The 71,246-nt window shown below is 41.5% G+C and overlaps 5 protein-coding genes and 1 non-coding gene across 8 annotated transcripts in view; 5 read left to right on the top strand and 1 right to left on the bottom strand.

The window, feature by feature from the left end:
* The first annotated feature begins 3,830 nt into the window (after positions 1 to 3,830).
* On the top strand, positions 3,831 to 9,294 carry LOC143125350 (transmembrane protein 107-like). Of its 3 annotated transcripts, XM_076286732.1 has the most exons (7): positions 3,831 to 3,959; positions 4,371 to 4,520; positions 4,737 to 4,804; positions 6,885 to 6,985; positions 7,382 to 7,478; positions 8,259 to 8,302; positions 8,742 to 9,294. In XM_076286732.1, the coding sequence occupies exons 2-7, from the start codon at positions 4,434 to 4,436 to the stop codon at positions 8,792 to 8,794; spliced, it is 450 nt and encodes a 149-aa protein (XP_076142847.1). In that variant the 5' UTR covers positions 3,831 to 3,959; positions 4,371 to 4,433; the 3' UTR covers positions 8,795 to 9,294. The 3 variants fall into 3 exon arrangements, with proteins under 3 accessions (XP_076142847.1, XP_076142849.1, XP_076142850.1); XM_076286734.1 differs by lacking the exon at positions 7,382 to 7,478 and having other exon boundaries at positions 8,206 to 8,302; positions 8,742 to 9,292; XM_076286735.1 differs by lacking the exon at positions 8,259 to 8,302 and having other exon boundaries at positions 8,742 to 9,287.
* A 349-nt stretch (positions 9,295 to 9,643) lies between these two features.
* Positions 9,644 to 14,215, top strand: aurkb (aurora kinase B). Its single transcript, XM_076286736.1, has 9 exons — positions 9,644 to 9,807; positions 10,289 to 10,318; positions 10,458 to 10,524; positions 10,637 to 10,673; positions 10,994 to 11,182; positions 11,731 to 11,869; positions 12,181 to 12,329; positions 12,779 to 12,953; positions 13,551 to 14,215. Exons 1-9 carry the CDS (start codon positions 9,802 to 9,804, stop codon positions 13,728 to 13,730), a joined length of 972 nt encoding a protein of 323 aa, XP_076142851.1. The 5' UTR covers positions 9,644 to 9,801; the 3' UTR covers positions 13,731 to 14,215.
* Positions 14,216 to 14,323: 108 nt separating this feature from the next.
* Positions 14,324 to 14,405, top strand: trnal-aag (transfer RNA leucine (anticodon AAG)). The gene has a single exon. It is a non-coding gene; the product is annotated as a tRNA-Leu (tRNA).
* A 399-nt stretch (positions 14,406 to 14,804) lies between these two features.
* Positions 14,805 to 18,200, top strand: mrpl18 (mitochondrial ribosomal protein L18). Its single transcript, XM_076286738.1, has 4 exons — positions 14,805 to 15,043; positions 15,214 to 15,382; positions 15,812 to 16,046; positions 18,058 to 18,200. The coding sequence occupies exons 1-4, from the start codon at positions 14,932 to 14,934 to the stop codon at positions 18,127 to 18,129; spliced, it is 588 nt and encodes a 195-aa protein (XP_076142853.1). The 5' UTR covers positions 14,805 to 14,931; the 3' UTR covers positions 18,130 to 18,200.
* A 612-nt stretch (positions 18,201 to 18,812) lies between these two features.
* On the bottom strand, positions 18,813 to 41,427 carry LOC143125352 (protein phosphatase Slingshot homolog 3). The gene is made up of 17 exons (XM_076286737.1): positions 41,231 to 41,427; positions 40,434 to 40,568; positions 38,367 to 38,404; positions 35,883 to 36,060; positions 34,716 to 34,831; positions 33,890 to 33,958; positions 33,180 to 33,245; positions 32,515 to 32,697; positions 30,564 to 30,657; positions 29,181 to 29,309; positions 28,984 to 29,030; positions 28,543 to 28,689; positions 26,536 to 26,736; positions 24,940 to 25,102; positions 22,850 to 22,951; positions 22,361 to 22,453; positions 18,813 to 22,246 (listed from the first exon to the last, which is right to left on the bottom strand). Exons 2-17 carry the CDS (start codon positions 40,479 to 40,481, stop codon positions 21,992 to 21,994), a joined length of 1,929 nt encoding a protein of 642 aa, XP_076142852.1. The 5' UTR covers positions 40,482 to 40,568; positions 41,231 to 41,427; the 3' UTR covers positions 18,813 to 21,991.
* A 10,261-nt stretch (positions 41,428 to 51,688) lies between these two features.
* Positions 51,689 to 71,246, top strand: part of LOC143126127 (dysbindin domain-containing protein 1-like) — a 25,952-nt gene continuing 6,394 nt past the window's right edge. Inside the window, exons 1-3 of the mRNA XM_076288036.1 lie at positions 51,689 to 52,035; positions 56,242 to 56,385; positions 62,273 to 62,410. Coding sequence (XP_076144151.1) covers positions 52,005 to 52,035; positions 56,242 to 56,385; positions 62,273 to 62,410 — 313 coding nt within the window. The 5' untranslated portion in view covers positions 51,689 to 52,004. The remainder of the gene's footprint in view (positions 52,036 to 56,241; positions 56,386 to 62,272; positions 62,411 to 71,246) is intronic.

Below are 71,246 nucleotides of genomic sequence, written 5' to 3' on the forward strand. Positions count from 1 at the left end.
AGCTTGTATGGATATTATAAAAGCATAACTATAAACAGAACATAAGGTTCATGCTTAGACTTTGCAATGTGATGGCAGTTACTTTAAGCATACACAAAAATAATATTTTAAAGGGGGCGCTATAAGGCGCAACAGGCTACAGCGTCCATACCATGTACGGGTCCAAGTCCCCATGGGTTGTGGGGACTTGTGGGACCCAGGTTTGAATCCGACCTGCAGTCATATCCCGATCCCACCCCATCTCTCTCTCTCTCTCTCTCTCCCACTCACTTCCTGTCAATCTTCAGTGTCCTATCCAAATAAAGGCAAAAGGCCAAAAAATATACTAAAAAAGACATACCGTTTTAACTAAACCTTGGTTACCAGTTGAGTTCCTACTTTAAGAGAAGATAGACTAACATGACAAATATGTTTTTCCTTGACCGGCCCAAAAGTGATGTGGCCCACCGGGAATTCTCCCGATTACTTACCCCGGGCCTGACAGGCTATGAAGGAACACAAAAAGCAGATGACATCTGTTCCTCAGAAAAAGACTGTTAGTTCCAGCAAAAAGGCCCAGAAAAAGGAAGAAAAGAGGAGAGTAAAGCCAGCATGGAGTCTCCTCAACAGCCTTGTGAGAGGGAAAAGATAGTGATCTCTGCTGTTGAGGACATATGGCAAGTCTATGAACTTGGACAGGGCCCAAAGAATCTGTCCAAGCTGCCTGACCCCCACCCCTTTGAATTCTATCTGAAAGACAATGGACAGCACCTTGGAACCTCAAGGTGAGCCATCTCTACAAGACAATATCTGATAGTGCTGGGAGATTCTGCAACTACAGAGCTGATCAATGAATTATGTAGTGTACATTATTTATTCAAGCAGATAATGTGTGAAAAATAATTACTGTGTTGACATGAAGCTATTTTTTCTTTTTTTTGTAAAGTATGCGTTTCAACTTGCCTGGATACACCTTAAGAAGATTTATCCAAGCATCTGAGACACAATCTGATGATTCAAGGACAAAATCTAACAGCCACAAAAACATTAATAAGAGAAAACATTTCAGTAACAGCAGATTTTCAGGTAAAACAAAAGAATCTGATTTATCATAAAACAGGACATAGAAACTCAAAAGAATATAATATTGGCAGGGTAATAGAATGAATACAGTATTATTGTTTTCTTAGTTACATGTGACAGTAGATAGTGAATATGGTCATGGCATTAATAAACTTCTATTTTCAAGGACACCATCACTAAAGAAGTCTTAAAGCAGTGTGGACTAATCACCAGGCTCTGACACACATGTTGGCAAGCAAAAACAAAAATGTTAATTGCGTCATTAAAATTACTGTATTTAACGATGACTGCAGAAAATCAAAAATTTGGGAAAATTACCCAATCTGAACTGAAGAAAACAAATGAGAAAAGATACACTCAGTGGATGAGAATTGTACATCCTGAGAAGTGTGCCATTGGTGTCAGTAAGCACAGCAAGGGGGGTTCTACATTGATAACCCCCACTGTATCTGGGAATGTCCCTGGAAAAGACAGGGATCACCAGAAGCCTCCTGACTTTCATAATAAGGACACTGAGAAAGCCACTGAAGAGTTTTCAAAGCTTCCTAAGGATGGGACACTGGAGGCACAACAGCTTTTGTCCACAATGGACTCTTCTTCTAATACACCTCTATAAGTGTTTCCTGTCAAAGTTATGTGTATTTCCCTGAATCTTTGGGCAATTTGATAGCACCCATGTCTTTTTCTTACGGGGTGCTATAGTGTTATACACAATAATGGCACTGAGCTATCTGCAGGCCCAGGATGAATGCATCCATGAAATTCTTGTGATGGACCCCAAAGGAGAAGTTGGGAACACTGACGCGAGAGAACTTAAGTTATTAGGAAAGTGCGGTGTAAGTTTAGGCTACATTAATTTGTGCGTAGTGCCAGTGTCATTCATTTATTTTGCATGCTTTACAACATACATGCATTCACAGTCGAGTGAAATCAGATATAAGCATACAAAGACGCTTACGTTAAGCCGATGGTAGCACACTGAATGCGAATGCACGATTTGATGCAGGCAAAAGTATTGACTGTTACTAACGAGGGTTTTATAGCAATAGTATAAATGTGGCGACAGAATAGCCTAGAACTTGGGCAGAGAATGTCTAATAAGGGGAGAACTGCCACTCTCGGAAAACTTCCGGTTTCTAAACTGTTCTGAACTGGTTGCAGTTCCTTCTGTGGTTCCACATGAGGGCGCTCGTCCACGAGTGCAGAATGCATGGAGGTCTATGGAGCTGTACCCCTCAAAATCCACTTTTCTCGGGATATAATTTTTTTCCAAGTAATTTGAATATTGTTTTCGAAAGGGGAGGCAAAGAAAATACACTTGGTTGAGTATTATATTTTTTAACGTCACTTAATTGTTCTAAAAAGCCTTTCAAACGTGTCAATGACGTCATTCATTAGCACAATGCTAGCGTGTTATGGGCAACAACGACCCAACCTGTAAGAAATCAAAAGGACATAAGTACTCGTTCATTCAACTTTTGACCTATAACCCATGTTGAAGTTATACAAACTACAATCAAATCTGAGATTTGTCAACGACAATCAGGTGAAAGAGGCAAATTTAGCCGTCTAGCTCCATTGACTCCCATTCATTCTGCACTCATGGCGATCGCCCCCAGTGGAACTCTGGTGGAACTGCAACCAAAATTCGGTACAATGGGACTTAATACGGAGTGGCAAGGCTCTCCGTAGACGGGCTCTGACTTGGGTAAGCCTTGCGTTTAGTAGCCTAATTGCGGTGAATCTAATGTGAATCACGGACTGTCCTACAACCAAAGAAAGTAAAGGTGAATAGTAGGCCTACCTGCATTAGCCAAATAAAGGACGGGACTGCACCCTTCACAAACCGTAAAATAAAGTTTATTAGTTTTACAGTTGACTACAGTTGACAGTTCACCATCAGTCCACACAAACAATTTTGGTTTCCTTGCACTAGCCATTTGGTCGTAGCCTATTCTGTCTGTTTGTAAAGCGCAAATTTTGGTCAATTTCTGTAAAGAAACAGTGCCACCTATAGGCCTGGGGTATGAAGTAACGTGTTGAGTCGTGTTGAGATGGATCCGTTTGGACGCAAATATTCTTGATGCGGTTTCAGGGAAGACGGAGGAAAAAAAGATCGGTTTCGTACGTGTGGACTAGCCCTCAGACATCAGCACCATCTCAGCAGGAGGAAGGCCACTCTGCGGCTGCAGAGACGGGCTCTGATCAGGGGGTCAATGAGGAGCATCAACCAAATAATAAAGAAGCCGCCAATAATACCACTGAGGAGGTTCCTGAGATTCTTAAGCATAAGAAACTGGAGGCCCAACAGGTTTTTTAAACTTGAGGCCCAACAGGAACTTTTAAACTTTTTTTTATTAAGGTGCACAAACGACTGACGTTTCGACGCATGTAGTTTAAAAGTTCTCTGAGTGCTCCGGTCATCCCTGGGTGTAGTCTCTCTGAAGTGGCCCAGCCAGTCTTTCTGACTCTTTAGTCCTGGACTGTGAGCACCGATAAGGCTTGAGCGCAAGTCTTACAGATGAACACGTTCTTGGTTTCGAAGGTGGCCGAGAACTGCAGCCGACAACCCAGTATTGATTAATACATCCCATTGATCAAATTCCCGAATAAACGTGCATTCCATTGTGCTATTGTAGTCTTTTTCTATCTACCACACGATACAACATGCCTAAATACTGTCTGCAGCCAACATGCCCTTTCCCAGACTAGAGGGCGTTGAGAGGGAGAAGACTTTTAGTTTGAAGACAGATTTTGCTGGCTCCTGCTGTTGGTCTTAGCAACGCGTCGTCGCGTAGGGGGTTTGTTTATGCAACGTTAGCTAGCGTCTATGAGATTTCTACATAAACCTGCGCTGTTGTTGGTAACGTTTTTTGGAGCCATTATTAAGACACCAGGTATATATACAATGTAATGTTCTCTTCCTAAATAAGCGTCAGCGTTACTGTTATCTATAACGTTACTAGCGATAGTTATAAACAATACAAGTTACCGTTTGCTAGCTTGACTGGCAACGTCATTAAGTTAATATTTTGTCGTTTGCATTGGATTTAAGTTTTACCCCGTTTATTTCCTGCTTATATCTCAGTCACGTAGCCTAATGTTAGGCTTTAACGCTAGATAAATTATGATATCTTAAGTAGGCCTAATATCACAATCATTGAAGCTAACAGGATGTTCTTGTAAACTACATGCGACAGTCAGCAGCAGCAGCCACCTGTTGCTTCAAACGTTTAGCAAGAGATTAATAGCTTCTAGATGCGTGCAAGTCCAAATATAATTTATGAAATTGTTCGTATAATCTGCAGTTGCAGGGGAGGATGCTCCAATGCCTTTGGTGTGACTGACAGACCCGCCTTGGAGCCATCACTATGTCGGTGATAAGCAGCCTTGTCCCCGCGCGTTTCCTCACACTCATAGCCCACCTCGTCATTGTCATCACCATATTTTGGTCAAGGGTAGGCACAAATCCTCAAACCACACTGAAATAATTCGATTCCTGATTGACACACTGACACATTGAATAAAACTTCGAATCCGAAAATACCCAACTAATTTTTGTAAACAGTGACTATTGTGTGCTGGTCATTTAATTGTTTGTCACTTCATAAATGAGTGTACCAGTCCAGACATGTCTTGTTATAATAACTCATCACGACCTGATTTTCTCACAGGAAAACAATGTTAGGGCTTCTTTGCCCTTGCAGTTTACAAAAGAGGAATATGATCAGGAGGACACTAGGTGAGTGATCTTACAACTGACATTTGTTTCAATTTACTCCATAATAACCCCAGCAAGCTGCAATTTAGTATTTAGAACACATTATTTAATTTATTCATCTAGCAGACGCATTTATCCAAAACGAGGAATAACATTCAAGCTGTGTGTGCAGAGGAGACCTTAGGTAGGTAGGAATTAATTAATCAATACTGCAATCAATACTAGCCTATTACTAGAGGATGAGAGTGCAGACGGTATAAGTACTAGTCAAAGTGTAGAAGAAGAAGGAGGTAAGAGAGGGAAGTGCATGGTAAATGTGTGTTAGGTGTGTTATATTGTTAAGTATTAGGACAGGAGCTACCAGCGGAAGAGCCCCTTTTTGGTGGTACTTGGCAGGTCGTTCCACCATCGGCTGACAACAACTGAAAATAGTCTGGATTGCAGTGTTTGTAGGGGCGGCAGTGCCTGATGACGTTCCTTGGAGAACCGCAGTGTCCGAGGGGAAAGGGTCAAGAATACTGAACGTAGTGGTCAGTGCACGCCAGTGTGATGTCAAAATGACCCACTGCCGAATTTCAGCAGCGCATCGGGAGGTTATGCACCACTCTTTTTTTCTCACCTAGTGGCATCAGGCACCACATTTTTGCTAAAGTTCATTCATAAAGCAACAGAGGATAACATCAAACAATAGCAGCGCGACATGTTGGAACTCTGTATAGTCCACATCCTAAATAAACCTAATAGGCTAATTAACTCACTCGCTCCAAAACATGTGAAGTTTCTTGACACTGACAGGTGGTCCTTTTTTTATGTTTCCCTCTTCAACAGTGTAGAGTCAGTAGTAATAACCTTTCCACAGCAGTGACGCCTCTAGAGAACGGCACCTCTGGACTCCTCACACGCACATAGGTCTGGTGCTCTGGTGACGTCACATCTTGCGCACACAGTGACCACTCCGTTGAGTATACTGCGTGCTTAACATGCCTTACACCAAGCCTTAAAGAGAGCATTTAAGTAAGTGGGAGCAGAGTAGACCAAAATTATAGTTTTCTTGGCTTGTTTTGACTTGAATTGTGTATGGATACATTACACTGACTGGCAGTCCTTGCATGCACAGTTCAGATTTTTTTGCTATATCCGTTTTTGTTTTTTTTGACTGCCTGTTTATGTGGTTCACTAATTTGCTTAACATTTGCGATAACCTGCATGCGCACAATAGGGGAATATATTGAGAAGTCTGCCAAATAGGCTACTGATTCTATTTAAAGGCGAAAAAGAAAATGGAGAGTGCTTATTGCAGATTTTCCATTTGTATTTTAATTTTAATTTCACTGTTCTGCCAGTTGAACATGTGAAAACAATGTTACGTGTAGGCTAATGCAAATGCGAAAAGGTAACATATGTTGGATACTTTCAATGATGTGCAAGTTGTAAATGACGGGAATATCTGATCTGTGTAGATGACAGTCGCATTGGCACATAACCGATTCATATCTGATTTATTTCCACATATGAATGAGGCCTGAAACCGATCTGAAAATATCAGTATCCATGTGCTTTTTTACTGTTTACACATTCATGCTGTGCATTGGAATCATGCCACCTATGACCAAAAATATTGGAATTGGGTCACATTTAACTGACGGTGTAAACGTAGCCTATGACCACGTTTACATTTGTTTTTAAAATGCATCCCGAAAAGATCCGATCTCAAGTGGTCTGTTCGAAATACAAGTGTATACAATCATCAAGATCACTTAAACCACTTGTTGAGGTGGTCTGAGATGCATTTGAATACATATCTTTTGTAGTGTAAACGCTTATGCATTCTGATGCATCCCGGACAACAGGAGTTCTAATGACTATGATGTTGGCGGAATCTAAACACCAGTGGTCTGCAACATCTGTCTGTGCTCCTTGAATACATGTGTAAACAGCGATGTGTCTCGGCTGACCACTTGTGATCGTATCACCCAAGATGCATTCTAAAAACATGTAAACTGGCCCTATGTTGGTCTTCCTCTTTAGTGACATGAAGTTTGTTTTGCCATCAGTTTGAATTGCATTCAAAACATGATTTTTATCTTTTCACTCCTAACAGGTTGGTGATAGGACTGTCTGTCACTCTTGGCCTGTTTTTCATAGAACTGTCTGGGTTTTTCTCAGGAGTATCTATGTTTAACAGCAGCCAAGGGCTCCTTTGTATCCTTTTTATGTCCAGTGGTACTGCCTTTATTAGTCAAATATTATGTAAGCCTTGAGTGGATTTCCTGAAGCACAAATATATCAAGTAATTGTACTACCACATACAAGCAGATGCTTTGTAACATTTGAGTGTGTTAATAAGCTGAGATTGATTCCCATATGAAAAACTAAAACATCCGGTCAAACATTACAATTATGATCCGAGTCCTTTAGAGATGCATTGCAAGGTCAATTCCAACAGCTACCCAACTCCTTCACATTCATCAATTAAATTAGTAAATTGTATACAGCTGATTTACAAAATAATGTTACTGATGAAGTTGAATAGGCTTTGAAGACTCAACCTTTTTGTTAAAGTTCCCTGACTCCTATGTCTTGTGCTCCAAATATTAGCTATTGGCTGCCATGCAAGCGCTTCAGTTGCCCTTCTCTTTTTTCTCTTTGAGCAGTGGACCTGTGACATCTATTGGTGGATCTTTGCCTTCTGCAGGTCAGTAAGGCAAAGGTAGTCATAACTGTGATGACAGAGCAGTGCATTCAACACAACCAATGAGTGCGCTGATAGACAAAAACAGTTTGGACGTGTATTTTCTTTGAAATTGAGTGAACAATGGCATTTAAAACCTCCGTTTACAAGAAAGATGTGCTTGCTGCACTTCATTGATGCACCAATTTAAGTTTAATTTCACTGCTGGTAACGGTTAAGTCGTAAGTCAATGAAACCTGTCCAGACCCACTCTCAATTGTGATTGAAATTTGAGTGACGGTCTGGTGTCAACCAGGCTAATTGACTATAGCACACTGCAGCAAAGGGAGAGAGCAGTCACCCCACTTGGCCTCAAACCTAAATGACCGTTCGTTGGTATGGCAGTCAGAGCGCATACTCAACCATCACACAGCCCTTCGTGCCAGTGGCCGGGTCTCGGGTGTACTAAACGTGCAGTTTGACCGCAATGCCAAAGAGCCAGGCTCGTTGGTATGGCAGTCAGAGCACATACTCAACCGTAGTGACGGCACTCCGTCACACACTCTAACACTTTCTCTTTAGTTGTTCATAAAGTTGGCTATACTCTGAGGATTACTCAGTGAACTGGTCAAAATGGTGTGGTGAACCCTAAAGCAAGAAAGCAGAACATAATCTTATACAAGGGGGCTCAAAAGTCCATGGCATGACCCATGGCATGTTTACCATACGGTTTCCCTGACGATCAGACCAGCCCTGGCAGCCCACTGCAGCGCGTCTATCTGTCTGTCCTTCTTTGTGTTCCAGAAGTGGCAGTGCTGGACCTACTGGTTCATTTTTGCCTTTTGCAGGTTTGTGCCATAGATAGTGATGTTACTGGTAAGACACAAGCACTCTGCTACTTTACTCGTAGTTAACCATCATGTCAAATTCAAATTCAGTCAAATTTGGTCTGGTGTCAACAGATATGATAGCTGGATATGTCTTCCTAAGTGTCAGGGTTTTTACATCTGAAAGTGGGACTCTTGAAGTAGTTTATTCTGTTGTCTCATAGCAGTCAGCAGGATTCATGATTCGCATCCAAGTAATGAACAGGAAAAACAAGGGAAAATCTGTCCCCTTTAAGACTTGAAACTGCAATGAACAAGAATTGTACTGGTCAGACATCCAGATATAAAGTATAATGCAAGATGTACATCATATACACATTGGTACATTAATGTAAACAACTCGTACACAATGTACACAAATTGTTCTAATCCTATACATGTATGTTTGTGTCTTTCCCAGTGTGTTTCCAGCCCTGGTGGAGCTTGTTCTCTTCTTTGCTGTCTTTGGGTTAAAAAAGAAGCCCCTCTGAGTTATTAATACAACAGCTGTTTCTTTAAAATATGACAACCACATCATGACTGTGATTGACAGTACAATCAGGGGGGTATTCCAAGTACGTGGTTTAGTGACAAACCTGGGTAACTCAGAGTAAGTGGTAAACCTCCTACAACAAGAGCCCTATGTCATTGTTTTGTTAGGAGAATGAAGCCATACAGCTTCTTCTATTAGGAGATTTACCACTTACTCTGAGTAAACTTACCCAGGTTTGTCACTAAACCACATACTTGGAATACCCCCCAGTTGTTTAGCATATGTTTACCATTTATTGTATGCTCTGTGTGATTTGTTTTGTATTCTTTAATTTTCTTTGTCCCTTTAATGTTTAAATAAACACTTTCGTATAAAAAAAATCCTCAAAGGACACATTTTTTCATACTTCATGATCAAGTGTTGTATTTTGTTGTCACTGAACAGCACAAAAGCAATATCGTGTAATTTACAATAACAAAACAAAAAAAGTTAATTTAAATATTGCATTTGAGCTACTGTGATCCATTTTTATACATGATATGATAAAATATATTTCGGGGAAGAAATCAAGTGTTGAAAGCCTGGTTGATTTCTGCAGATTGATACTTTTTTTTTTTTTTTAAATTGGTAATTCAAGTACAATAAGCATGGGTAGATTGATACTTATCATAGTAAGAGCACAGAAGGTTTCTTTTCTGTACCAGTAGGTGGCGGTATGTGCTCTGTCTATGGGCGTAACCCGCCATTAAAAATGTAAAGAAGAACAAAAAGGAGCCAATCGGATTTAACAACGGTTGCATTTGAAATCCTCGGCGGTCAACCAAAGGTTGTTTGCCAACTGGCAAAAAAAGAAGAAGAAATCCTCGGCGGTGCACTGTGCACTGTTTTGTTGAGGAACTTTGGGAGTGCAGAAATTGCATGTTTTAAATCCTCGTTACGTTCTGAGAGTTAACATTATAGTGCGGTATCATTTTGTGGAATTCAAATTATGCAGGTAAGTTAAAATTCATGTATCTAGCCTTCTCAAGAAAATAAAACGGTGTTCAGGAAACAAACAGACTTATGTTAGCAAGCTAGTTCTAGCTTATTTAATTCTAGAGACCCATCTTAACGTTACAGCAAATACAAATACTAAGCAAACATGAACACCCTGCTAGATTTCATTAAATATATATTTAGCAAGGTGTGATCGATTCTGAAATGTTCTAGCACTATAACGTTAACGTTGACACAGATTGTTGGAATTATAAGATCGTTAGCCTTTCCAGCTAGCAGCTAACAAACCTAATTTATGTGACGTTGCGGGGAAATTACTGTTTCCCGGCCCCCCCATAAGTTATAGTTACGAATACAAGTCCATTGTTTTGGTTATTTGTTGTAAAAATCTAATCAGTTGACACTTTTCTAGATGTATCCTTGTGTTGTAGTGAACGTAAGTTCAGTTTGTGTAACATTAACTTATGTCTTTGTCGTAGAACAAGGAGAATCGCGTTCCAGCAGCGCTTGTAAGTTTTCTTTGGTGTATTACTTGCGTTGAATTTGAAATGTGCAAATTTAGATGGAACATAAGACTGTCCTGACTTTACACATGGTACTGCTGTCGCCATTGAATTCAGTTATTTTCCATGCACTTTACATTTGTAGGCTGCAGGACCTCAGCGTGTGGAGATCAGTCATGCGTCAGACAGCTCAAATAAGAATGTCATCACAGGTAATGTTCTCCCCTATATTTTAATTGGATTAATATACAGTACTGACGTAGTGTTTTTGCTTGCATGTATAATGGATGCTTTCATTCATTCATTATTTATTCTTTCAACTAGGTCCAGGAAGAGTTCAAGCTAGCGCCTCCTCTCAAAAGTATGCTTTCTATGTATTTGACAACTTTTTTTTGGTCCCCTTTTAATGATGCATGATCATACTGGGGAAAACGCACTGTAAACAAAACTAATATTTTAGTAGTACTAGACACGGCTTGGGCTAAATCATAGAATGTTAGTCGTCTAATGCCTATTGTCTCTACAAAGTCTGCTTTTATCAAACGTGCTTACTTGACTCTTTCAGATTTTTTTACATGTTAAAGTGAGTTGTACTTTGAGAGCAAAGATTAACTGGAGTCAAATTCCTTGTTTGTTTACGCAAACCTGGCCCATTAAGCTGATTCTGATTCTTCTATTCAGGAGGACAACCATAAAAGATTTTGATATTGGTCGTCCACTTGGCAAAGGGAAGTTTGGCAATGTATATTTGGCACGTGAGAAAAAGCTGAAGGTCATTGTGGCTCTGAAAGTGCTTTTCAAGTCTCAGATGGAAAAGGAGGGAGTAGAACATCAATTGAGGAGAGAGATTGAGATCCAGTCGCACCTCAGGTATGTGTGTATGTTGGTGTCGTATGCTGCATTCATACCAGAACCGTATCGCAGCACCCTGAAATAAAACATGCAATGCTGCCCCATGTTATTAATACTTAATTAATTAGTTTAATTTTTATCAGGTGTTTTTTTTTTTTTCTTTTTTTTTTTAAATGTTCCGTAGTCTAAGCCTATTCTGAGTAAGAGATCCGGGCATGGTATTGATTGTCATCATTTTGATATTGAGACAACACTAGTGTATGTTTAAAGCTTTTGGGTCAATATTCCATGACTACATACAGTACAAGTGAGTTCAATCATAACTTTCCAAGTCATTTTCTGGCTGCATTTTTCCCCTCCAAAACAAATATATTCAACACAACAATCCCATTGGATGAGTTTATTCATTCATTATTTCATTTTAGGGTCAAAATTAATTCTTTCAAGAGAAAGCTATTGGGGTTGTTATTATTATGTTCATTATGTCAGTTAAATTACATATATGGAACTTGGTTTCTTTAGATTGTACGTATGGTTACCATAAGAAAAACGTGTTTCTTTTGAAGGCATCCCAATATTCTCCGTTTCTACAACTACTTCCACGATGCCACACGAGTGTTCCTGGTCCTGGAGTATGCTCCAAGGGGTGAAATGTATAAGGAACTGCAGCGCTGTGGACGGTTCGATGACCAGCGCACAGCCACGGTGAGACACTTGGCTCTTTTGTATGGATAGGGTATTAACCTGACGTCTTGGCTCTTTGGATTTGTACTTCACGTTCTTGGCATTTTCAACTTTTTGTAACTGATTATTAATGAATAGTTATCGATAATCAGTAGCAATCTATATGACTTCAGAAGAGGAACTGTTATGTTTCTTGTGCATCAAGAAAGTTGCATTTTGCTGTCAGCTATTAGTGTGCAGTGTTTCTTCTGTGAAACTAATTTTTTACTCCCTGAAAAATGAAAATGGGGGGCAGGTGTGTTGACATGTCACATCTTGTACATCTTACACAGTACATGGAGGAGCTGGCAGATGCCTTGCAGTACTGCCATGAGAAGAAGGTGATTCACCGCGACATCAAACCAGAGAACCTACTGCTGGGTTTCAGGGGAGAGCTGAAGATTGCTGACTTTGGCTGGTCTGTCCATGCTCCCTCTTTGCGGTAAGACATTTGTTGATCTTGTGTCTCTTTATTTTTTCACATTTGAGTCATGTGTTTCTCTTTGAAGCCTCGCCATCATGAGAATTGCATTGGTTTTGGATTATTCACCATGTTTATCTCCATATAGTGTACATATTGATTGAGGCACTGTCTTCAGCAAATCCAGCAAAATTCTCACATTCCTGTAGCTATTCATCCATCCAGTCTGTGCACTCGAGCGTCCTGGACTGAGCCACTTCAAGTCAATCCACACATTACTTCAGTGATAGCTGAATAGCTTTGAGCTCCAATATCAACAGACTTTCCCTAAAATTTGAGGACTTTACTTTTAATACTTGCCCTGGCAAGCAGAGAATAAATGGACCTGTTCAATGAGTAAATTAAACATTTGTCTTTTGAAACAAAAGGTTACCCTTAGATGTGGCTTGACTGCTTCCTCTGAATTTTAGACGTCGGACTATGTGCGGAACCCTGGACTACTTGCCCCCTGAGATGGTGGAGGGCCACTCCCACGATGAGAAGGTGGACTTGTGGTGTATTGGGGTTTTGTGTTACGAGTGCCTTGTGGGAAACCCTCCATTTGAGTCTGCTAGCCACTCGGAAACCTACAAAAGGATCACAAAGGTTTGTAGTTCAGGTTTACAATATTATGTGCACACACTATATAAAAAATGGCCACAAACCATATGAGTGAGGCACAACAATAGGCTAGTGTCCGCTAACTTTGCCATTTCAACAGATTTCGACCATGCAAGCTGTATGCAGGGGTTAAATTAGGACTTGTTATAGGGGTGTGGGGTATATTCCCATCATAGCCCTATAAAATATTATCTTCATGGACCTTTACTTTTGAGGTCGTTTCTCTGTAGTCTCCTGGTAATTTGTCAGTTTCTGACCATTTTCCGTATCCACCTCACTCTGCCATCTGACCAGCAGCTGCCGTGGCTTCAACCCAAGGACGGAAAAGGAAACAAAAACTCTTCTTGTCTCATTAGTATGTTGTCTACAGCTAACAACAAATGATGTAAACATGTTTTATTTTGAATCATTAAGAACAAGAAAAGCGTATTGGTGAGGGTGTGCAGGAATAACTGAATGAATATATGCAAATGTTTTTTTTTTGTTTGGCTATTTCAACTGCGTCCTTTATTTACATAAACCAAAAAATATAATAAATGTGTTTGTATGATCTTCAGTAAATCACCTTACTTGGCATTTCAGGTTGATCTGCAGTTTCCCAAGGTTGTGTCTGATGGGGCTCGGGACCTGATCTCAAAGCTCCTTCGCCACAGCCCCATGATGCGTCTGGCCCTGAAGAGTGTAATAGGTCACCCATGGGTGCGGGCAAACTCCCGACGGGTCCTACCACCTGTTTGCAACCCTCGGGTGGAGGGTGTCTGAATTGTTTTTTGGGAGACTGTTTTATATTTTCTCATTTAAATACCTTGGTCTGTGCTGTATTATATAACTGGGATTCTAGCCCCCGAATATAAGTGGATAAATACTTCCCAGATTCAGCTGCTGAGAGCTGTCCAGGGTTCTTTCTTGGCCTCAAGAAGTATATGGTGGTTTGTCTTTGCCAGATTATTATGCTGGTGGAGGCATCTTTTTGAGGTTGTTTGCTCTTAACTCCTTCATTAAGGTCTTTAGTTATTCTGTTTTTATTATATTGTGGTTAAAGTAAATATCCAATTGTAGTATTACACTGCAGTGTAAATATTTTTTAAAAAATCCAAAACCTTGTACAACATGTCTCTTGTCTTGTGTTCAGAATTTCTGTTGTGTGTTGAAGTGTGGGGATGGCTGTGTACGTCTGTTTCATTGTGTCATTTTTACGTGTGCTGTTTGTGGATTCATGTTTGAATAAAATGAACCGTTTTACCTAATTTTGGAAAATGTGGTCGTTTGTGTGTCTGTTTCTTCAATGAGCAGAATGGGCCATAGGTATCAGGCAAATATGAAAAGTTGTTTACGGTACAGTACGGAATCCCAGAGGTAGCGTGGCCGAGCGGTCTAAGGCGCTGGATTAAGGCTCCAGTCTCTTCGGGGGCGTGGGTTCGAATCCCACCGCTGCCAGAATCCTTTTGATCTACAGGTTGACTGTATTTGTATATATATGCATCTATGTACAGTCATTGGTACTATATGATCGCGTCCGTGCTTTCAGAAATAACCATGAGGGGCGATGCATAAACCAGAAAAGCAGGGCTGTTCACTGAGGCTATGTTTTACACAAACCTTTATATTTTAATGGTTGCATTATGGGGATAAGTTGCTAATGGGTACATTTGGATATAATGTAAATAAAACTAACCAACTATCATCTCAAACTGTATATAATTAAAACATGTAAAAATGTATTAACTTTTGTATGGAACCTTATCGACAGACGGCGCTGTGGTCGAAGTAAAAGATAATGATCCGGAAATGAAAAGTATGGTGATCCGGAAATTAAAACACTTCCAGTTCAAACAAATCACAAGCAAGGGCAATGATGTGATGGTACATTTGGGCATGGAATACCGGTAAAAACACTGAAATAGCAAAGCCACTGATCTGTGTAACGTTAACCTTTTCACACGTTTAAATTGTGTAAACAAAGATGTCTATAATTTGGGAACTTAGCAGAAGTCTAAGACTTTTTGGACAGATTGAATCATGTAAACACATGGGACTGTCTATAGCTCTCCAAAGGCACATTCAGCATTATTCGGGTAAGGACTGTAATATTCAATCATCTTCATCAGTTCATCTTCTTTGTAGCCATGCCTTTGTTGTGACTGAAATTCGGGAGACTGCTACTGTTGATGAACCTACATAGCTAACTTTAGCTGAATAGCTAGCTGTCAAAAATAGGATTTAACAATCATGTTCTGCTCTGTAGCTCGTAGCTCGAGTCAGGTAGCTGTCAAAAGCGAGCCTGAAGTGGATGACAATGAGGCCGTCAACAAGGCATTCGTCAACAGAAACCCCCGGAATCTTGAACAGATGGCAATAGAGATGAAGGACAGAGGCTGGGCAACAGTTTACCCCTCCAGAGAGTATTACCACAGGTAAGTAACCATTAGCAGTGCATGCATTTAGTTAATTTGTGATGTGTCCAGACTCCAGTTAGTGTTCGTGTTAACAATTTAATTCAGATAGTTCTGGTGCACTGACTGTAGTAAAAATGGATGAAAAGTGTAACATTTCAGTAGTTGCTTATTTTTCTCAACAAAACGTTATAATGTCAATAATATAATAATGGTCCTTTTAGACTAATGTTGATTATGCAATTCCCAGGGTATGCTTAAAGGGCTGATTTTGCAAAATGGTTGCATTAGATGTGTGTATGAGGAATTTTTATTTTACAATGGTTATGACAACACCCCTACATTTTGTTTTGAAAGTATATGTTATCCCTCTGACTTACACCATTATTGTATTGTCTTGAAGCATTTTAACTGTCAGTCTCATATTGAACTCGTTTGGCCTGTCCCCAGACTCCACTTTTCTCGAACACAGCATCACATCACAGCGGAGGTGTACTCTAAAGATTCCACAGAGCCTGTCATCAGTTGCTCCACTCGGGAATGGGCGATTAAACGAGAACTGAGCTCCACGCGGTCTGTGGCAGCTTGCCAGGCGGTGGGTGAGGTGCTTGCCCAGAGGTGTCGGGAGGCAGGTATCACGCGTATGGTTTTCCGTGAGCTTTCCTGGAGGTTCCGCTGCGAATCGGTAAGTGTGTGTAATGTTACCTCACTGCTCCTTCATATGTAAAAAGTTCCCTTCCAGTCAAGTCACTTGGTACAATCCATATCGTATGGGGACCTATAATTGTGGCCCACGCGGTTAAGCTTGAACAGAACATTAACACCGTATCAATCCAGTAGAACGGATGGGGTAAGCCACTGATGTGACTGTAACATCCAAATGGTCAAGTTGTACAAGGGCATGTGGGAGATCATCCACATCATGAATAGAGGTGCATCCTCTAACATACTCTGAGCATACTGCATCTGCATCATGAATAGAGGCGCATCCTCTGACATACTCCTGAGCATGCTGCTATCCCCCTGCTGGACAGAGTGCACACACCCTCAGGCAAAGACAGGTCCTTGCTGGTATAAGTCAGGATTGGCCTCCACAATCCAGAGGGGGAGCTGCTGTTTAGACCAGTGTTTCTCAACCTTTTTTTCAGTTGCAGCACCCTTTATATGAATGAAAAATCTCAAGGCACCCCAAACTTTTTTTTATTTATTTTTATGTAGATTACACACACTATCTCTGAAGACCCACAAATGCAAAACGCATGTAGCATACTACAACTCATGCACACACGCACGCACACACACACACACACAGGAGTGTGACTTACTCTCAGTTGAGAGACTTGGGCCTGGGAGGATGCATACAACCGCTCTATTCTCGCAGGAATGCACACACACGTAGCTCCTGGTCCACAGCTTCTACTTCTGTGTAGTAGGCCTAGGCTACAACATGGTCAGGCCAGTCATTACTTTTATAATCACGGGGCAACGTAACCATGCATTCTGAAGCCCTGTATTTTCTCCCACGCCATTGTGCACAGAGGGAGGGGTGCACTTTTCTCCCTCGATATACTTTTTCCTCTGATAATAAACTTAGATAGATAGATAGATAGATAGATACTTTATTGATCCCCAAGGGGAAATTCAAGGTCTCAGTAGCATACAGACATCACACACAACATGCACTCACAGCAGAAAGACTAAATATAAGTATATACATATAACAAAACTCCACTGTACAATATAGACAGTAGAAGATAAGAAAACTAAAAAACTAAACTTGTACTCGTAACGAAAGGCAATTGAAAATGTAGCGGAGTAAAGAATAGATTACTTGCTCAAAAATGTAGCCTACTTGAGTAAGAGTAGAAGTCCAGTTTTGGAAAAGGAATAGGCCTATGAAAAGTTGCCGTTCCTCAAAAAAAAACCTTTTTTTACTCATGTGCGTTACTTGTAACGCGTTACCGACCCCTGGTGAAGATTAATCTGAACGTGATAAAGCTACAAGAAAGATTCCAAAATTATTAATTAATTTATTTCGATTTAATTTTATTAGCCTAGTGTCAGCCACGTTTCTGCGGCACCCCTGTTGAGAAACACTGGTTAAGACCATGCCCTGCTTTGAGCTGAATAGATTTGCACAGGGGGGGCATCCATCATCATGACTTTGAGAAGCAAAACTCTTTGACAGAGCAAATGGTGCCGTTTCCATGGAGAGAGTGCCATGAGACAAGCTATTTACCTCAGCTTCTGTCCTGTGGAGATGTGGCCGTGTAGTGTGCTAGAACCCATTGCAGCAATGCCCTAATCTGTATACTACTACTATTGACAGCATAAGAATCAATATCCGGAGAAACTTTTGAAAACATTTCTGTTTTGAGGAGATGGTGCGGTGAGCTGGATTATCTAGGCAGGACTGACCTTAAATGTCACCAAGTCATGTACCTTCTAGACATGAATAGAGGTGTCTTTAGCCAGACAAGGATGTAATATCCCATATCTGTGTTGTACCGAATGAATTAACTGAAAGGGAAGAGTGATATTACACACACACACACACAATAGTCTCACTTTCTAATTGTCTACACTGGAAGTAATGTTCTCGTCAACATCTGTAAGCAACTACAACAACTCTAACATGTTTTGTATGAAAAAGTTGAATAGGAATTCTGAAAGCTTTCATTATTTTTGGCCTTCAGGTTATGACATTTTGGACGTCTTTGAAAAAGGGAGGTGTCTCTCTAAGTGAACCAAGACGAAAATACATCTGAATCAAGACCCTACTCTCTGCATTTTGTTTTCCTTCCTCCTGTCCCACAATAAACTTTTTGTTAAAAACCTTTTTGACTTGCACCGTATTTGCACCACAGGTGTGCAGTGGATAATTACGGTCAATGGCAGAGCTGCCAACCCTCACACATTCGATTGGTGTAAGAGCGTGTGGAGCCAATCAAATCAATGAATCTCACTCTTAATGTGTGAGCCATCTTACAACATACAGCTACTTTCTAGAATCCATGCATGCGTGTTTGCAGATAAAGGCAGAAGTCATGTTCCTAACTGAGTTTCCTGAAAGTGTTGCTAAACAATCACTATGGCAACTAAGAAAGTTCTAGAATGACTGGACTATGACTTCTGTCATGGAGTTATGGTTGTAGTTCTGTGATGCTTTCGGGAAACACACCCTGGTTGGGCACTATTTTATATGATTGCGATTGGTTGAATGTTACACAGGCCAGATTTTTGCCCCATAAACTGGACAAAAGACAAGAGAATTTGTCTCAAGACTGGACCTACAGCTGGTCAAATGTGAACAGAACGTTCTCCAAATGATCAGCCCTTGATTAGCTAAATTGGTTAGTTTTAGACAAGCTACCCATCAAGCAACAGTTACTGTAAGTATTTTATAAGTACTACTAAGTCGGTAATATTGAAGAATATCAAAAGACACAAATAGTTTCATTGCAATTTATTCATTTTAACAGTGAAATTGTAAACAGTATAGTTAATACTTTCATGACTATCAAGACCAAGGCAATGCATAGGGATACAGTTTCACACTGACCAATAAGGAAATTAGTTGGTCGTGAATGTAAATATTACAACTGCCCTCAACCTCCATCTATGTTGATTTTTAAAAAAAATTCCCCAAAAGAGTGGCCTCATGAATTTCCTGTTGTGTGTAGAGTAGAAATAGGAGGCATTTTAGCATTTATAACAAGCCTAGGTGTCTGATATTTACAGTATGTATGGTAGGACATAGAGCGACATGGCTAGTTTAATTTCACTTGATCTGAACAGGGTATTAAACTTCAAACCAGGAAACAACGTGTAGAAAGTTAGATGGCAGCACTAATGCCATCATGTTTTTTGACTGTCTGGTTGCCTTATCTAAACCTGTGGTTTTCAGTCCTCTTCCTCGGGTCCTCTTCTGTCTATGTTCCACCCCTCCCTGCTCTGCTCAACTCATGCTTGTCATAAACGGAACATATTCTATTTAGCTAGAGGAGAGCATTTTTGATTACAATGGAGGAGTGCTTGGAGAAGGAATAGATATGTGAAACGTAGTGCAGACCAGGAGACTCCTGAAGTTCAGAGAACCGTTGTCCTAATCCAACAGGCATACCTTTGGCAAAGTTACTGCTGGTGGAATTAACAGGAGAAATACCTCCCCTGTACACAAGTGCAAGCAAATACATAAAATTTCTCCTCATGATTTCAGTTAGTCAAAGATAAGATTAAACAGCTAGATCCTCCAGCATTTAACATCAGAATTGTGTAGCTATCAGGCAACACAAAGAGGAAAAGAGTAATTTCTGTGATGACTATGCATACAGTTGCTGGCTGTGTATTCTATAGGGGATGCAGAAACTATTTAGATTGTTCATTACTGATTTTGTTTTTTTACTTGGCAAATTGTTAATACAGTACTCAAGTCTGGAATTCAAAGTCGAATGTGCTTATGTTGCTTAATGTGCACAATAATAAACAAGACTAAACACCAGACTTAGTAGTACCGTGTCATGCATAGAAACATACATAAATACACTATATGTTCTTGCATCACCACAAGAGGAAGGACTCACAAGATCTGAGAAAAGACAGAGAATCTCCCAAACACACAAGTCTTAAAAAAGAAATCACTATTTATACCATCAACTACAGCAACTACTGTGTGAAGATCAGGGCTAGGCCTAAGTCTCAAGGTTATATTTCTCAGGATGTGAACAGTAAGCCCTGAACACTGAGGTCTACTGGGGACGAAAATAAGCTTGTTACCAAACCCTTGAGGACAAATCCTTTATATGTAAAGTAGTATAATGTGGCCTAGAAAGGATACTATATGTGTGTGTCAAAGTATTTTTTATTTTATGTTCAATTGATGCATAAAGGGGCTCCTTAAAGAGAACACTTGGGGGCACAGCTGACCCAAAATGACCAATTTGACAATAGCAAGTTAATTTTGAGTAAATAGTGGGCGACGATTACTTATCAAAAGGGTCACTCTCTTAAGGCACTGAAGCAAGGCGCTCAGAACAGGTTCAACCATGCAGTGATGGCAGTCACACAGAAGAAAGATAAAAGTCCATTAAGAGCAGGAGTTGTTTGGCACATTAACGTTTTTCAGACTTGCACTACGTACTTGATTTAGTGCAGTCAGTAGCTTATAGAGTTTAAAAAAGGTAAAATCTCCCAATCCATTCAAGAAAAGTATACAATGGCTCGAGTGTACGTTCTCACAAAAATTACAGCATTCTCGTTAAATTCATACATTTGTTCATTTTTGGCCATTGACTTTTAAGTACTTTTGTTGCCCTTTTTGTTGGTTGAAGACATATCAATTCCAGTCTCAGAAATGGACGATAGGGAAAATTGAAAAGTCTAAATGAAACCAGACAGTCGTGGCCTAGCATGCCACTGAGTTCACATGGAATGTGGCATAATTCAATTTGGATCATTGTTTCTGTAGTAGATGTTAAAATAACACTATAAATTAATTAAAATGACAATAAAAATATTTGAAATAGAAACCTCCCAAAAGACACCATTCCTGGCAGCATACTGCATTCACATTCTGACACAGAGGAAGTAATACACATAGGATTGTGTGGAAAACAGAGAGGATCAGATTACCTGAGCACAGGAGAAAGCCATCACAAAATATCAAATACTTGTCACAGTATACAGGATATGAAGTTTTAAAAGGACTCCACTAACCACCCTCTACCTCATCCCAACTGAAACACTAAAATTTGACAGAAATAATAATAATAAAAAAAAAAGAGTTTAGGTTCTCAGGCTCTCTGGCGCTACTTGAACCTTTTTTCGAGCCATGACTGCGAGACTGATAAAAGGCATGCGTGTGCTGAAGCAGGTGAAGACCCAGACAAAGGCACACAGTGTGTGTGACGTTAAATAATACTAATGCTATGCGTTTTTCAGACCTGCTACTGAAGGCACGGGAGTAAATGGAGAGAACATAACGAAACTATAGGTAATGGTTTTGTTAGAAGTTTCACATCTCTGAGACTAACTGAAACTCCTATGGAAAATGTAATTTCTTTTTGGAAATTAAAAACGTCTACTTTAACTCTCTAAATAAGTACATTCCTGTATTCTGTCTTGATTTATGTATTTTTTCATTTATAACTGTTTTAATGCCAGGAAATGTATAACAAGTACAAAACAGCCAGTGTGCTATCCATTTGGCACAAAATTCTATTCTGTTTTGAACTTTGATACTACTCTTTCCTAAACCAATTACTCCTAGTGTGCATTTAAAAAAGACCCAAATCGGGAACTTTACTCTGAAATAGGGTCCCCCTCACAAGATCTTTGGAATTTAGTAGTGGAATGTCCGAAGACAGAACTGACTTTAGAGGACATAGAGTTACATTCGCTGTGCGCTAACGCTCTTATCTCTTGGAATTCCCACGCAGTTGGAAAGTTGAGGCAGAGTGTCTTTAAATAATAAATTAAACATACTAATATCGAATATATGTGAAGAATATCTTTGGATAGTAAAATAAATGAAGTATGGCAGGATATGCTTCTCTTTCTTAGTGTCTCTGATCTTGCCCTTCACTTCATCTTTTCTCCCATCCTGCCCCCCTCCCACCCCTCCTTCTTTCTTCAAACACTCTTCTCACTGTCCACCCCTCCGATTGCACCTCCCGTGGGCTCTTCCCGTTTACCCACATCCTCTCCACCGCCCTCCTGATCCTTGAGCAGAGTCTTTTTTGAGCCCTCCCCTTCCTGTTGCTTGCTGCGTGCTGATAGGCTAATTGGCTCGGGGGACACATCAACGTGGGCCCGCTGATGGGCCAATGCTTTCCGGCCATGGCTCCGCCTCCGTTGACCAGGCGATCTTCGCTGGACTGCTGAGAGCTGTGATGATAAGCAAAAGAAAGCTCAAGTTATGAGCAGTGTATGCAGTGCAAAATATGAAGCTTTCTCTCTCATCCACCCCCCCGCCCCCCCGCCCCACTCCACTAAACTCACCTCTTTGTCACTGCAGTCATCATCCAGCTCGCTGATGGACTGCATGAGGGAGAAAAGGTTCATCCTGCCACTTCTGTTTGGACTGGGAAGCACCTGAGAGACGGGGAGGCAGAACAGAGGGAGGAAAAGGAGAGAGAGAGAGAGGGAGGGAGAGGGGAAGGGAGGGAGAGAGGGAGGAAAAGGAGAGAGGGAGGGAGAGAGGGAGGAAAAGGAGTAAGGGAGGGAGGGAGAGGGGAAGGGAGGGAGAGAGGGAGGAAAAGGAGTAAGGGAGGGAGGGAGAGGGGAAAGTTCAGGTGAAAGGCAGAACAGGGGAGGGAGGGAGAGAGAGAAGGGGTACGTGACTCAGAGGGACAGAGCGAATAGGTAAAATAATAGGGAAATGAAGGCCAGTAAATAAAGACATAAAAGAATCTCACTCAAAACATAGAGAACAAAGAACATAGAAAAGCACTTCCGTTAATGAAGAAAGATGATTTTTGAATCACTTACTTTTTCACTGTCATGGACTGTTATAGTTGGGTTTGAACTGACTGGCTCTGAAGCAGGGGCATCCTGAGTGGACTGTACTGGGTGGACAGGGTCTACAAATACCTGAGGAAATGACAAACCGGCAAAAGCGGAGTGTAAACTGGTAGAAATGTAGCCTGGCCTTAATTGCCTTCCTACGTACTTCCGCTCGATTTTCATCTCCCTCCACGACTCCGTCTGGGATTCCGGCCATTGGCCTTGTTCGCAGCGGTAGATTCGACTCCGCGCCAATCAGCGAGCAGGAGGCGGGAGTTGTGAGAGACGACGTCGAGATTCTGCGCTGTGTTTGAATTGTAGTCCTCGAGGAGTTTGGCAATGGCATAAGTTAATATAAATATTCAGGAACTGAACTCCGAACAAAAGGAGTGTTTAACACATTTTATTTCGGGCAAAGATGTCGTGGCCCTACTCCCTATGGAATTTGGGAAAAGTTTGATTTGTATCGCGCAGTAGCCTCGATATTAAATTACAGCATGTGCGGCAGACCCGGTATGAATGAAGCGGCGTGTTTTCAATGATGATCACATCTAGCTTTGACAATTGTGATGATTTTGTATCGCCGAGGCTATTTGCCCCCGTGTTGGGCTTTCCCCTGTGTTCCCGGTGTGTGCGTGTGTGTGTGCGCGAGTGTTTGTGTCTCCCTCTCCCTCCTGTGTCATGGAATGTGTCAATGAGTTCTGATGTGTTTTGATTGGGGGGAGGTGTCCGGGAGGGAATATTTAGGTGTATGGATAGGTTAGCGATTGCTAAGGGGAGGGAATAGAATAGGGGGTTCTAAGACGTCTAAATTTAGTCAGAGTAGAAGTGGATTACGTGCGACTGAGTTGTGTTGCGTTGAGTTGTTGGCCGATGAGTGTGAATGACGAGTGATTGAGACCGTGATTTATCAGCGATCATTTTGTTGTTTTGTAGTGGACACCTCCTGTTGCCCGTGCACTAGCCTGTACATCTATAGGAAATAAACGACCTTACTGTTGAATAGTTATTTGCTATTCTTCCACTAACTCTTACATTTGTATCGCAAAGCTGGCATGGTCATTTACATCCATCTTGTTCGCTTTGGTGGGCAATGATTGTTGTGGGCAATTTCTGAGTGTTGTAGTGTAGCTTACTTCACGATCGAGCTGGCGCATAACATACGTCACGGCCAAACGTTAGCGATTGGGTGAAATCAGATCCAATCATTTCAAACTTCTACAGAGTCCAAGCATCCAGCTTGCAAACGTTCTTCAATAGCCGAGATCCCAGACCCTTGTAGAAGCGAAGCGTACCAAGGGGATGGCAAATTGCCAGGCTAGTAGAAATGAGGCGCGTCTAGTTAAACACTTTCACAAACCCACTCTCACCAATAGGGGGCACTGGGGTGCCACTACAGTATTCAGGCCAGAGGATTAAGGCCTGGGCTAGTATGTGATTTAGGCCCTGTTTAGACGAAAATGATCCGAAGAGAAAACGCAAAAGTGGCGTTGCGTTTTTACTTTTTATTCTGCTTTTGCGGGGGAAATATTCTGCGCTTTTGGGGGAAATCTGCGTGCAGACGGTGACGCAAAAGTGTTTGAAATTCGATGTAGTATGCACACCAGGTGGCTAGGTGGCAGTGTAAATGATCACGTGACCGTATAGAGAGCCACCTTGAGCAGATCGGAACAAACTTTGGTGTTTTTAAGACCCAAAAACGGCATCGGCGTCTAAACAAAAGGCAAATCTGATAAAATAGTTTGACGTTTTTTTACCCGCGAGCCTTAGTTGCTATCCAGCCACTTGAGTTTGAAGAGGTGCCTTGGATGGATGGATGTAACAGTGAATGATGTTTAGGTTTTGTCTGAATGGCATCTTCACCATTTTCAAATTTAGTTTTGACTTCACTTCATCTTTTAAAAACAATAGTAATTAATTCAATTGCAGGTTGTACTCACCAACCCAGTAGGAGTGGTGCATAGCCTATGACTATTCTACTGTAGTCAACTTTGATTAATTCACAAATCAAACTACAAGTTATCCTGTTGGTGTTTTTATGACATGATTTTCCTTTGAGTTTTAGAAGTACTAACTTCGTGGTCTGAATCTTCATCTTTGTCCTCGCCTGGGCTCTCGTATCCTTCCTCGTCCTCCTCCTCACTCTCCTCGCTCTCCCCTTCTTCCTCATTTCCATCCGCTGACCTCTGCCGGAAGTCTTTGGACTTTCGTCTCCAAAGGGCGCTGTGACGCTGCTTACTGTACACATCAAACACACACACATGGAAACGATCATTCAAGCAGTCCAGGGAATATCCAGTGTAAATAGACCTCTGAGGGTCGCCTACAAAAAGAACCCGAAGATACCATCTTTGCCCATATAAGGATATCCGGATCTCCTCATATAACCCTGCTGGATAATGAGACTGATCATATGACCTTGTACTTCTTGTCTTCTTCTTCTTCACATGGTCAATAACTCCACTCAAAAGGGTCTAGGATTGGCTTTGTTAGACAAGAGGTCTTTGACAAGACGTATAAAACAAGTACGGTAACTGCTTTTAAATGAACAGGTAACTCCTGTTGTGTTGTTATATAACATGGACAGCCAGTAAAAGCTGAATGGACAGATGTCCAACTCTAGCTCTGCATTAATACTGTGGAAGCTCCCCATTCCAACTCTAGCTCTGCATTAATACTGTGGAAGCTCCCCATTCCAACTTTAGCTCTGCATTAATACTGTGGAAGCTCCCCATTCCAACTCTAGCTCTGCATTAATACTGTGGAAGCTCCCCATTCCAACTCTAGCTCTGCATTAATACTGTGGAAGCTCCCCATTCCAACTCTAGCTCTGCATTAATACTGTGGAAGCTCCCCATTCCAACTCTAGCTCTGCATTAATACTGTGGAAGCTCCCCATTCCAACTCTAGCTCTGCATTAATACTGTGGAAGCTCCCCATTCCAACTCTAGCTCTGCATTAATACTGTGGAAGCTCCCCATTCCAAGTGTACCTTGAGATTACCTGATTAAGTTGTACAGTATGGATGCAAGATACTATCAGTACGGTACGACATCGGTATCGGCAGATTAAGAATTGTTTTTTAGCATCTGGTGATATGAACATTTCTGCAGTACCGTCATTGTATATGTATATATACAGATGTGTATATATATCAGCATCAGCCAAGATGAGTTCGTCAGACATCCAATATCGTGCAGGTCAACATTACAAAACTAGGTACCTCAGTGTGCACTTCTAAGGGCAGAGGGTGTGTGTAAGTGAAAGTGTGTGTGTGGGGACAAAGCATGAGGTATACACAGAGCGGACCTGGCGCTGAGGAAGCCACTGTAGTTATGTATGTAAGTGAGAGAGTGTGTGTGTGTGTGTGTGTGTGTGTGTGTGTGTGTGTGTGTGTGTGTGTGTGTGTGTGTGTGTGTGTGTAGCGGACCTGGCACTGAGGATGCTGCTGTAGGTGTGTAAGTGAGAGAGTGAGAGTGTGTGAGTGTGTCTGTGTATGTGTGTGTGTAGCGGACCTGGCACTGAGGATGCTGCTGTAGGTGTGTAAGTGAGAGAGTGAGAGTGTGTGAGTGTGAGTGTGTGTGTGTGTGTGTGTGTGTGTAGCGGACCTGGCACTGAGGATGTTGCTGTAGGTGTGTAAGTGAGAGTGTGTGTGTGTGTGTGGAGCGGACCTGGCGTTGAGTATGCCGCTATAGGTTTGCAGCTGCTGCATGAAGCCATCGTTGGGCTGCACGATGGGCCGGCATTCACGCACGTACGACAGCGCCTCCTCCAGGGTCAAGCCCTGCTGCTTCATCAGGTACGCCATCACTGTGGACGCCGAGCGAGACACACCCATCTTACAGTGCACCAGCACCGCCTGGCCACTCTGCCTGCCGACGTGCAGTGGGAGAGATGTGATTTTGGTTTTCTTAAAATGTATTCATTTAAAATGTTCATTTATTTGATTTAATGACTGAATAACAACAGCCAATAATAAAGCGTCATGCACAATACAAGAATGCATGTCATAGTATTCCAGGGTCAAATGTAAAATTCCATGACTTTTCCCTGACTTTCCTAGATAAAAAACCTGAATTTCCTAGCCTAGAAATCTAGACGCACCCTAGCGGTGGCAAATTAATTTGCTCAGCTTGTACGTCTAGTATCGAACCATAGGAATTTCTATTGGCTTAACACCGTGGATGACGGCCAATCACAGCGCTCTATTTCGTTAGAGAGTCTTAAGGCGGGCTTAACAGGATAACGACATCCTGCGACGGTGAACAACAAGGAAGGCGGCTATGGCAAACGAAGAGCGGTTGTTTGAATCGGCGTTGGCGTCAACTTTGGAGGAGTTGGACTTGTGCTTTTCTTTGAAAGTAGATCAACACAATGCACTTAAGTCATTCCTTTCGAAGAAGGATGTATTTGCCGTTTTGCCGACCGGATACGGATATGGTCGTAGCGCTGGCCTATTGCATGCCTAGGCAGTTTGAAAGACAATTCTCTGCCACCCCGTGGATTAAGCGAGGTGAATGATTCGATGCCAGACTATACATGTCAATGATATAGGATGGCCCGCCAGGCTATGAATTTCCATGACCTACTATAGAATGAATTGCACAATATACTAACCAAAGATTTCAGAGTAGCCGCGCAACGTTCAAGAATCTTTTTTCTAATAAATGGGCAATGAATAAACAAAGTTGGACTAACCACAACCACCACTCAAGCAAGCAGTAAAGCTAATTACCTGATATACACCAATTCTGCGTGGACATACAACCCCAAATCAGAAAATGTTGGGAAATTTTATAAAATGTGAAATAAAACCAGAATGTAATAATCTGCAAATCTCGTAAACTATATTTAGTTGCCAAAAGGACACAGACAACATATCAAATGTTGAAAATGACAAATTTGACTATTTCATGGAAAATACATGTTCATTTTAAATGTAATACCAGCAACACATTTTCTGCTTTTTTGCACTTCTGGTTAGACGCAAACTGAATTTCGTTGTCTTTGTGCTTGTACTCTGCACAATGTCAATAAAGTTAAATCTAATCTTATCTAATCTAAACATTCTCTGTCCTAACTTTTTTCAAAACATGTTGCTGGCATGAAATTCAAAATGATCATATATTTTTATTTTCAACATTTGACATGTTGTCTATGTCCTTTTTGCTGCTAAATATGGGTTACAAGACTTGTATATTATCACATTCTGTTTTTATTTGCATTTTACACAACGTTCCAACTTTTTCTTATTTGGGATTGTATTTTTGCATTAATGTATTTTGGCTAGTACATTTAAAACTGCTACAACAAAATTCCCTGATATTTTGCCCCTCTAATGATACGATTCCCTGACTTTCCATGTCTGGAAAAATCTATTTCCATGATATTCCAGAAATTCCATGACCCATGGAAATCCTGTAACTCTCTTACTTGTGTTCATGGTAATTTTTCATAATTTACATTTCTCTTCGAACTACTTAATGTGAGTTGCTCCTGTTGGAAAGTGCTTAATGTGCATTGTCTGTATGGCAGGAGCCCACCTAATGTAACTTTAAGTGTATGTGTGTGTGTGTGTGTGTGTGTGTGTGTAAGTGTGTGTAAGTGTATGTGTGTGTGTAAGTGTGTGTATAAGTGTGTGTAAGTGTATGTGTATGTGTGTGTGGTGTAAAGCCAACCTGGCAGAGTTGATAAAGGTGTAGGTGTTTTTCCAATGAGGCAGCAAGTCTGTGGACTCCACATCATACACCCTGATGTTCATGTAGGTGAATGATCCCGGGAAGAAGTTGTCGATCTCCATGGTGACATTTAATATGTAGCCAATACTATGAGAGCAAATAAGAATCATTTATGTTAAAAGAGAGACATGCAAGCTCACACACTCAGAACTAAACAAGCACCCTGTGACATTCAGTCAGTGTGAGTACAGGGACTTAAAAAAAAAACCTGTACTTCTCTGTACTTATTCTTGTCTAATTATCAGAGTTAGTGTATAGGACTGCTACAAAGACTTCATCAGCGTCGGGTTGAAGGCAAAGAGTTAAACAGCACGGGTAGCTGTCTCCAACTCTGAAGACCTCAGACATGAAAAACCAAAAACATCTTCTCTTGAGCCTTACTTGTTTTTCTGCAGCTCTTCAAAATTGGCAGCGTTCCACTCTGAACCCTGAGAAGAGAAGCAGTTTCACTTAAAAGCTTCATTGACTGCGATGAGCACAACAGCACCAGCTCCCCACTCCTCTCCAATTATGTGTGTGTGTGTGTTGGACAAAGATAGTGAAACTGAGGGAGAAAGAGAGTGTGTGCATTCCCTTACCAAATAAAGGTAGTCCAGTATTTTGGAAGGTTTGTCCATTTGCGCCATGGTAACCATCATCTCATTATCGATGAACTCTTTGTAGTCCTTCATGTCCATCTCCATTTTGGATTCCAGAGTTAATCGGACCTATGGACCACACACACACACACACACACACACACACACACCAGAAATATCAGACTGAGCCTGATATGGATTTAGAGTCTCCCTTTCATGTCTGTTGCCTGATAATGTCATTTGACATAAGTGTTTGTTATTAACTTGTTATGTCAGTTGCCCTTCTATTTAGTATCATGACTTGATAACCTTTCTTGTGCGCTTCGGCCTCCATCTCTTCTCCTACTTAGCCCCCCCCCTTCATCCTTTCTCTCTCTCTCTCTCTCTCTCATCAGGTATCAGATATAACCTCTGGAGTATATGCAGAGGTTTGTCAAACGGAGGTCCTACCCTTCTGATGATTCAGATATGATGCTAACCTGCGGACCTTATACTGACCTTATACGGACCTATGTGTGAACGACATACACGCACATTACAAAATCGAGTGAGGGGTGGGGGCTTGTAGAGTTCACTAGAGGCGAGATATGACGCAGAATATATGCGGCCGCCGTCACAGCTGCTGTTTGTTTACAAAGTGTAGGCTATGCATTATGTAGGCTAAAGAAGAAAAATCTATTGTGCATAGGCTAATACTTCAAGTAGTCACGTAAGTGCACACTTGAAATTGACCTACAGTATTTGTATGTGTGCCTCGAATAAACACATTTATCTGTTTTCAACATTATGTAGCAGAATTACTTGGCTATGGAACCCCAAATCTGGTTTGCGTTGGAGAGAGCATGCCCAAACTTTATGGTACCAGCCAATTCAGTAGGCTAACTCAAGACTTCAAGGCCATCATATACGTTTTTAAGCAACAAACAAAATACTAACATAACAGTGAAGTGGGTCGTTTTTTCATGGTTTATTTTTCCAAAAGCATCCTCTCCCTATGTGTCTATTACATTTGCATTGTAAACATCCGTTTAACATCCGCCGAACCTCCGGTCTTAAGTAAGTATAAGTATATATACTTTTTTGATCCCGTGAGGGAAATTTGGTCTCTGCACTTAACCCAATCGGTGAATTAGTGAAACACAAACAGCACACAGTGAACACACAGTGAGCACACAGTGAGGTGAAGCACACACTAATCACAGTGAGCTGCCTACTTCAACGGCGGCGCTCGGGGAGCAGTGAGGGGTTAGGTGCCTTGCTCAAGGGCACTTCAGCCGCGGCCCACTGGTCGGGGCTCGAACCGGCATCCCTCCGGTTATAAGTCCAGAGTGCTAACCAGTGGGCCACGGCTGCCCTAACACTGTCTTTCTGCTTTCTGTTTACTTGTTTAGAGGTAATTTTCTCCAGGTCTTCTGTTCTCATGATCTCTCGGAGAAGTACTTTGATCCTCCTCTCTATTGACTCCCTCTCCAAAGAGCTGCACAGTGAAGAAGAGAAGCAAAATTAGCGAACACTGGTGTGCTAAGATAGCAAATAGGGGACAACTACCATATGCATTATAAAAATAAGAATACAGTGCTGTTTGAGAATATAAAACAAAAAAAACAAGAAACAGCAGGAAAGGGAAACAACACTGAAACAAGATGGACAAAGGCGTATAACAATACATGGCAACATTCACATCGCACACAATGATAGCAATATGAAGAACTAAATCATTGACCATCACTTTCAGAGCATTTGTGTGAACTACAGAACTACATCAAATTAGGGCTGGGCGATATGGACCAAAAGTCATATCCCAGTGTTTCCCCTACAATGTATTCATCAATGGCGCAGCGCTGCTCCTGGAATTCAAGCACCACTGCAAAAAAAGTTGCCTAATTAAAAAAATAAATAGACGCAAGTGAACTTCAGGAACAGCTGCCGTTCGTTCAGGTCAGGGATTCCACAGGAGATCACGCTTGTTTGTGTTTATGTTTAAGTTTATTAGCAGACGCAATTTTGTGGAAAAAAACATAGCATACCTTATGTTAACCAAGGAACCAAATTAAACACGCCAGCGAGATAGCTCGCCCCTACCTTCAGTAGCCTATTCCCAGATAAATTCCACGCATTGTTTCGTTTTTGTTTGTGATACAGGCAATGCTTTCAAGCCCTGTGTTGCTAACATACCTAGGCTGTGTAACTAAGGTCAAGCTAGCCTATTGGTGGGTTTAATTGAATTTGAGTAATAGGATACGCAAGCATTTACATCTGAGATAGTTTGTAATTCCTGTAGAGCTCACCAAAATTATAGATATGATACAAGACACTTATCTGCTATAATCCAAGATAGATTTTCTTCGAATTTTTGACCATTTATTTTACCAAATGACATGGGAAACATAATTCATTTCATCCACATATTCTTATGCACCATGCACAACAACACTACTAAGTTAGCTTAAAACCGTGATTATCAAGCCAGCGTTACGGGCCGTCACGGCATTAAAGTGACAGGCACTCAATTCGACTCAGCACAGCACCAATACAGTGTAATGGCATGAAAGAGAAGTCTATATAGTTTATACAGTGCTGTGCAAAAGTTAAGACACCCATGCTGAAATTGGCTAAAGGGAGGAATAAAAAACATATTTTGCCTTTTGTCTTAATGCCTTAATTTAAAAAAAAAATAGGACATCAATTATTTTTTAATGTATCATGTATCGTAAATAAATAAATGTTATTATATATAAATGTCTTAACTTATGCACAGCACTGTATATTCTAAATAGTAATAGTTTGTACAGTGGCCTACAGTGTACAGTTGTACAGTGGCTAATACTAATAATGTAAATGAAAAAGGTGAAAGAAAAACATGAATAATCCTGTTCAAGTACTGCAATAATCATGCTTTGTAAATGCTTGTGTTGATGGTTATGTCATAATTTGTAACTCAATCTGTCAATTTCTTTCACAAAATCCACCAGAAGTCACCATTTAAGGAGTCATTTTTTCAATTGTTTCTCTTTTTTTGAGGGGGGGGTCTTCCTACGATCAACAGCACCGCTGCTGGAAAAAATTCTAGGGGAAACACTGTATCCCGATATATTTAGGTTGAATATCGATATACAATATATATCCCAATATTTTTTTTGCAAAGTTAGAGCTGTAAAAAGAAATGTTCAGTCAAATATGAGTAGTTTTATTGAAAACTCACTACTCAAATAACAATAAAATGTAAACATAAAACTGAAGTGTCTTTTTTATTGTTATGAAACCTGTTGCGTTAATAGTCCTCCTTGGTGGATAGCCAGGTGAATGTGAAAAAGGAAATGAGCCGCAGACTGACCTTTGGCCCATACTGTCCTTCCTGACGGACTCCAGTCCGGTCATGACAGCCCACTCGTTGAGGCAGGGCTGGTCCGACTCCACGCGGCTGTGGTAGTGCTGAGCCCACTCCAGGCCACTGCCGGGGATGATCGCTCCCTTCACGGCCCGCTCACAGCAGCCATGCAGCGCCTGCAGCACTGACCTGCCGTCAGAGGACACACACACACACATGAGCAAGCACACACACACACACATGAGCAAGCACACACACACACACCCATTTCAGATGGCCTTTAGCGACTCTACAGATCAGCAGCAGCCAAAGCCACTGCTTTTCACTAACTTTCCCCTTTCCCTAACACTAACCCACAATAAGGCATGAGAACCACTGCTTTTCCCTAACTTTCCCTAACACTAACCCTAACACTAACACTAACCACAATGAAGCATGAGAACCATGAAGACAATAGGTGGGTAGGTGGGACACAGAAGGGGGGGGGTTGCACGGGCATTTGTTTTCAATTCTGTTGTGATGGCATATTTACACCCTGACTCTGGGGAGCACACCGCTATTGTTGAATGTGTCAGGCACATTAGCATGCTATGTGGAAGCAAGGCCAGCAGGAGGGTCCCGGAAACTACAGTTCCTCTATATGGGGCATGCAGAGTCATTCGAGAACTTACCACATAGTCTGCAGGGACACGGGTTTAAATATCCTCGTCACCTCGGCTGTTGTGACACTAAAACCACTACAGAGGGAGAGAGGGAGACCAGAAAGGGAGAGAGAGAGGGTGAGTGTGTGAGAGAGAGGGAGACCAGAAAGGCAGAGAGAGAGAGGGTGAGTGTGTGAGAGAGAGGGCACAGACGGGGAAGGAATGAGAGATCATATCAGTAGTTTATCTATGGTCATGTGCAGTCTGTGTCTAACGACTTGATGTCAATGTCTGAGTATATCAGCGACCGCATTATGTAGTCTTTCTCTCTCTCTACCACACACACACACACACACACACACATACATACTAACACACTCACACACACTTACACACACACACACACACTCACACAATCAGTGTGAAACGTATCTATTCGTATTAAGTGAATATGATTCTCCTTACTAAACAACCATGTACTTGCCAGTGATGGATGCTTTGCATGTTTAGCCGAGTGCTTTGCATACCACAGAGAGCCTGATAAAGTCTTTGCCTCGCATAAGCTTCTGATTAGTCACCACCTCCTCTGGCTCTGCTTCTACACGTCTTTAAAACGGAGAGATCAACTTCCTCTTTTATCAGCACTTGCTCTTTCACACACTAGTTTTGTTATCCAAACCTAGTCTCTGTCTTTGATGCAGCAAAAAAGCGCTATTTTTTATCTTTTCTGTTTCCCTTACCCATCTCCATCCAAAAAGACTTGGGTATCGCTCCATACAGGCAAGACCAGGCCAATCGTACATTGGTCACTGAAAGGAAATAGAATGCACAATCAAACTCAATCTTCCAACCACAAACCTCTGACCAGTGGTGGTAAAATGGTGGATCTACCGGTAACACTTTACTTGACAGTATCGACATAAGAGTGACATGACGCTGTCATGACACATGAACCCTAACCCTAACATCTAACCCTAATCCTAACCCTAACTTGTTATGACAAAAACCAAATGTCACTTAATAATTATGTCATAAATGTTTGACTTGTTTATGACATGTTTATGACAGTGTCATGTCACTCTTATGTCGATACTGTCAAGTAAAGTGTAACGGATCTACCTGGCTAAAGACTTTTGGTTCAGCTGGTTTGTGAATGGTTGGAACAAATATGTGCTAGGCCCTTTACTTTCTGTAGCTAAAGTTGTCCACTTATGTCTCCAACAGACAATCACATTTCAAATGACAAGTAGTTTGACATCGAAGAGTCTCAAAATACTTAATAGGGTGAATCTAAAAGGTCACCAACCCCACATATTCCCATCAGTAGTACAGACAAGTGCAGATTTGTAAAGTTACTTACAAGTTGTTAAGTTATTTTTTTAGCAATTAAAAACTACCTCTAAATCTACATAACTACTGAGATTATGTATCCTCTATTTAGCGGTTATACATATTAATATTAAGAAGTAGTATCAATATTAAATAGTAATTATAAATGCATTATAAACCTCTGCATGCCTGAGGCTACAAGTGTTTAGTATACAATATGATAAATGCATTATAAACCTCTGCATGTCTGGCAGGTCCATGCCCAGCAGTAGAGTCTCGTTTTTGTTGCTGAGAGTGGAGACAACAATCAGGTACCTCACTCTGACTGGACTTACCGACTCCAGCTGCACTGCCTGGGGGGGGGGGGGGGGGAGGGGGAGGGATAGAGAGGTAGATTGGTAGATTGATAAACAGATAGAGACAGAGAGGAATAGTACAAAATGAGAGAAGCACAATGGAGGTGGGTGGAAATCTACAGGTTCAGGTGAGAGAGAGGGTTGGCTCAACAGCCTTTGTGCTCCACAAACCTTTAAATAGTGGATTGGATTGCCATGACGACAGTGCGAGTGTGTGTTAACCAAGTCCCCAGGCAAGAGAGAATTATAAGCAGACACATACCTACCCATTAGCCATGTTACAATCGGACAATCGATGAGCATATTGTTCATGGCACTAACAGAGTGACCTGATGTAGTCACGGACACCATGCTTTGCATAAGCACAAACGCCTCATTCACACTGCAAGGTCAGATTCAATGAACAAGGAAGTCTACATGTGATATGGTCCATTACATAACGCTAATGTTTTACTGAACTGAACAGCAGAAAATAAGCTGGTCTGTATTCGATTCCCCATAAGGTAGCTAACAATTCAGGACTTGCTGAATGCTGGTATATATTGGGGGCTTCTAAGATCTTAATCACAGCATTAAGCCACAGGAGACACACCAAAATGCAAAGGAAAATTCATATGCAGAGGCCACTACATAACTCATATTCACCATTAAAATGGTGAACATGAGTTATAAGCATACTACCATACTTATACCATACATATAAAACATTCCACACAAGCATGAAAAGGAAGAACTCCCTAGTACAGGATATTAAAGTTTTAAACAGGGAGGAACCAATGGCAGCGGTCTGTGCATGCCGTTTGAGCCAATCAGAGAACTCTATCGAACTCATTCAAGTCTGTCTAATCACTACAGTCCAGAACCGCTAAGTTTCACCTCACTAGGACACACAGCAGCCATTACAGGAATCTGCACTCAGCTCTCCTACAGCAGTCTGGCCATCTACACTCCTCAAGAGCCCAGCAGGGGATTGGCGCTTGGTTGTCAGGGGCTTGTGGTTCCATTTGACCTATGGGTTTGGACAGGAGGGTGTTTTTGAATATCTCACCAGTTTGACCGTGTCCTCTGGACGCAGCAGAGACACCATGGCCTGGAGCTGTCTGTGCTGCACGTTGGAGGCCTTGGACCCGAAGCTGGGGCTCCCCTGAGGGGGGGACGAAGTGCTCTCATTCTCCCCCTGTTCTTCAAGTAACAGAACAGCCCCTTTGACCAAAGCAAAGCTCTCTCTGATAGGAAAGAGAATTCAATTCATCAGCCTCACAGAGCGTGTTCCCATGCAGCATTAGCAGACCTGCATTTTGTGGTTTGTGAGTGACATGCATATTTGTTGTCCTTTTTCTTTTTTTAGGCCTTCATATTAGGGCCAAACAGTTTGGATTTGTGATAAAAAGTCAAGCTACAGTTCAAGATGACTATATGCAGGCGCGCCTGCAGGTGTACGTCCGTACGCACTGTGCGTACCATCAAGCTACTCAACAACAGAAAATTTCCCTTGTGTGTGTGTGTATTCACACCAAATTGGCCTACCATACCTTCCCAACTATGCACAGTATCCCTTTAGCTGCATGCCATTAGGCTATTTACCATTTTCTATTACGTAAAGTTAGTGAACACGTTATCAAAATTAACGTGCACGCATTTTGTTTGAGCAGGAGAGAGAATACGCACGCAGACACGCAATAGGCTACTTGTTGTTTTCTTTTACTCTGCTATCTATATATGGTTATCAGCACACAATGTTGAGCTAATTCACTAACTCAATACTCATCATGGATATCACAAGTTTAAACAACGAAAACAGAAAGGATGGAGGCAGCAAAGCTAGGAGTTATTCCAGATGGGCAAGAACAAGGTAGGCAATTGGTGTGCTTGTCAGAACGTTAGACTGCACTAAAGCCAGATGTCACGTTACGCTAGAACAAAACTAAAGGTAACTTTAGCCTGTAGGGCTGTATCAAGTTGTCCAAATGAATAGGTAATTGTAGACATTGTCGTTGTATTATTGCATGTGGATGTTGTTATGCTATGTAGGCTACTTTTTTGCTGACCAATGCACGGACCTAAAACGGACAAATATTGTTCACGAGTGATTTTTTTTTTTTGCGGGGGGGGGGTGATGGGTGTGCGTACCATAGCATTAATTCCTGCAGGCGCCCCTGACTATATGATATATTTAAAACGTGATGAAGCATTACCAATTAAAATAGCAATGAAATATGAACTGCTTTATTTACTAATCCAAGGATAAAATTGAAAATATATGAATTAGCATGCTTCCAAATATAGCTTTAAAAAGGGCCCCATCTGATTAGTTAGCATGCTTCCAAATATAGCTTTAAAAAGGGCCCCATCTGATTAGTTAGCATATATGCTTCCAAATATAGCTTTAAAAAGGGCCCCATCTGATTAGTTAGCATGCTTCCAAATATAGCTTTAAAAAGGGCCCCATCTGATTAGTTAGCATATATGCTTCCAAATATAGCTTTAAAAAGGGCCCCATCTGATTAGTTAGCATGCTTCCAAATATAGCTTTAATAAGGGCCCCATCTGATTAGTTAGCATGCTTCCAAATATAGCTTTAAAAAGGGCCCCATCTAATTAGTTAGCATGCTTCCAAATATAGCTTTAAAAAAGGCCCCATCTCATTGGTTAGCATGCTTCCAAATATAGCTTTAAAAAGGGCCACTGATTAGTTAGTATGCAGAGCAGTGATTGACTGATGAGCATGACTGTCTGTCAGACAAGGATGACATGAATTAAAAATATATATATAAATAATAAAAAATAATAAAAAAAATAAAAACATATAGACCTTATGATACATTATTAACGATTGGGTCAGAGTCACTAGCTTCACAATCAGTTGCAGCTTCTGCAATTTGCTAATTGCATTAATTGCTATTTCGATTCTGTTACGATTCATCTTTTAGTCCTTCTTTATTATAAACACTGATCATAAGGCAGGTGGTATGACTTAGATAATCACTATTAACTATTAAGACTTTTAACACTTTACAAATGTTAGCTTCCCTGATACACTCGTATGTCAGTGAATCATTTCTGGTAACAGTGTGGGAAAAGCCTGTAAAAGTCCTGGCAGGAAGCATGCATAAGGATGTAGATCCAGGAATGCACTAATATTTAGTTCGTAGTCCAGTTTGCAACAATTACTAGTTAACACTAAGTTGTAAACACTTCGGAAAAAAATATTAAAAACTGGATATACCAAAAAACGTTGATGCAATCGCTTCCTGCCAGGACTTTTACGGGCTTTTCGTATATCGATATTCAACCTAAATATGTCGGGATATGACTTTTGGTCCATATCGCCCAGCCCTACAAAGAAGGTATTTCCCCAGGTTCTGTTAGCAGCCTGCCATGTTCACACCCGCACACCCACACCCAGGCTTCTCACTGTTGTCATAACTGCTCAGTTTGAGAGGGAGGGTTTGCTCTTTACTATACAAATAGTATTGAATGAAAAACCGGCCAAGCCGGGATGAAACATAAGAACTGAGGAACACAAACACACCTTTTTTGAAGTCTCCCTCTTCTTGGTATGTTTTCATCCTTGGAGAAATCATAGCAAAAGATTAGCACAACACAGTATTATCATGGTGTGTCTGACATGATAATCTGAACACAGCAAATAAACATAGGCTTTTTATTTCTTTATGTGACAGTGAAAAAAAGGCTTCAACAGCTTCATTTCAGCAGAGCTCAACTGCGTCCATTTAGGACAAAATGATGTTTCAATTACCCACAATCTATTTGAAATATTTTGGAACCTGTGTGAAGTGAAAAAGTTGAATATTTCCCACAAATCCTATCTTTAAAAGACAACCAGAAATGCCACGTAACTGACTGAAATCTTTCCAATAAAATGTCATCTGTTACTTGGAAGAGTATGGGTTGCAGATTGATTATTACCTAACTAATTAATTCATGACCATTCTTAATTACATTAGACACCAAATTACCGTTGGTGCTTTGAAACCTCTCGGAGTGCCACCTAAAATATACATAACTGGAACCTTGGTAGTCATGAGTTACCTTAGCGTCATTACTGATTAGCTGACTTGAGTGAGGGAACGGAAATAAAAACCAATACTGGGATCACTTCAAGCGACAGCATGCTTGTAGGCAATGCTTTAATCTGCATTTGTAGTGATCAGCTTTTTTGGTCAAGGACAATTATACCTTGAGGCACTCTCCTTGCGGCAGATTCCTAAATCACGTCAGTGAGACTCAACCATAACGGGCATGCCTGTGTGCATCCTCTGCTCCATATCTCTGAGTCTGATCCAATTATGGCATATACGGTAATGGCTTTTGGCATACATGACAGTTCCTTAATGTGCGAGTGGTGGTGGGGTCTTGGTCAGCAATGCTTGCTCTTGGCACCGCAAGCTTGTTATGAAAACTACAGAGGAATTTTACACCAAAGAGAGAAAGAGAGAGAGAGAGAAGTAAAGACAAAATTGAAATAGGGAGAAAGAAAAAAAAAACAGCAGAGAGGTAAAAAGAGAGATTAACAGATAAAGATGTGACAAATAAAAGAGAGCTGTGTGTTCTTGTGGGGGGGGGGGAGGGGCAATGGCTTAAAATGTGCAGTGAGTAAGATAAGGCCACAAGGAAACGCTACTGAAAGAAGATAGGAAGAAACAAGGGAGAGGGGAAGAAGGGGGGAGGAGTGGCCGCTGTATCGGTGGTTGTAGAGAATGAAACATGAGACAGTAACATTACCTGTTATGCAACTGACATGCCCAGACAGACACGGACAGAGGAGAGGAGACGCGGTGAGGAGAGATGGGAGAGGGAAAAGAGGAGAAGAGTGATTAGGGTGTGTAACAGGCATGGAGAGAGAGAGAGAGAGGTGTTAATCCCAGTCTTGTTCAGCAGTCTGTATTGACCTACACCATGTAAGGCTGGCCATTTCAATAGCAAATGGTCACTGTTCAAACCAGAGTAGCTGCATTCTCAAAGGGTTTCCACTTTCCATAGAGACATTATCCTGGCTTGATACGCAACTCTCTGGCAGAACAATACACTGCACCCTTAGGCAACTGGCTAGGCTGAGCTATACAGCACTTATTTACTTGGTTCAGTGCCTCATTTGGACAAAAAGGCCCTGCAGACACTGTTGCTTGTTTTGGAAGAGACATAGAGACATAGAGAGAGAGAGAGAGAGAGAGAGAGAGAGAGAGAGAGAGAGAGAGAGAGAGTCGCCTGATGTTTTGGCAGAGTACAGACATACCAATGAAGTAATGAAGTTTGTATTGCACCAGACATAGAAACAGAGAGAGAGTGTGTGTGTGTGTCAGGCAAGCTGATATTGAGAAAGGCCTGTGTTGTGGTCATCAAATACATTATCATTACAATTACTAACCTCGCACAGGAGCTGCCTGAGGCAAGCTAATGGTTTTGTCATTCATGTCTTTTGCTGTTTTCTGCCCATTGTACTGTCATGTTTATGCGGTGCAATAGAAGGCCCAGGGAGAAATAGACCATTTGGACAGCATTATTGTCCCTAAGAGCCCTTGTAGAGGGTGGACACACATGCATAAAAATAATTACTTTGTGAAACGTACAAACTTACCAAAGTGGTGGATACAGTTGGAGACCTGTGAAGTGTCAGTAGCGCCATTCCACAACCGGTTGGGTTGAACTATGCACGGGTAATCACGTTCGCGCTCATACGTAAAAGGCACGCCGAACGGGAGGGAGAATGCAACTGAAAGGGAATACGAACGATGACCACATATGACACTACTGAAAATCCCACAAACCAAATAGAAAAGTCAACAGGTGTGTACCAGTTATGTCGTTGACCATGCATTTAAAAACATCAAGGAAGCCTCCCCAATTTCGCAACAATGCAAGTCCAGTTGAGGCGAGTTAACTCGCCAGCTGTAACATGCCTGACATTTTTCTATGGACTATTGCACATATAGCACACAATTCCTCATCCATCGGTCAACCATTTGGCATATTTCGAATGTATTTTATACCTAGAAGGCATAATTCAAATGTATGAAGAAAGCGTGAAAAACAGAAATACGATAGGCACGCCGGAGATGCGTAACATTACAGCTGATCTGATCTAAGCTGTGTAAATACCCATGCATGCATGGATTCGCTTACATCTTCACTGCAATATAACACTTAACGGTCTTGTAAATAAAATCATGCGTACTTTGTTGCAATTTTGCGTTTGCGTGTGAAGGAATCTTCAGCTATGTGGATGTGCAACATTAGCAAGTCATGTTAACGTTAAGTTAGTCCAAGATGACTTGGTAGCTGTCATGCTAGTTCCTCAAGAGAGAGAGAAAGAAGGGTGGTGGAGTGCAGAAAGAGAGAGTCGAGAGATGGACATTTTCCTATATCCCAGATTACCTTTGTTCAGCGGAAAGTCTTGTGCCTTAGCTTCTTTTGTAACTTTTGCTTTGTCTTCCAAATGTTAATTGGAATGACAGAGAATTCAAGTTAGCCAGGTAACGCGAATGTCTCAGTCGTTCAACTTCTGCAGCCCAAAGATCCAGTTAAAGGGGAGTGTGCAGTGGAACCAGGAAGAATTGTTTCGGCCGAGAAACGTAAACATGTCCATAAAAGGAAGAGGCGGAATGAGCGCTTCTTATTCATTAAAGGGAAATAAATGGCTATCAAAAAATATCTTGTAGACTATAGAGCTGCACAGTCCCGCCCACAGCCGATGCCGGATGTAAAAAGTCAATGCAATTTCTCCATTGACAATTGCGGTGTAAGCCATAAAAACTTAACTGCACGTGGTAGACTTAAAACCAGCTACGGTTGTACTAAGCGATTGTATATGCTCCTATAGACACCAAGAGTTCGTGGGGCACTAACCTTGTTTTGAGATAAATGCCTTTTATTCGCGATCTCTTGGATAAGTACTTCATTACCCACAATCCTGAACAATCCCACAATCCCACAGTGATGCCTCTGATTGGTGGAAAGGCCGTTATGGTCATAGTTTGAAACTTTCTCAGCGGAAAAATATTGACAAAGATGGCGGAGTTTTTTTACTGCCTATGGCGGAAAATCTTAATGTGATTAAAAACTTTCTTGACGAATATTGGTACTTGTATCAACAAGGATTGGGGTTTATACATCACACAAACTTAGTCAGGGCCAATACACTATCAAATAGACCACTGTAAATGTTAATTTAAACACTCAAACTTTTCAGGTAGGCTAGCACTAGCCGACAGGCTAACCTTTAGCATTTCCGACATTGTATGTCATTACATAATGCAGCTAACATTAGCCTACATGCTGCAACACAGGTAATAATATTATGTTTTAGTGAGTGTCCAAAGGGGTGAAAGCCACTTTAAATCGGGTCACATTATTGACTGTTGTGTGTCCGAGAGTCAGTTTGTGGGTTTTGTAAGGGTCAGCAGCATGAGGGACAAGACCTACAAAGTTGTGGTGAGTTAAGCAGGGAGGTTGGTAACGTTGATGCTGCTAGCAGTGCTAGTTAACATTAGCTAGGCTACTGTAGCCTTCATACTGTATGATTCATATTAATCATTAACCTAGGAATACTTCGTGCATTTTATAAACATTTTGTGTAATAATTCACGGTAAATTAATAAACTGAATATGGTGGTCCAAGAGCAGACCATGCATCAGCCCGACTGAGCAGTGATGACAGCATAGGATGAGTCAGGTAACGTTACGAAGCACTGCCGTTAACGTTAACCGCTTTCACACACGCGATATAAAATACACGATGATAAATATAAAATTCAATATCAAAACACTATTATTTACACGATTACTCCTGAAATAACTGCTATTAACTGCACATTCACTATATAAAAATCACTGTTTGGAGGAAAGGGTTCGCGTACTGTCGCTGGTTTTGAAATGATTTCGCGCTGGTTCGTGCATTGCTTATATATTATTCAGTGAGGCGCTGTGGTTTATGGGATGAGTAGTTCCTTCGCTCGGAAATTAAAATATGTACACAGTCTTGTACCTTTGACTTTTTTTGGATTTTCTCTTCGTTTTTTCACTCGAAATGATATGTTGTATGCTTATGAGTTATGCCGTAGCTGGTTAGCCTATGACATGCTGTAAAACTCTTTAGATACGGATTTTTCCAAACGTCAATGGGACAAATGAATGGGAATCTTACATCCGGCACCTAACCGCGTTTTGGCTGTGGGCGGGACTGTGCAGCTCTATAGGCGGGTCAATATAGGGTTCAACGTCAAAAAAATTGATACAAAAGGTTTTTTTATGGATTCTGGTACTGTTGGACATGCTAAATAACATACTAAAAATCTAGTAAAATCTGACCTTGGGAAAGGGGTCATTTTCAAAATGGCTGTCAACAGGTTAGAATGGCTATATCTCAATTACTATTCAGCCTACAGGGGTGACATTGATATCAAATTATGGTCAAACTAAACAAGAATAGGATTTTAAATGTTAAAATTGAAAATGTTTCAATGCTCTACCTTTTTCAGCCATAAATTAAAATGAATGCGTTTTAATACAGAGCAAATGCAATACAGGATTATTAACCATCTCCATGGCATGGAGGAAGATAAGACATGTCTTAACTGGTGTTATTTCTCATCTAGAGGTTATATGCTTTCAGAAAATATGTAGTTTAGGGTGTTTGATTTGTTTTCCCTGGACTGTACATGCCAAAATGTATCTGTTTCAGTGGCGGCTGGTGGTTAAAAAAATAACGGAGGAAGGAATGTCTGCCTGATTGGCGTTAGTGGCAAATGTGAGGTTGTGATGGTGTTGGTGGCATATGTGAACAATAGAGTATGTAGGCCGCCTACCCAGACACATTTATAGCAGCAGTATGTACTATGTAGCATTTTAACTGGCAATGTTGTGCAATAAATGCTGTTCTGACATTCTCGGGGGGAGGGGGGGGGACAATTCGTCCAGGGACAATGGACTTTGTAATATAATTTAAATATATAAGTCACTTTGGATAATAGTGCTAAATTAATAAATGTAAATGTAAATAAATGTAAATTTAGGTCTGGGAAGTCAGGGAAGATATGTAGGTCTAGTTATGAAATACTGTTTTCCAGATGTGCAAAATTATGGAAAGTCTGGAGGTTTTGCTCAGTGTAATACATTGGCAGAAAAGTCTATAATAATAAAAATAGACACTTGTTTTATAAAACCATGTAACTATTTACCATTAAAAATAGACCTTAAATGTGGTTATTTGTAACATGCTATTGATTTTAAAGCCAAATCGCTATAATTTAAAGACAGGTTGTAATAGCTAAGTGGGAATTTATGAAAGCATACTCGAAAGGCACATGTTATTGAAGACGTCATTAAAAGAATGCATTATGGTCTGAAACATTCATTAACAATGTTACCATCCAAAGATACATTTAGAACGGTGAAAACAAGAACATAACAAGAACCTTATTTAACAATTGTTTAGTTAAGGCATAACTTGGATGATTATAACAACGCATAACTATCCAAATTTTTTTTTATCACCAAGTGAACTTTCCACGTATGTGACAGGCCAGCAGTAGGCTATGGCTGATTGTTTTCTGTGCTAACGTTACCAGTTAGCCATGAGTAGCCTATTTGTCTGACTATGTAGCATTCAGTAGCCTACACTTACCATCTTGTTTTGGAATATGAATTTTTGGAGCTGGTCTTCCTGCTTTGATAAACATTATCAGTGTATTTGAATGTATAAAAGATTTGAGATTGTCCTCTGATTCCATTGTACTGTTTATTTCACGAGCAAAAATACAAGCTTTCCGTTCAACATAAGATTCGTAGTTTGACTGCAGATAACCTTCTTGAACCGTTGCCGCTAAAAACAGCACCCCCTATCGCAATTGAAAATTACTGTACGGAGGAGCTTCCTCCCTTGGCCATTGAAAACGACGTGATTCACGAGCCGCTGGGGTCCGAGGCGTTTATAATGGACTTCAATGAGGGGCTTGAGGAGGAAGCTCCTCCATACAGTAATGTTCAATTGCGATAGGGGGTGCTGTTGGCATTTTGACCTAGGGGAACGATTTTGTTCATTCAAAGTGTTAAAAATAGTAATATTAACAGTAATTTATCAGATTAGTAATTCACTTTATATATTTTTTATTTTTCTCTAATTGTAGGGAGGGTGTTCCTCCCTTTCCTCAATGAAGGAGCCTCCTCTGATCTGTTTACACTAGATTCACCAATACAGAATAGAGGGCAATGTATTGTTAATGGCATGGAGGAAGATGGGACATGTCTTAACTGGTGTTATATCTCATCTGCAGGTTAAATGCTTTCAGAAAATATATAGTTTAGGATGTTTAATCGGTTTTCCCTGGACAAAAGAGGCCAACATGTATCCGCTTTACACTAGATTCGCCTATACAGAATAGAGGGCAATGTATTGTGCATTCATGGAGGAAGATGGGACATGTTTTAAATGGTGTTATATCTTATCTACAGATTATATGCTTTCAGAAAATATATATTTTAGGGTGTTTAATTTGTTTTCCCTGGACTTAACATACCAACATATATCCCCTTTACACTAGATTCGCCTATACAGAATAGAGGGCATTGTATTGTGCATTCATGGAGGAAGATGGGACATGTTTTAAATGGTGCTATATCTTATCTACAGATTATATGCTTTCAGAAAATATATATTTTAGTGTGTTTAATTTCTTTTTCCTGGACTGTACATGCCAACATATATCCCCTTTACACTAGATTCGCCTATATAGAGGGCTTTGTATTGTGCATTCACGGAGGAAGATGGGACATGTTTTGAATTGTGCTATATTTTATCTACAGATTATATGCTTTCAGAAAATATATATTTTAGAGTGTTTAATTTGTTTTTCCTGGACTGTACATGCCAACATATATCCCCTTTACACTAGATTCGCCAGAATAGAGGGCATTGTATTGTGCATTCATGGAGGAAAATGGGACATATTTTAAATGGTGTTATATCTTATTTAAAGATTATATGCTTTCAGAAAATATATATTTTAGGGTGTTTAATTTGTTTTCCCTGGACTTAACATGCCAACATATATCCCCTTTACACTAGATTCGCCTATACATTATAGAGGGCATTGTATTGTGCATGCATGGAGGAAGATAAGACATGTCTTAACTGGTGTTATATCTCATCTAGAGGTTATATGCTTTTAGAAAATATATGGTTTTGGGTGTTTAATCTGTTTTGCCTGGACAATATAGGCTAAAATGTATCCCCTTTACACTAGATTCGCCTATACAGAATAGAGGGCAATGCATTGTTCATGGCATGGAGGAAGATGGGACATGTTTTAAATGGTGCTATATCTTATCTACAGATTATATGCTTTCAGAAAATATATTTTTTAGGGTGTTTCATTTGTTTTCCCTGGACTATATGCCAAAATGTATCGGCTTTACACTATATTTGCCTATACAGAATAGAGTATGTATTATGCTTGGTGTGGAGGAAGATGGAAATGTTATTTTGTTGATTAATGTTATATTTCATGTACAGGGTATATGCTTTTACAATATGTAGAGTAGAGTTTGCGAGTAAGTGGCTATTTTATGACTTTAATGAACCATGACCCATGTACTGTATAGGCATGCATTGTATATTTGTGTAGATCAATAATTGTTGGCATCTATCATTAGGGGGGAGCTAATTAAACTGAATCTTAAACTATATGCATAAATAGATCAGAAATAATTATTATATCATTATTCATCATCCTCTGACTCCTCTGAAAGGAACTTGTGTGGATTGTCACATTGTTCATTTTGACACGTTCCACAGGCAGCAGTGCAAGGTAATCCATATCTTCTACACGAACAGCGGAGTGTCTTGCAGAAATGCACACAATTAAGAACAGTTGACTGTCTCTGTACTTGGATCTAACATGAAAGAGTATTTGATTGAGGTTGATTCCATTCCATTCGGTAATCAGTATCTGAAAGCTAAACTGAGGGAGCGGTACGGGAATGACATATGTTTCACAGAAGGGAAAGGTTTTGAAGGCATGGTGACACTGAGAGAGAAAACATCATGCATCCTCAGGTCCTACTATAACACTAAAAAAAGGTGGAGATGAAGAGTCATCAGTGACCTCTTAATCTGATAAAACATGAAAAACACTTTCCTAGGCTGAATAATGCTTCAGATATAGCCAAAATTAGCCTCTGGTGGCCATCTTGGACGCCATCTTGAAAATGACAAGTCTTTGAAAATGATGAACTGATACTTTAGTCTGACATATATGAATCAGTGACCTTTAAATCTGATTAAACACGACAAACACTTTCCTAGGCTGAATAATGCGTCAGATATAGCCAAAATTAGCTTCCGGTGGCCATCTTGGACACCATCTTGAAAATTCTAAGTCTTTGAAAATGATGATCTGATACTTTAGTGTGACATATGACTCAGTGACCGCTAAATCTGATTAAACATGAAAAACACTTTCCTAGGCTGAATAATGCTTCATAGCCAAAATAAGCTTCTGGTGGCCATCTTGGATGCCATCTTGAAAATGACAAGTCTTTGAAAATGATGAACTGATACTTTAGTCTGACGTATATGAATCAGTGACCTCTAAATCTGATTAAACACGAAAAACACTTTCCTAGGCTGAATAATGCGTCAGATATAGCCAAAATTAGCTTCTGGTGGCCATCTTGGACGCCATCTTGAAAATTATAAGTCTTTGAAAATTATGAACTGATACTTTAGTGTGACATATATGAATCAGTGACTTCTAAATCTGATTAAACACGAAAAACACTTTCCTAGGCTGATTAATGCTTCAGATATCCCAAATTAGCTTCTGGTGGCCATCTTGGACGCCATCTTGAAAATTACCCTTTTACTGGGGTCAGATTTTACTAGATTTTTAATATGTTATTAAGTACATCTAAAGGTATCATAATCCGTTTTTTTGAGGTTAGGTGTGGTTAGGTGTTTTTTTTTCATATATTGACCCGCCCTACCGACGGATAAAGAACTCGGCAAAAAACGGTTAAATTAGCCTACTGGCTTACTAATTAAGCTCGTAAAGTACAGACATTGTGAATCTGAGTAGGTCAATTATTCCTAATTTGGGGTTTCACATATTACAGAATGACTTTGATAATAAAGCCTATTCCAAAAAAGTTGGGATGCTGTGTAAAGTGTAATTATACACAGCTTCCTATGATTTTTAAACACGTTAAATCCCATATAATAATGGAACAAGTCATATTGTTTTTTGTTTGTTTGTTTTGGAAAATATATTCATTTTAATTTCTTGCAAACAACCGGTTTCAAAATAGTTGGGACAGGGCCATATTCACCACTGCATCACCTTTTATTGTAACAGTCTACAAACATTTGGGAACTGAGGAGTTGCTGGAGTTTTGAGAATGAAATGTTCCACTCTTTCCCGGCTTAAGATTTCAGCTGCTCAACAGTCCACAATCTTCTTGGCATGTTTTTCCATTCCATGATGCACCAAATGTAACAGATCAGGATACACGCAAGCCATTTTAGCACATGAACTCTTCTACTATGGAGCCATGCTGTTGTAATTTGTGCAGAAAGCAGTTCATTGCATTGAAGGCATATTCAAGGCCTTCCTTGAAGATATTGTCTGGATGGCTATTGCTCCAAAACATGTATCCTGTAGCATTAATGCCTTTCCAGATGTGCAAGCAGCCTATGCCAGCCTTTCTCAAACTTCTTTGACCGGAGGCCCAGTCATGGTTGACTTTGGAGTCATAGGTCCACCGACACGCCCGTCCCGACCCCACAACACCCCCAAAGATAAATTGAGTTGCAGCATTCAATTTAAACCTCCTGCAAAAATCGAAATGGGAAAGAGTTGTTGTGCTATGGACTGTACAAATTAATTCCACAGGAATTCAGAACAATTAAGACTGCCGCCTGTGCATTCCCTCTATGTCATCTCAGAGTTATGTTTAGGCTATGGTTAGTTATGGAAATGGGGTTCTCATTTCTCAGGGATGGGCAAGAATACATCAAAATGTATTTTAAAATAAAATATCAAATACCCTAATTTTAAGTGTATCAAATTAAACTACAAAATACAGTAGCCACACACCATGTATCAAATTAAAATACTGTATTTTTGTATTTTGAAAATACTAAAAATAGTCTTTAAAGGGACTATGAAATCACTTTGCAAACCTTCCATATCTGTCTATTTAATCTATTCCTTCATTACTAAACTGACTTTGTTGATAAAATGGACAGTGTTTGAGAGCAACAGTTTTCTCTACCTATGAGACATGCCATGAATCTGCAATCAACAGTCAACAGATCAATGGTGACCTGCCTGTTACATCTCATTGCCTACTGTATCAGAGATTTACTCAAAAAGTCACAACTGAACTTGTCAAGTGGTACAAACTAACCACTGAACCTATACTGAGAGACACAGAATGTGGGCTTAAAGCAACCAAATCAGTTCTATTACCTTAAAATAACAGCTTCAAACTCAATTTACACTAATAATAAGTCTGACATTGTCAATGCATGCCCAGAATGCTTGATATTGCACTGTGTAAAGCTGTTGATCAGGTAGAATCATGACCCTTTTAGTTGGTCTTTAACTAACTGGGTACCGTGTAAGTGCTAAATGGGGTTATATTGATGCCAAGGGGCATAAATATGGATTTTTTTTGTTGCTTTAGTGGATACAGGAGCCAACTTTTTGAACAATGGTGCGGGGGAGCCACTCAACCGGTTCCGTGTTCTGATGATTAATGTTCTCAAGAAAAAACTGATGATTAAAGTTCTCAAGACACTTGAGGTTGGTGTGAGAGAGGGGGTGTATTGTGTGTGTGTGAGGAATGGTTCAGCAACACTGATCACAACAAGTCTGGGCAAATTACTAAGTCTGCATCAGTCAGAGGCTATTCATTGTTTTGCACTAAACTACAAAAATACACACGTATGAAGTATTTTGTTACAAAATACGAAGCCATTTTCTTCAACCCAATAAAATACAAATGACAAAATTCTGTTTTGTATTTGAAATACGTTTAAAGGCACAACAGTTTTTTTTACCTTAACATAACATAACATTGTTTGGGGGGGCAGCCGTGGCCTATGGTTAGCGCTTCGGACTTGTAACCGGAGGGTTGCCGATTCGAACCCCAACACGGCTGAAGTGCCCTTGAGCAAGGCACCTAACCCCTCACTGCTCCCCGAGCGCCACTGTTGTTGCAGGCAGCTCACTGCGCCTGGATTAGTGTGCTTCACCTCAGTGTGTGCTGAGTGTATTTCACTAATTCATGGATTGGGATAAATGCAGAGACCAAATTTCCCTTACGGGATTAAAAGAGTATATATACTTATACATTGATGTCACATAACCTCATAACATGACTTCTGCCATTGTCTGAGGTGATTACTGACCTAGCAACTTTCTAGTTTCGGGTAGGAAACTGAATTCAATCATTAAAGACATTTTCTTACTATTCAAAAAAGTACCCATATAAGAGCTATACCTCTGCTTTCTAATCTTGTGAAGAAATCCATGGGTACATTAATATCCACATGCACATTAATATTGTACTAAAATAGTCTCTAGATAGATTCTAGGAAAGGCTATAAAATGTAGGAGTTCAAGAAACTGCTACCTTTTGTGACATGGTACAATACATCCAGTAACTGTATCAGTCACATCAAAGTCCTTTTAGGCAAGTCCGTCCACTCGGCGGCCATATGGCAACGCTTTTTGGGCACTCATCGGGCATCCATCTCGGCAGAAATGCGCGTGCGCAAGGCTTCACGACACCAATCTACTGCAATTTTGCTCCAGCGGCGAGATCCCAACACATGATTGGCACGATGTCTTCACAACACACCACATTATTGGCTCAATGTATTCACAACATAGCACATGATTGGCTCAATGTATTCACATGTCAACGTTTTGCCGCAGAAGGGGTGTAATATGCGTAGACAACTGCCATATTGGCGTTACAAACTAAGCCCATGCATTTCTATGGAGGATTTTTTGAGTGCTGTCTCCTCATTAGAAAGTCTCTGGTCACATTCAATTATTATAAATAGGTACCTCCACTAGATGGCAGTGTCTGCCAAAATGTGTTAGACTATTTGTGGACTGCTCCTGAGTAACCCACGAACTTCTCTCTGGACTTTGTACTTCCAGCTACTTTATTTGTGCCACTGTAAATACTATAACCAGATTTTTTTTGTTAATCCTTTTAATTTCATTTGGTATAACCCTTGGTTGGCTTTAACTGGACCTTTCCATCTGATAGGACTTATTATCATTAGTTTGAATGCACTGTACAAATAGGCAGTGGACTTTTAGAGAGAGCAGACAGGGTATATAACATGTTTCTCTACCTATACCATCAGCTCTAGATGGACCAGTGAGTGGACTCAGTGCAGTGCAGATGCTTATGTCTTTATTAAGGAGCAAGACACACACAGTAATAAATCCTGTGCCTTCAGTCCACTCCCTACTCGGTGCCTTCCCCCATCCAATGCCCCAGTCATACCACTCCAACACCCCCCCCCACACACACACACACACATACTCACACACACACATACTCACACACCCTCTGGGCACACTGCCAGTGGTCTCCGCGTGCTCTGTCTCTCTCTCTCTCTCTCTAGATTTCTCTGTATTCTGCATTTGCCAAGCTCATTAACAATGCACTGCTTACCGAGCAAAGTAGCCTTGTCATATATATTGTGATGTTGCTCTGTCCCTCCTCTCTCTCTCTCTCTCTCTCTCTCTCTCTCTCTCTCTCTGTCATATCCCATGCTCATGCTCTCACTCACTTTAGTCAGACAGTGAGGACACGGTGTGCAGTGCATCCTCAGGCTGATTGCATGAAGGACTAAAGGGGATCATGATCACCAACCACTGAGGCAGATAACAGATGACCCGTGAGGGAGAGAGAAAGAGCAACATCCAAAACACAACAAACAAACAAAGGAACAGGAGCAGTCGGAGGGGGTGTTACTCTTACTCCCTTCTCTCTTTCTCTAACCTCCCTCTCACTCTCTCTGCCTCTCCCTCTCCTTTTCTCTCCCTCTCTTTCACTCTATCTGCGTGCTGCGTTCACTCTCATGCTGCTGCTCTGGTGAGCAGTTCGGTGCTCTCCGCTCGGCTGAATGGAGGCGCAGGGAGGGGCAGTGAGTCCAGGTAAGCACCGGCCAGCTGCTTTTATGTTTGTGCTCTCAAAATATGTTTGTGCTCTCAAAAAATGGCTAAAGACTTTTTCTTTGAACAATTTTGCTGATATATGCATGCAGTGCAGAAAAAAGTGGTTTGACTGTAGTGTGGTCTATACGGCATCATTGCTGTGAAAGTTCTATTGGAGGTGATAAGCGTGGGGTGTAAGGTAAAGAGAGGCATATGTAAGGTAAAGAGAGGCACATGGGTGATTTAACAGTGTATGTTCAAAGAGGAAAGGCAGAGTTTACTGATTTCAATGATATCACTCCATTGCTCCACTCCTTTGTATAATAAAAATGCTATCCAGATGTTTTCTTTCAAAATGATTTTCCAGACAAAAAACAAAAAGCATTTATCGTCTGCATGTAAAGCAGGTGATCAAGCCAACAAAAGTGCTGTCACAGCGTGAGGCTAACTACAAATTCCTGTCGCTCCTGGTCTGTGAGGCTTCTGATTGATTTTATTGAGCAGAGAGGTTAAGTGGGAGTAAGGTGCTGTTACATGTAATTGATGCAATTACAGAGGTGGCATGAACCAGAAAGGGCTGATTCAGAGAGAGGCACACAGGAATGCTGCGCACAATGGCAGAGATAGCCTGAAAGAGAAGTCTTTGAAAGATCAAATCAGTCCGTGCCAGTCACAACCTGCCACCACAGACCGCAGACTGCTATTGCTCAGAGGGTACACATATTATATTCTTTGTCTGATACTGATTTCTAACAAGGAGACCCATCAGGGCCTGATGGAGCTCACAGATGTCGTCTCAGACAGACCATCAGTGGAGTTGTGCCCACTAAGGTGGGCATTAATTCATTTTTGGATTAATATCTTTTTGATTTTAAAATAATTTGTCCATAGTCTTTGAATATGCCCAATTTAAGATCATTTTGTTGTTTCATTTTTCTGGGGAAGGTGCTGGGGGAAGCCCCCCCCACTCTAATGATGCCCTCCCATAATGTTTGCACAACGTCCTTGCTGACCATATTCTCACATGGGGATAGCAAGCAGATGTATAGTCAGGGTAGGAGGGTCTCGGCTGACTGCACACTGTGAGTTCAAGGCGGTTACTTAACTCAGCAGGGGGGCATCGACTGAGGGAGCTGCTGCAGAAATGAACCGCTGAGCTCCCGGCTCCATCACACGACTTTACTAAGCAGGTGTGCTGATCCTCAGCCACGGATACATGCCATCATAGACAGCTTGTCACCTGGGATCAGAGAGCACCCGCATCATGTGATGTAATACATTTTTTAATGCAAGTATGAAAACAATATTGATTCAAATCCAGATCAAGATGCATACCAAGTAGTTTAACACAGATAAACCTTTTGCATAAAGACTTCAACAAAATGGATGAAGCACCATGGTGGACGAGAGTTCTCCAGTGCGAAGCCATCCATGACTGCTTGGCTAATTAGAGGAACAAGCAAGGCTTGCTTTCTTCCTTTGTCTGTTTTGATTACAGCTCCATGAATGAATCAATACTTACCCAGTGATCTTTGCACCCTCTGTGCATTGAGACTCCTTTGTTTTCTACATTCATTGTACTTTTAAGTTTGATTCCCTGTAAGAACAGGACAGTATTTATATTATTTTGGAATTTATATACTGTTTTCAGTAATGTTCTTTAGTAAATTTCTCCTTGTTTTGGCACTGCCTAACAGAGAAGATCAGGGATGGTGGAAGAATAGTGATAGAATGAGCAACTTCTGAATGGTCAGCCAAACTGGTGGAGAGTGAAGGGTGTTTGATTGGATTGGCAGAAAATGTTGTTGTGATTCCAGTTCACTGCTAACACCACTCGCAGAGACAAAGTAGTTCATTTTAGAAAGCTTGTAAAAGATCTGGCTGTATGTGCATTGGCCTTGTGTCTATATCTCTGTAAATGTGCCTTGTTATATAGTAGAAAGAGATGAACTCATTCGGATCTTTGCGTGGTCTATGTATATGTGAGATATTGATAAGAACACAAGAGACAGAATCACATTAGTTTTGTTTTCCCTGCGATCCCTCCTGTTATTGATCAACACAGATGTGGACAAATCCTGTGCCTGCTCATGGAGAGTCACATGCAGAGTTGTTTATCTCCAAAGTGTGAGTCTATGCAATAGCTGAACCAGCTGTTCTACATTTCTCTAAACTGGATGCCAACTCTGCCTCTCCTCTACCAAATAAACAGCATCCAGCTCCACACAGCCTCCTCCAGCAATCAGTTAGCCTCCTTAAAAAGCTATCAGCTCCAAATCCAGACAAGCACATCTCATCCTGTGGTCCTCAGAGGCAATCCTCGATCTCGTTTGAGATGTGTTCTGGAGATATGTGTGATGCTGTGAACCAGGAATGTTAATAGGTTGACATGTTAATGCTAATCATTCATTCTGAACAATTATAATTCACTAAAATTGTGTCTTTCATCAGACCTTTTCATCATTCATTCAAAGACTATGAAATGGATGAATATAAACTCCTTAAAAAGTGATGAGCAATTTGTTTTAGTAGCCTACTGAATAATAAAAAGTGTTCAGATCAGAACTACCTTGTTGAAAATTTACTAGGCTACATTCTTTGTATCATTTCACAAAACTGAATATGCCTACTTTCAGAGGGGTATGTAATGTAGTAGCAAACTGAGGTGAGCATATAATTCGATAGGAATACCCTGAGCTTTAAGAGCATTAACTTACACATAAGCACAGATAGCCATAGCCAACACCCAGCTTAGGAATGCCTTTGACATGACATTCTGTTGTAGTAACGCCTCAACAGCTAAGTAGTGCAATAAAAACAAAAACCTGATCCAAACAGCTTCTATCGTTTCTTGAATGGTCATTTCAGCAGCCTGCATAGCTAATTTGGGCCAGGCATTTCTTAAAGAGTGTATGGATTTGTCTGTGTGCATGTGCATGTATGTGCATTCGCTGAATAAAAAAGACAATCATTTAGATCTTTGTGTGTTTAGCCTTCATTTATACAGGCAGGACACTAGTCAAGTAAAGTCAAGTTTATTTGGTAACACTTTACTTGACAGTATTGACATAAGAGTGACATGACACTATCATGAACACATGAACTCTAACTCCTAACCCTCAACCTAACCCTAACCCTAACCCTAACCCTAAACCTAACCCTAACCCTAATCCTAACCCTAAATCCTAAAAAACGTTGATACTGTCAAGTAAAGTGTAACCATTTATTTATATAGCACATTTCACATAGCACATAACACAGGGGTCATTCAATGTGCTTTACATAAACAAAAGCAAAGAGTAATCATAAATAAAAGCATAAAAGGGCAATGTTTAAAACATAGTTTGAAACGTAAAGTACATAGTTAAAAAGAACATAAAATAATAGAATAATTAAAAGACAGATTCAGAATTTGTAACTCAGTGATAACAGGGAGGGCATTTGATCAGTTAGCAGAAGGCATCTGAGAACAGTTTGGCCTTTTAGATTTAAAACTGTCTACAGTTTTACAGTTAAACGTTTCTTTTACAAAAGGAATTAAAGGAACAAAATGAACACTTCTACAGCTTCAAACTCATTCTGATGTGACACTGACTTGAAAACTTGATATTATGTAACGTTGTTGATCGAGTAGATTGTGACTCTTTTTGTCAGTTTATGACTAACTGGATACATTCTTAGTGCTAAATGGCATTGAACATTGACACCATAGATATCAATTCTTCTATTGTATTCCTTTGAAAGAGTAATGAAAGCATTTTATGACGGTGCCATATGGCCCACAATTAATAGATAACACCGCTCTTACATAAGTAATCCATAATTCATAAAGTTAATAGTCCAGTATGTCCTGTTGGCAGAGGCAACAAGGTGAGGGTTTATTTGTATGTTGTCACAGTAAAAAGTTACCTTGAAGTGACTTCATACCAGAATAGATGTGTGACATATGTGTGGAAGACTGGTTGCAGTGAGTGGGAGAGAGCACATTGTTAATTACAAGGCTTTAAATCTAAGATGGAATCCATATTAACTCAGAACTTCTTGCCTTTTTTTCCACTTTGCGACTGCAGCAGACCTGTCATAGGTCCAGCATTGCACATTTTGGCCTAGGGATGTAGCCTGACAGATTTATGGCATCGATATAGATGAAGGGACTAGGCAAATCACAGTGGAGTGAATGGGCTGACATCGCTTTGCCTTTGACAGAATCCAACAAAGACATCCAGAAGCTGCTGAAGCCCTCCAGCTCAGGGGACCTGTCCAAAGAGCCATCCCAGCATCCCTCTGGGGCTGAGGAGGGAGGCCTCCTCGGACACAACTCAAGCCTTCTGCATGTCACCGAGAGAAGACGTGAGTCATTAGACCTAGGATCCTGGGCCGATGGGGATAAAAGATTAAGGGGCGTTGATGGGGGGTTGGTGTTGGGGGTGGCGGGCAGGAGCGTCAGAAGGTGTTGATCTTTATTATAGCTGAGTCATGGTTGATCTTTATTATAGCTGAGTCATGGTTGATCTTTATTATAGCTGAGTCATGGTTGTTGGAAGGGAGATGTCCCTCAGTGTCTGCTCACATTTGCAAAGGATGCAGAGCCCACAGGACGTAGTACTTTAGCCCACAGGACGTAGTACTTTAGCCCAGGTTGAGTCCTTTGTGTTTAGTGTAAGATTAATGAATGTAGATCCATCTTTGTGCTGTTCTTTGCCGTACACACACACACACACACACACACACACACACACACACAATTGTATCACCACAATTAAAAGGGAGAAAATAGTATGTTGTTCTCATTATTTACTGGTTTTGTCTAACATGAGCCTTGACGGTTAAAGGCGAACTATGCAGGTTTTTTAGCTTAATTTACCTTAACTTAACAGCTTCGGAGTCATTGGAATGGTTATGTGACTTTTTTCGGGTTGAATGGTGGCCGTCTCGCTTCCCCCTAGCGCCTGTGAGCGGAAAAACCACCCTTGCAACTTTGGGCCGGCGGGCCGACGGCCTCAGTGTTGGGAAGTATAACGAGCGTAACAAATTGCTTTACTGCATTTAAATACATACACGCCAGGCACTGGCTAGAACAAGGTAGCGATGAAGTTTCTCAGACATTCGTCATGACAGAGCCAGCGAAAAAGAAGCAAAAAACAAGAAAACAGCAGAGAAATTGGCAATACTGCATAGTTTCTCTTTAAGGAACGTACTGGCTGAAAAATGGAGGAAAACTTTGACAACCTTCGAGACAGAAAATGTTCTGCGTCAAGGTTTCATGATGTGAGCCTCTGGCGATCCAGTCGCTTTCCAATTCCCCATTCAACTAATATAAGCATTTGTCTTCCCTGTGACATGGTGTGTCTGGCACATGGTTTGTCAAAGGCCGGGATGCAATGTTCTCACACCAAATCAGAGAGAGGTCGGCCTCCCTCCTGAGGGGTGAGTCATTCACAGAGCAAAAACGGGGTGCATCCAAAAGTCCTGCAGGACAGACTGCACCGACTGTCCTCTCTCTGTCTGTCTGTCTGTCTCTCTCTCTCTCTCTCTCTGTCTCTCTCTCTCTCTCTCTCTCTCTGTCTGTCTCTCTCTCTCTCTCTCTCTAGCTCAGCCACCCGGCTCAGGGGGCTCAAAGGCGTGATTGTGTCGAGCAGCAGAAGCCCTCTCTTGTCACTGGGATGCTGCCGAGACCAAAGACACATAGCACACAAGGCAGCCATTATCTAGCAGGGCTTCTGCACAAACATTCAGAAGACAGAAGAGAGTGCAGAGCCTGTGCTCATCGCTAAATCACAGAGTTCACACATGCTAAGACCCCCGTCAGCACCAGAATATGCCTCAAGCTGATGGTGCTGTGGGAGGAAAGCAGAGAGATGTTAACACACCAGCTAATTCATTCAGGTTCATAAGCACATTACTGTTCCCTTTTAAAGAATGCGAGGTGACAGTGCACATTTTTTTCCGGTTACATTTCATATTTGTTTCTTGAGAATAAACTCTTTCTCTTGAATAGCAGTGGCTCCCATGTGCCTGAGGTCCCCTCTTGTGCTCCAGAAAATGTCATCTTATATGCAGGCAGTTATACTGGACTTCGCTAGTTTTATCGTTTTTAGAGTTCTCTAGTTTGCAGAAGAACAGGGGCAAATTATATACTACTATGGAGCCCATTATGAAGCCCTCTACCCTGGATATAGATTTCTCTCTCTCTCTCTCTCTCTCTCTCCAGACACAGACAAAACAGACTGACAGACAGACACACACACACACACACAGTTTCGACCTTTGAATAACTCCTCTATTATTTAACTATCAAGTCTGGAGTCTTTTTGTCCTACAACCCCATTTGGCTCATTATTAGCTTATTACTGACCGTCCGAACTCCATATTGGTGGAGGCAGTCTCAGGACTTTGTCATGACAGTAATTGTCAGTGAAACCGCCCAGGATAACTCAAAACTGGAGCCACTACTTTCAAAATAATTGTGTGGCAGCCATATTAATTCAACAAGGTTCCTCCTTCTCCTCTATGTTCTCCTTTGGTTTTCTTCTCATTATGCTACCCCCCCCTCCAGCTAGGCTCACTATACTCACAATCTACCCTCCTCTCCCCTCCCCACCCCCCACCCATCATGGCTGGCACAGGCTTTCTGTGCCAGCTCGGTAGGTTCTTTTCAACCGGAGAGCAGCTCATAGCTTAGAGCAACCACTGGATTACTGCGTCTTGCCAGCCCATGGTTCTGGCAGCGCAATAGCCACCCCACGCCTCCAGACCTGTGATTGAACAGTGACTGTTATTGGCATGAAGAAGGAGGACTGCTTGTGAAGCTGATGCCAGTGGTGCGGTCATTTCAGTTGACAAAGCTTCGCATTAGAACAAATGGACCGCTATGAAAAAAATGACCGCATTTGCCGCTATGAAAACGGGGGTTTTAGAGTGACAGACAACAGTGGGTTTTTGGTCCAGATCATGTTAGTTTACATTTCATCATATTTTCAAAGGGGGCTGTGGTCTCTCTCCATAACTCAGATATAGCTGCAAGGGAAAATGTGTTACTGATCAATAATTCAGAGAGCAGTGGGGTGGGAAAGGAGGGGTGGAAGAAGGGTCAAACGATAAACAAAAGAGAGTAGGGATTGAGTAGACAGACAGACCGCAGGAGGAGGAATATTTCAAGCATGTAAGGTTTGTGTTGATCCATCGCCACACAGCCTTTCTGTCTTTTGCTCCCCATTTCATTTCTGGCACTTGCACCTGCTCTGTCTCTTCCCCTCTCTCTCCCTCTCTCTCTCTCTCTTTTTCCTTCTCTTCCCTCTCTCTCTTTCTTTCCCTCCCTCTCCTACTTTTTCTTCCTCCCATCCACCCTCACTGTCAACGGGAGCCTCTGAGCTGAGTAGACGGAGAGCCGTAGGCGGGCATTTTCCTGTCTCCCAGGGGAGCTCTGCCGCTGAGGGCCTCCTGATCTCCCCACCCTCCAGCTGCACACTGACTACGTGGGGCTCACATGGAACAGAGACAATAGAAGGAGTGGCCCTCTCCATCTTCCCAGGGATGGTCACATGCCTTATGAGGAGGAACACTGTATGAGGCTGTTGTATGAAGCATGATGGGGGATGGCTCGTGGAACTAATCCTTGTGGTTGTTCTGTGGAAGCAGTCATTCTGCTTGACACAGATTCTTATCAGAACAAAGGGAAATTATTTGTCACAATATGTTTTAGAATGATGGAGGATGTATGAGGTTGTTGCTATAAGATGAAAGAAGTAAAGGAGTGCAATTCTGCTTTTCAGTCAGAGAACAGAACACCTCCTGGGCTTGAGCCAGACACTTTCAAACTCAAGCATCAAGGTTACATGGCAACAGGGCATATACTTGCCACCCTTTATATTTAACTGCTGTGTCAAGTACTGAGTAGAGCACTGTAACACAACCAAAACCTTCTATCATTATTACATATGTTCTAATTGCTCTTGTTCTAGTTGCAATAGCCTTTTAAGTCACTATTTTATGTACTTGCATTCTACAGTACGTGCTATGATGAAAGAGTGGCATGTGGTGGCACGGCAGTGCAAACGACCACTTCATGCCTCTGTGCATGAGAAAATATAATAGATTGTGCAGCTGAAGAATGCATTGGAGCATTTAAGAGGCCACTGAAGGCTGCAAGAGGCTGTAAGGGAAAACCAGCCAGCCTCCAGCACAGAGCCAAAGGGCTTTCACATCCTCATCATCATAATTAATGTCTAATCACCAAAGCAGCTATAAGAGCAATGCATCACATGCTAATCAGCCTCCCTGACCTTCACTGGAGCCTGGAGTGACCACTGGGCCTGAGGTGAATTTGTATGTGTCTGAGTTTGTGTGTGCGCAAGAGTGTGTGTGTGTGAGTGTGTGTGTGTGTGTGTCTGTGTGTGTGTGTGTCTGTGTGTGGGCAGGTGTGTGTGTCTGTGTGTGTGTGTATGTCTCTGTGTGTGTGTGTGTGTGTGTGTGTGTGTGTGTGTGTGTGTATGTGTGTGTGTGTGTGCACATGCGTGTGTGTGTGTGTGTGTGTGTGCGTGCATAGCTGTGTGTTGCCAGAGGCTGAGCAGAAGAAGCTCAGCTTAACAGGGAGATGAAGGGTGGGGTTGTCACCATATTAATGGCGGGGCACATTAACGAAAGGAAAGGTGAGCAAAAGCGTTCATCCTCCCCCTCCTCTCTAATCCCCCCCCCGAGGGGTGGAGTGTGGGGGGAGGAGACAGCTCATTAGGGGGAGACTTCAAAAGGCAACAGCCCACCACCCGTCTGGCCGCCTGCCTGTCTCCCATCTTTACTAATGCAGGAGCTCGAGGAGAGCAGACTGGGTGTCTTCAAAGCGCTCTCATATTAGCAACAGGGGGGGGGGGGGGGGGAGATAAGAATATGCAGAATAGAGTTTGATGACAGGAGTCGTGGCTTAAAAACAACAGCAAAAAGAACCTCCGGTGATTTTCCGTCTCACTCCAAACCATTTTGCTCACAGATAACACTTTGAGTAGCACCCATCGCCCTAGTGAGTTTGTCAAAATCACCATTTCCTGGGAAAAATGTGTGCTTACTCTGTTTGGTAAGTCTTAGATCCCCCGTCATGGGTATAATATATCCAAAACATTCTGTAGCACTAGCCCAGCAGGTGGGCTATACAGTGATATCATTGAATCTCTGTGCCATCTGGAACACCCAGCATGCATATAAAAAAAATAGCAGTACAGTTAGCACCATTTTTATTATTTTATTTGGTAAACAGTACATACACAACATGAATATATTAGCATTAATTACCAAATACTACTAAGATGCCAAGAATCATTAGCTCCATTACACAGATAAGCTTGAGATGAAGGCATCACAAGCTCGCTCTCTCTCTCTCAGCTCCAGATGCCCTGCTAACCCCGTTTCTGGCTGAAAGAGCCACTGCCTGCGGCTATGGGAAAGAGCCACTGCCTGCGGCGGCTCTGCGGCGGCTATGGGGGGCTATGGGGCGGCTCTGCGGCGGCTATGGGGCGGCTATGGGGCGGCTCTGCGGCGGCTATGGGGCGGCTCTGCGACGGCTATGGGGCGGCTCTGCGGCGGCTATGGGGCGGCTATGGGGCGGCTCTATGGGAAAGTCTTGGCCAAGTGTGCCATGCAGCTCTGCTGAACCTCCACTGTCTGGGGGGCAAAAACTCACTGGGGGACTCCACAAGTCAGACCTGACATGTCTCCCACTGCGCTCCCAGGCACACACACACACACACACACACACACACACACACACCCTACACCTTCCAGCTCTTCACTCTTTTCCTTCAGCACAGCAGGGATACAACACTTCAAATGAACCTTGTAAATAGAAGTGGAGCGAATATAAATAAAATTGTGACATGGCCATGTTTGATGTTGAATTGACTGTCTAAAAGAAATCAAGTTTTTCTCAGTGTGTTAAAGACAATGTAAACCGAGCTATTTTTTACTTTTACAGCAAGAAACCGTATTCCCAATGCTTTTGAACTTTGAAGTTTGTGTATTGCTTGACATAATCAGGTGATTACAATAACATAGACGGTGGCTCTTTCCCTGCTAATAACTGCTCAACCACAATATTCAGTCTAATATCAGTAAAACAGTATTTAATCGTGAGTCAGTCTATAACAGTATTTAATGGTTCTTCAATCTGTCAGTATAACAGTATTTAAGTGTTAGTCTGATGAGTAGTTGCCATGTAGGTGACCCCTGACCTCCCCTGTGTGTTCCACAGAGCCACTCAGCAGCGTGTCCTCACTGGAGGTGCACTTTGACCTCCTGGACCTGACCGAGCTCACGGACATGTCTGACCAGGAGCTCGCCGAGGTGTTCGCCGACTCTGACGAGGAGAATCACAACGAGTCCCCAGCAAGTGAGTGCAGCCTAGCAAACACAAGGTTGCTTATGAATATGGCACACCTAGCCGTGACTGTGCTAGAGGTGGTCTAGTGGTCTCCTGTGGTGCAAATTAGCCAGTCGCAACACACTCTCAACACACACAAATCTAAATACTGCTTAGATTGTGTTCAGTTACAAGCATTTTCATAGGTGCCAACTCTCACGCATTGGCCGTGAGACACACGCATTTGATTAGTTTCACACACTCACACGCCACACACCCGAATTCTCACGCTGATGTGTCAACCCGGTCGGTCAGATGCCTGAAAAATGAGTTTAGCCTATCTATAGATCTACCTGTTGAGCCACGCTTATGCTTTCAGAGACGGTGAGAGGGTTCAAGAGCACCCCCTGTCTGTGGAATTTTCTAAATTTTCTCTAATTTGCGATGCTACTTCAGAAGTCGTCCCAGGCGCATTCCCCCCGCATTTCCCCGGCTTCAGGTATGCTTTGAGTATTATTGAGTATTTTTCACGCTGAAGTGTCAACCTGGTAGGTCAAATACCTGGCAGATGAGGTTCAACTAAACTAAACCTATACATATGATATCACACATCAGGTGAACGTGCGGAATCTAAGCTTTCCAATGATATTAGCGCCAAGTTGCTGTGATAAATGGTTCGCGAGAAAATTAACATTGAACCGACGTGCAATTTAGGCTAATCATATTTGCATTTTGCACACAGTGCACACCCATTACTCTCGGTTTAATATTTCAGTAACCCTTCACACAACACGTGGCAAACCCAATATCACAATAAACAGCAAACCGTATACTGAATACGACGAGGATATAAAACATGCCTCTGTGCAATAAGTGGTTCCTGAGTAATCCGGTTTTGAAATTGCAACACATTTCTACATAGCCTCATTGGGGCGAAATTATAATGTATTCTAATGTAAACTATTTGTCAGTAGGCCTACATACATTTTTGTAAATTGCTCAGCCATAGATTATCCCACTATCATGGTTCTTATATTGTCAGGTTCCAGCCAATCCCATTACAGATAAATGAATATATTTATATTGGCATGCTTCCTAGTGACATTAATGCAAAAATATGAAGAAAATCAAATAACGAGACACAAATATTGATATAAAGCCTGACATAAGCCATATGCAAACATTCACATCAGGGGCGGAGCCAGACATTGTAAACATTCGAGGCTTTTAAATAACCCCTTAAATAATGACTTTTAGTGAATTTTGTGTAAACTAATGGACACATTGAGACTTCAAAAATGTGAAACTAACATTCAACAGATTCAAGGTATCTGACTGGCACACTGTGTAAAATTATAGTTTTGGGTCTTTCAAGAGGCAATATCTGTTCTGTTTAGCATGTACTTAGTTAATTAAGCGTTTCTTATGGTTTGTATATTATAGTATTTGTTTATTTTCATTAGGCTATTGTTTGATATGACATTATTGTTTATTATTGCTATTCTCCTTCTTCCTCTTCCCTGATCTCATCTGTGTGACAAATATAATAGAATATCTTATACTATAATATACATAATATTATGATATAATTACAGTATGGCCAGTCATCATGATACAAGGGTATTTTAGAAGGAATGCATTATCATCTTGACATAGGCGTTTCTAAATTATATTAATTTTGTAATTTAGCAAGATTATTCATAGGTTTCATCAGGTCCCTTTACACAGGTGCATAAAATCAAGCACCTAGATTATGAATGCAGACTGCATGGTGCTTGATTAACACACTTATGGAAAGGGCCCTTTCCTCTCAATATATCATTGTAATGATTTTTTCTAGTTAATAATTAGTTAGGCAGCCAAAACAACATAACATGACTTTTATATTTATGTGGACTCTTGGATTATAAGATCTGTGGTGGTGGATAGGATATCAACAAGGTTTTAAGGTAGGCTAACAGTTAACATTCTTTTGTGCAACATATGACACTGAAAAGTTGACATGGGCAGATAACTGTTAATGGGTTTTTCTGACATTTCAAAACAGTGTAGCCTAATTTGTTACAAGACGAGGATCACTTTGTTTTGGGAGCTGGAATTTTTTATTCTGCAGTAGGCTTAGCTAGCCTATGAGAGTACTGGATTTGCCTTTTCGCCGACAAACGAGGACATTTAACGTTAACGTTAAGCATTTAGGGAGCTAACCAAGTAGCCTAACGTTAGCCTGCCTAACTGACTGAAAGCTCTTAACGTGAAATCACCAACCTGAAACAACACCATCAGTCAGTTCACTGGGCGATGCTGTTGCTTGAACGGAGCTGGGTTGTCTTTTGAAAAACGTTCTAATATCCATAACGTTTCAACAATATGTACACAAAGTGTTTTATCACAGACTGTAAAAGTGACAGACTTCTGACAGAGGCTTTTTGGAACACCGAAGCCATGACGTAGCGTTGTCAAGGCAGCATTTTCACTGGATCTAAACAAATCAATCTAACCAGAGCCATATAAAGGCTCTGAATCTAACCATTGAAATCACCATAGCGGAGAGACCTGGCATAAATCGTGTAGCAAGTCAAATTATTTTTCAATATTGGGCTTCGAAAATAAGGGATATATTTCCTCAGTAATAGAGCATTTTGTGACATTTATAGAGAAACCGAGGGGAAGTTATATTGGAAATAAGAGTTGCCGGGAATTTAAAACACTAAAAAAAGATTCGGGGCTTTTGAAAAAAGATTCGGGGCTTAAGCCCCCTAAGCCACCCCCTAGCTCCGCCACTGATTCACATCATGCAGATATGGGTACATCCTGAAAAAGGAATAGCATGTAGGCTATAGGCTATGGCCATTACAATGACCAATATATTATCTTAAATAAACTAGCTGAATAACACAGGTTACCACTTCTGCATAATTTCATTAGAGTGCTGAAATGTACACACATTTTTGAACATTTCTGAACTGTGAAATGTAGCATATGTTTTTGTGGTTGTGAACTTATTGCAATATCACCATAACTATTCCACCTGTGTGTGCATGGTTATAATTCTGAAGTGCAAAATAGCTTAGGCTACAGCACAAATATTTCCATAAAAATAAGCAAGTCTGACCTCTGAATTTATTTTGAAAGTGCACCTGATTGATGCATTTAAAAGTTAAAATATACAAACATTTCTTAAATTCTTACAAAACACCCACCCACTTTTTAAAATTGTTAGTTTGGACCCCCCCACTTTTGCCCTGCGAAATACCAGTGCTGTTTTCAGCATCTGTTTAGTGCTTCATTGTCATTTTCATTGGATTCTCCCATTTGCGCATAAATCGCTCATAAACTTTTTTTTTTTGTTACACGCATTCTCCCATTCCTCTTCTGTCACACACACAGTGACAAGCGCCAAATCCCCCGCAGTGTTGAAGAGATCAGTCGTCCCCCTCACTTTTGATAAGGTAAAAAGCCTTATAGGTACGCCAAATAAATAATAACCTATAGGTTTACGCTAGGCTATGTAAAACTCCCCATTAACAGCATCACGTCACTAACCACAGCTAAGACTGCACAATCTCTATTCACTCTGTTGGATATCTGAAGCCAGTTTGTCTACTTAGATATAATAAATCCTCAAATTATGGCCGCGGTCTTAAGACAAAGTACAGGCCTTTAGGGGCAGGATTGTATTCTTTTATTTTGAGACATGCGTTTCTTGGAGCGGCATACTGGTAGGCCTTCAAAAGCATGACATTTTCGGTTTAGTTTGATATTTAATTTACTTTTGGACTGTTTATATGATTATATTGTTAAATGTTGGGACTGATGGGCACTGAAATCTGGGGAGTTATTTGATGATCACTATTACGTTTCATGTAGTTGAAAGAGTGTCGGGATTTCAAACAAACCATCCGCTTTCATGCGTTCATTGAACGTAACCAAGTAGCCTATTGAGTTATTTTTAAATTATGCATGATTTACTTTTTATTAATTTCGTAGGCTGGCTTTATTTTGTTATATAGAAGTATCTAAATAACCTGTTAAAATGTACCAGAATTCAGGAAATTGCATCTAGTCAAAAAAAAATGTCCCACCCACTTTCACAATGCCTCCGACGCCCATGGTCCTAGTAGTAGGCTAGATCCCTTTGATACCAATGTTCATTTAACTCTGGGACCCTGGTCCCAGGGATGGATTACTGCACGGGCCTTCCGGGCCACGACCCAGGGGCCCAAGGTGTCAGAGGGCCCTGAAGCCCAAGCCTTTGCATGGAATCATTGCCTCAATATCAACACATCAGGATGTAGGCTATGAATCTGATTGAATTTAGTATTGGCCATCCCCAAACAGGGAATTCAAGCCAAACCGTTGCAACTCTGCCATCAATCATTATGTTATGCCCCCCTAACGACTCTATAGACGATTTGATTGGCCTGATAGAAGTTTAATTTTTCGAGCTCACAAGCCAATGGAGAGTTGCTAGACTAGCCCTGGAAGCAAATGTAATTTGCTGCCGCTAGTGTGTGTCTAGATTTCTAAGCTACCAAAATACACCAGAATACAGGAAATCAGATCAAACAAATGAAAAAAAATTCTGGGGGAGGACCCCCAAACCCCCCTTCCACATATGCGACAATTAGTGGGGAGCCCTTAATACATGTGGGCCAGGGGCCCAAAACTCCATAATCCGTCCATGCCTGGTCCTTACACCTGAGAACCACTGATGTACGTTTTGTTTACTGTACTGTTTACTGTATGGTATAATGCTGAATGAGCCAAAAATTTCCGCAGCAAAATTTTGGTTGGCCCCACCAAATCTCACTGAAAAGTGAGTTGGCAGCCCTGCATTTTAAGATAGAATTTGACTCTTCTCGATTATCCTCATAAGAAGCATATTGGAATGTGGCATGGAGGATGTGATGGAATAATGAAATTTGAGAGCTTACCTCACAGTTGTGGTATTAGACATGAATACAATAGACTAAAGGGTATCAGTATGTCCGTTAGCCCTTTTGCTCTTGATTGGACTTAATGGTGCAGGACCCTAGCCATGACTGATGGAGGATGTCATGCCTGTTGTTTACATAATGATGGCAAAGACCACGCTTTTAAGGGGTCAGGGAGTTGTTGAATCCAGGCAATAAAGAAGCCGAAATAGCCAACCCATGGCTCAGAATCCTAAACAGCGAGATTACTCCAGGTCAGTGCACAGTGCTTGCTCAATCAGTGGCACGGATCTTAATAACATTAGGCGGCAATTTATAGCGCATATTTCTCTCCTCTTTTGAAGCTTGTTTTTGTGCTAATTCAGAGGCAGTGCTCTCTTTCAGGATACAGAATACCACTAGACTGAAGTATGTCTTTACTGAATAGGGCTTTGTGTTTTTACGGACCAGCCGAGACTGGTAAAGCTGGAGAGGCCAAAATGGAGAATCAGTGGCTAATTGCTGTCACCTTGTTTTGCCTCCCCACTCTCAATGTTTAAACACAGAATCTGCTGCGCTAACAGCAAGCAGCTCATCTGCATCGGACAGGGGTGCTTGAGATTAGCCTACCATCAAGGACATGTCAATTCAACATAACTGGCCCGCAGCCCAGCTCAATTCGTCAACAGAGCCAAAGAGGACCCTATATTTTATTTATAACTGCAAAGGCCAACACTGCATATAGGACTCATTTGTCTCCGGCCTGGCAGGATATTGTCTGTTCAACACTGATTGTAAAGTATGACCTCACTCCATTTTCTTCCCATTTGAGAGCTGACTCTATGAGGGCTGACTCCTTCACACCCACTGCTTTCAATTCTGCTGACAGAAACATGAACTGTAACCTGCATGGGTCAAATGTCACAGGCACTCGCCTCATGTCCGTGAGAGGCTGCGCATTCTAAACCATGGTTGTTTGTGGTTGTGTGTGTGTGTGTGTGTGTGTGTGTGTGTGAGAGAGAGAGAGAGAGAGAGAGAGAGAGTGTGTGTGTGTGTGTGTGTGTGTGTTTTATGGTGCTGATCGTGGTCTGACCGCCATGGAGACGCCTGTCACCAGGCGAGAATACGCTAGCTTGCATGCAGCCCTGTCTCTGCATCCTTTGACCCTCAACTGTCTGAACTCCTCCCTTCTGCTGAGCACACACACACACACACACACACACACACACACACATGCACACAAACACACACACACACACACATATACACACACACCACACACACACACACACACACACACACTGCCACACACACACACACACACACACACACATATACACACGCACAGACACCCACACACACACACACACATACACAAACACTGTCATTGCCATCTCCTGCAGTTGCCCCCTTGTCCATTGCTGTTGGAGTGTCAGGTCGCCGCCTCTTTAATTGGCCTCCCAGCCCTTTGACCCCTCTCTCCACCCCTATAATGAAGTCCCTGTCAGTGGGTCTGTGCGGTGTGACCTACTGTCGTGTCATGCCACAACCAGCAGTGCTGGCAGCAGAAGGCTTTAAATACTCTCTAAATTAATGAATGGGTCCCTGCGGTCTTAGTGAGCATTATCACTGTGACAGCAGACCAGCACCTTACTGCCCATATATAAACCAGCCTGGCCCGCACCTTACTGCCCATATATAAACCAGCCTGGCCCGCACCTTACTGCCCATATATAAACCAGCCTGGCCCGCACCTTACTGCCCATATATAAACCAGCCTGGCCCGCACCTTACTGCCCATATATAAACCAGCCGCTGCTGCTACTGCTGGTGGTGCTATATAGATGATCAGACAATAAAACTCCCATTAGTTTTACAAGGGGCCAAACCTCGCACCATGCCCAGCTATTGAGGGTAGATTTAAGACCACTGGCAGCGGATGGGCAGTGTGTGAACGTGATTACCATGCCTCACTCTCTGTTCTCTGGAAAAATGGTCGTCGTAGTGGAGGTAGGGGAGAATGTAAGGACCAAAAATAGCTACACTATAAAGTTGGGAGCATTTGTGGGAAGGAAGTTTAATTTTACCCCCATACATCATTGTATAGGCGAGTTGAATTTTCTTCCTTTTTCTGAGGCTAGCTGCTGTGTCCAGTAGTATTTGACCGATGTCATTGCCTCATCATGCACATAATTGCTCTGTGTGACTGGCCTCAGAGTAGAGAGCACGAGAGCCTTGGTGAGTCAACCATTGGCCATTCTAGACACGCAGAGACAATGTGTAATCATCCTCAGCTTAATCGGAATTACCCACCCTCCCTCACACCCACCATCCCCATCCTGTTTTATATTCACTTAGCCTGCTTAAAGAGGCAGTGCAGAGTTTTTTGTCAGAAACTACCAAGCTGTATAAAAGAGCCACCAACCCTGCCTTGAAAACATTGACATCCCCAACTGCACTGAAAAAAATTAGCTTCTATCTAATGTATAAAGCATATAATGTACAACCACGCTGAATTGTGTATCCTAAGCCCATACCTAAAGCAAACAGCCATTTACTTCTCCTGAAGCTTTCCCTATCGTTTGCATTTAATCCTCAGACTACCATGGATATCAGCTGCCCCTCATTTCACCAGATCTGTCCTGAAGCCTTGAGTTATGACACCCATTAGCCATCTGCAAGACCCAGACCCTGCACTATCTCACTCCGCTAATGCAGCACTCTTTAATAGCGTCCATATTCAGCTGGGGTGAGGAGAGAGCTGGCACTCTCACCACAGCCGCGCCTGAACAAATCTCTCCTCCTTCCCCGCCATGTTTTCCTCCTTTAATATAAGCTTCCACGAATCATTTAGGGCCGCGCTAATAGCGTCTCCTGCAGAAAACGAGAGTATAGCGTGGGGGGGTTGCTCAGTGTCAGAGGCAATCAGAGAGGCTGCAGCCAAAAACAGGCATCCAGAGCAGGGGCTTCCCCCTTGGGCTTTGCTGTTCTACATAGTTTTGTGCTCTCTGAAGCTCTCACAAGTCCGGAAAAATTATGCTGCCTTTTGAGCACAGATTAGTAACCTAGTGATGGTTCCAGAGAGAGTAACCTAAGTCTAGAGAGAGCGAGAGAGATTGCATCTGTGCCCAGGGGTTTATAATCCATCCGTGCCTATATCCGTCAAAAGTTTGGAATACCCTAATTGACTGACTTGACTAATGACTTGTTTGTGATTTTTAATAATATTTGTGCATGGTAGGAAATGTATTGAAATTCAGTTTGGGGGTCCCCCAGACCCCACCAAAGATTTGGTCCCCCACCCCACCCCACCCCCAATGTTGACATCATGACTACGGCCTTCTCTCTCTCTCTCTCTCTCTCTCGACTTAAGTTGTGGGTACATAATGGTTTTAAAAGGTGCCTTTTAATGAGTGGGGTGTATGAAAACATGCCCTTGACTAATACAGAGGACAGTGACAAAGAAGCAGGTGCGTGGCTCAGTGTGTGGACGCCACTACCCAGCCGAGCTGACAAAGGCTGACAGCTTCCTGCTGTTCTGCAGCTGTGCTGGTCAGCACACCTCACACACTCCTGAGACACCTCACACACTCCTGAGACACCTCACACACTCCTGAGACTGTTTGCTCAAACTCTCCCTTTGTATTCAGCGCCGTCATGTTTTGCAAAAGCAAAGCAAAAAAAAAAAAAATTTGAGAGGGGAAAGTGAACACTGTAATATGAATTAGACAGACACAAAGAGAAAGAGAGAGAGAGAGTGCGAGAGAGACACTGTGGTGTGTGTGTGTGTGTGTTTCATTCAGCTGTTTCTTGAACTTAAGTCATCTCAATTCTTCATGCAAAAAAATCTGAAATGAGGTGCAGAACTCCCAGCTGTTGTATTCTGCATTCTCTAAATCTCCAGGGCTACGCTGTGCTTCCAGCCCAGCCTTTCTAATCACCACAAGCCCTGG

This window comes from Alosa pseudoharengus, unplaced genomic scaffold, assembly GCF_046254945.1.
Source record: "Alosa pseudoharengus isolate Yale_2024_CS ecotype anadromous, Long Island Sound unplaced genomic scaffold, YU_APseudo_1.1 YU_APseudo_1.1_scf_16, whole genome shotgun sequence".
In the NCBI taxonomy this organism is placed as follows: Eukaryota; Metazoa; Chordata; class Actinopteri; order Clupeiformes; family Clupeidae; genus Alosa; species Alosa pseudoharengus.

Bases quoted from the DNA above. Each gene is read 5' to 3' on its own strand.
- aurkb (XM_076286736.1), top strand. The intron at 11,183-11,730 runs GTATGTGTGTAT...TTTCTTTTGAAG, and splicing joins GAGATCCAGTCGCACCTCAG to GCATCCCAATATTCTCCGTT. The intron at 12,330-12,778 runs GTAAGACATTTG...TCTGAATTTTAG, and splicing joins GTCCATGCTCCCTCTTTGCG to ACGTCGGACTATGTGCGGAA.
- mrpl18 (XM_076286738.1), top strand. From the start codon at position 14,932: ATGTCTATAATTTGGGAACTTAGCAGAAGTCTAAGACTTTTTGGACAG. The intron at 15,044-15,213 runs GTAAGGACTGTA...TCTGCTCTGTAG, and splicing joins GCACATTCAGCATTATTCGG to CTCGTAGCTCGAGTCAGGTA. The intron at 16,047-18,057 runs GTAAGTGTGTGT...TTTGGCCTTCAG, and splicing joins GGAGGTTCCGCTGCGAATCG to GTTATGACATTTTGGACGTC.
- LOC143125350 (XM_076286732.1), top strand. From the start codon at position 4,434: ATGTCGGTGATAAGCAGCCTTGTCCCCGCGCGTTTCCTCACACTCATA. The intron at 4,805-6,884 runs GTGAGTGATCTT...CACTCCTAACAG, and splicing joins TATGATCAGGAGGACACTAG to GTTGGTGATAGGACTGTCTG. The intron at 6,986-7,381 runs GTATCCTTTTTA...TCCAAATATTAG, and splicing joins CAGCAGCCAAGGGCTCCTTT to CTATTGGCTGCCATGCAAGC.
- LOC143125352 (XM_076286737.1), bottom strand. From the start codon at position 40,481: ATGGCGCTACTGACACTTCACAGGTCTCCAACTGTATCCACCACTTTG. The intron at 33,959-34,715 runs GTTTATAATGCA...ATTTCCTTTCAG, and splicing joins GACCTGCCAGACATGCAGAG to TGACCAATGTACGATTGGCC. The intron at 32,698-33,179 runs GTAAGTTCTCGA...CTCTGACGGCAG, and splicing joins GTGTCCCTGCAGACTATGTG to GTCAGTGCTGCAGGCGCTGC.